Source organism: Salvia splendens, chromosome 10 (assembly GCF_004379255.2).
Source record: "Salvia splendens isolate huo1 chromosome 10, SspV2, whole genome shotgun sequence".
Lineage (NCBI taxonomy): Eukaryota > Viridiplantae > Streptophyta > Magnoliopsida > Lamiales > Lamiaceae > Salvia > Salvia splendens.
Window position 1 is genome coordinate 18,064,812 of NC_056041.1, and position 72,089 is coordinate 18,136,900.

At 38.4% G+C, this 72,089-nt stretch overlaps 4 protein-coding genes, 1 non-coding gene and 1 pseudogene across 6 annotated transcripts; 3 read left to right on the forward strand and 3 right to left on the reverse strand.

Moving 5' to 3' along the window:
• Positions 1-11,623: 11,623 nt before the first annotated feature.
• Positions 11,624-14,629, forward strand: LOC121752710 (annotated as a pseudogene).
• A 136-nt stretch (positions 14,630-14,765) lies between these two features.
• LOC121752208 (probable ADP-ribosylation factor GTPase-activating protein AGD14) lies at positions 14,766-24,968 on the reverse strand. Its single transcript, XM_042147151.1, has 13 exons — positions 24,765-24,968; positions 24,390-24,535; positions 19,181-19,242; positions 18,896-18,983; positions 18,739-18,800; positions 18,536-18,632; positions 17,965-18,378; positions 17,183-17,680; positions 16,841-17,095; positions 16,000-16,080; positions 15,620-15,764; positions 15,486-15,531; positions 14,766-15,374 (listed from the first exon to the last, which is right to left on the reverse strand). The coding sequence occupies exons 2-13, from the start codon at positions 24,483-24,485 to the stop codon at positions 15,233-15,235; spliced, it is 1,986 nt and encodes a 661-aa protein (XP_042003085.1). The 5' UTR covers positions 24,486-24,535; positions 24,765-24,968; the 3' UTR covers positions 14,766-15,232.
• Positions 24,969-30,962: 5,994 nt separating this feature from the next.
• LOC121752711 lies at positions 30,963-36,434 on the forward strand. The gene has a single exon (XM_042147811.1). It carries the CDS (start codon positions 30,963-30,965, stop codon positions 36,432-36,434), a length of 5,472 nt encoding a protein of 1,823 aa, XP_042003745.1.
• LOC121753472 lies at positions 31,350-31,456 on the reverse strand. Its single transcript, XR_006040446.1, has one exon. It is a non-coding gene; the product is annotated as a small nucleolar RNA R71 (small nucleolar RNA).
• A 25,342-nt stretch (positions 36,435-61,776) lies between the features above and the next one.
• Positions 61,777-65,020, forward strand: LOC121751918 (nudix hydrolase 20, chloroplastic-like). Its single transcript, XM_042146738.1, has 9 exons — positions 61,777-62,135; positions 62,216-62,280; positions 62,823-63,009; positions 63,129-63,209; positions 63,542-63,667; positions 63,989-64,068; positions 64,191-64,306; positions 64,386-64,506; positions 64,734-65,020. The coding sequence occupies exons 1-9, from the start codon at positions 61,902-61,904 to the stop codon at positions 64,801-64,803; spliced, it is 1,080 nt and encodes a 359-aa protein (XP_042002672.1). The 5' UTR covers positions 61,777-61,901; the 3' UTR covers positions 64,804-65,020.
• Positions 65,021-65,125: 105 nt separating this feature from the next.
• Positions 65,126-70,088, reverse strand: LOC121751917 (3-hydroxyisobutyryl-CoA hydrolase-like protein 3, mitochondrial). Of its 2 annotated transcripts, none has more exons than XM_042146737.1 (10): positions 69,865-70,088; positions 69,552-69,653; positions 69,003-69,055; positions 68,257-68,391; positions 68,065-68,161; positions 67,653-67,782; positions 67,150-67,328; positions 66,903-67,030; positions 66,655-66,756; positions 65,126-65,468 (listed from the first exon to the last, which is right to left on the reverse strand). In XM_042146737.1, the coding sequence occupies exons 1-10, from the start codon at positions 70,073-70,075 to the stop codon at positions 65,367-65,369; spliced, it is 1,239 nt and encodes a 412-aa protein (XP_042002671.1). In that variant the 5' UTR covers positions 70,076-70,088; the 3' UTR covers positions 65,126-65,366. The 2 variants fall into 2 exon arrangements, with proteins under 2 accessions (XP_042002671.1, XP_042002669.1); XM_042146735.1 differs by lacking the exon at positions 69,003-69,055 and adding an exon at positions 69,273-69,337 and having other exon boundaries at positions 69,865-70,087.
• Between the last annotated feature and the right edge of the window lie 2,001 nt (positions 70,089-72,089).

Here is a 72,089-nt window from a genome sequence, read left to right on the forward strand (position 1 = left end):
TCGGAATTTCTCCAAATATCCCGTAAAATGATAGGTTTATTGCATAGAATGATAGTTTTGCCGGATAGAATGATACTCTGAGTTGATAAAATGATACTTTTGACTGACTAATAAAATGATAAAATGATAGGTTTATTGCATAGAATGATAGTTTTGCCGGATAGAATGATACTCTGAGTTGATAAAATGATACTTTTGACTGACTAATAAAATGATAAAATGATAGGTTTATTGCATAGAATGATAGTTTTGCCGGATAGAATGATACTCTGAGTTGATAAAATGATACTTTTGACTGAGTGATAAAATGATAAAATGATAAAATGATAAAATGATAGGTTTATTGCATAGAATGATAGTTTTGCCGGATAGAATGATACTTTTAGCCGATAAAATGATACTTTTGACTGACTGATAAAATGATAAAATGATAGGTTTATTGCATAGAATGATAGTTTTGCCGGATAGAATGATACTTTTAGCCGATAAAATGATACTTTTGACTGACTGATAAAATGATAAAATGATAGGTTTATTGCATAGAATGATAGTTTTGCCGGATAGAATGATACTCTGAGTTGATAAAATGATACTTTTAGCTTATAAATGTTAGGTTTACTGATAAAATGATAGTTTTGCCGGATAGAATGATACTTTCAGCCGATAGAATGATAGTTTTGCCGGGTAGAATGATACTTTCAGCCGATAGAATGATAGGTATTTTTGGTGTATAAAATGACATTTTTGTTTAATAAAATGATACTTTTACCTAATAAAATGATAATCTAAGCGGATAAAATGACAGTTAGCTTATAAAAATGATAGTTTAGCTGAAGAAATTGCATATAAGCTGATAAAATGATACTTTAACGTGACAAAATGACATAAAACAGATAAAATGATAGTTTTGCCGGATAGAATGATACTTTCAGCCGATAGAATGATAGTTTTGCCGGGTAGAATGATACTTTCAGCCGATAGAATGATAGGTATTTTTGGTGTATAAAATGACATTTTTGTTTAATAAAATGATACTTTTACCTAATAAAATGATAATCTAAGCGGATAAAATGACAGTTAGCTTATAAAAATGATAGTTTAGCTGAAGAAATTGCATATAAGCTGATAAAATGATACTTTAACGTGACAAAATGACATAAAACAGATAAAATGATAGTTTTGCCGGATAGAATGATACTTTCAGCCGATAGAATGATAGTTTTGCCGGGTAGAATGATACTTTCAGCCGATAGAATGATAGGTATTTTTGGTGTATAAAATGACATTTTTTTTAATAAAATGATACTTTTACCTGATAAAATGATAATCTAAGCGGATAAAAGAAGCTAGCTTATAAAAATGATAGTTTAGCTGAAGAAATTGCATATAAGCTGATAAAATGATACTTTAAAATGACAAAATGACATAAAACTGATAAAATGATAGTTTTGCCGGATAGAATGATACTTTCAGCCGATAGAATGGTAGTTTTGTCGGGTAGAATGATACTTTCAGCCGATCGAATGATAGGTATTTTTGGTGTATAAAATGACATTTTTGTTTAATAAAATGATACTTTTACCTGATAAAATGATAATCTAACCGGATAAAATGACAGTTAGCTTATAAAAATGATAGTTTAGCTGAAGAAATTGCATATAATCTGATAAAATAATACTTTAACGTGATAAAATGACATAAAACTGATAAAATGATAGTTTTGCCGGATAGAATGATACTTTCAGCCGATAGAATGATAGTTTTACCGGGTAGAATGATACTTTCAGCCGATAGAATGATAGGTATTTTTGGTGTATAAAATGACATTTTTGTTTAATAAAATGATATTTTTACCTGATAAAATGATAATCTAAGCGGATAAAATGACAGTTAACTTATAAAAATGATAGTTTAGCTGAAGAAATTGCATATAAGCTGATAAAATGATACTTTAACGTGACAAAATGACATAAAACAGATAAAATGATAGTTTTGCCGGATAGAATGATACTTTCAGCCGATAGAATGATAGTTTTGCCGGGTAGAATGATACTTTCAGCCGATAGAATGATAGGTATTTTTGGTATATAAAATGATACTTTTACCTGATAAAATGATAATCTAACCGGATACTCTGAGTTGATACCTTATAAAACTGATAGAATGATAGTTTTTACCTTATAAAAATGATACTCTGAGTTGATAAAATGATACGTTACTGCTTTGTGATAAAATGATAGGTTTATTTCATAGAATGATAGTTTTGCCGGATAGAATGATACTGTGAGTTGATAAAATAATACTTTTGACTGACTGATAAAATGATATATGTTAGGTTTATTGCATAGAATGATAGTTTTGCCGGATAGAATGATACTATGAGTTGATAAAATGTTACTTTTGACTAACTGATAAAATGATAAAATGAGCGAAATTCAGAAATTAAATTAGCGAAATTTGGATACGTAAATTTTATCATGAGCGAAATGACATATTTACCCCCGCGCTTTTTTTTATGAAGTAAATCTAAGTTTGAATCTAGACCGCGTGATTTTAAAAATGTGTGGTCCAGATTTAATTATAGGGTTATTACGGAAATTGGGGTTATCATTATAATGCACCCCTATACAGTTACGTACATTTATCTTTTCTCTTTATGAATTGATGAAACAACACCTTCCCTTAATTTTATTATTACTCCTCAAATTTTAAATTTAACCACTTTTCAGTTTTATAAACGAAAATATATTTAATTTTTATTAAAAGTGTAACTTTACATAATTTTTCTACCCTTATTTCTCCTCCACACATCATTTCCAAAAATAATAAATAAGATTATTTCGGTATTGCACTTCTAATTAATAAATTAGACCAGATTTTTAGGACATAGAGTATTAAATAAATAAAATACAAATTTTGTGGATAGAGAAAATACTGAATTATAGTGATATGTTGACTAAATTTTGTACAACAATTACTGTAAAAGGTGTCAATTCAAATTGTACAAAAACGACCCACCATAAAACACTCTATTTACCTGTGATATGAATTTTTCTTTACTGACCTATCTTTTTATTGAAACTCCATGGAGAATTTTGCACAATTTAGGAGTAGTATTTAGTGAATAGGTTTGAAATTTGGAAGGACTGGGTCTTATTGTTGGAAGCCCAAATTATGATAATTTGGTCCATTTAGGTTGATGGGTATTACGCACTTATTAAATTCCTTCTCCAAGCGCCCATCAACTACTAGCATTCATCAACTACAACTTATATGAGTTTTATTTATGTCTCAACTTTCTAATACTATCTTATAATATTGACCCATTGAAATAAGTTTACATTCGTTTTTGTACAATTTATATGAGTTTTATTTATGTCTCAACTTTCAGATGAACCAATACTCAACTTACATACTCATCAGTCATCACCCCCCTTTTTTTAACATATAATCTCTCCATCTAACTCATAATTTTATGATTGCTTGTGTAATTAATTAGACAGCTATCTAAATTGTTGGATTGTGATTATAAGTGTTTTGTAGCTCCTCATGCTTTTGCAATATAATACTCTATTTTACTCTTTATTTATTCTACTCTTTATTTATTCTATACTCTACTTTGTGGTCTATACATCTTTTTGTGTGACGTAATACTTATGTCTCTTTTCCGATTTTGGTTTTGAGTAAATATTGTTTAATGATAATTCTTGAAAATAAGAAGACGACGAAAACAATTAAATTTTCTTAGTTGTTTACTTATGGCAGTTGACCTGATAAATTCACACTGTATCCTTATATTATACGCAGAGAAATTGTATATATGTCTCTCTCTATTATTCAACAAAATTTTTGCTTATCCTATCCGCCAGATTCTCGACCCTTTATCACCTTTTAATTAAAGATAAGTAGTAATTGAAAAATAATTCCACAGAAAATTTTAATGTGCAAAATATAAAGGAATAGAAAAAATGTTGATACAGTAAAAGAGATAAAAAAAAAAGAGAGAATATAATAAGAAACACTTGTGAAGTAGAGGAAATAAAGAAAAAATATACTAATACGAAAGTTTCCATAAATCAATGAGAAACTAACTTTGGACATAATATTTTAGATTGAAAAATATCGGATGTATCAAGCTAAACCAATACTGTTTTGGACTAAACAAATTAGAGAGATATATTGTCAAAATAAAGTAGTCTTTGACAATTTGGAGTTCACATTTGATACTATCTTTTTGCACCTTTATTTTTTGCCGTTGTGCAAATATTTGTGAGCTGGAGGTATTTTTTTCTACGAACTAATATGTGTCTTTTAGAAGATACTTGAACGATATTAATTAATTTATAACTTTTTTTTTTGTAATTTTGATTTATGTCAATGTCCATTATCTTCTTGTTTTATGGAGTATGTATCAGATGAGTTATTTAATATGATTTCAAATACTACTATTTAAATTACACATGTTAGTAAATATACTACTCCTCGGTAAATAGAGGTAAAAATTTGAAAAATGACTAAAATGTCGTAAAACAATGCAAAATGGCCTAAAATCCAATGTCTAAATACCCATAATACTTCATCCGTCCACGAGAAATAAAACACATTTGTCATTTTTGGTTGTCCACGAAAAATAGAGCATATTTAAAAAAGGAAAGTTTTTAACAACTTCTCTCTTACTTTTTTCATTTCTCTTTTATTAATAATATGAATCTCACATTCCACTAAGAGCATCTGCAGCGGCGGACGTCCCGGACTTCATTAGGCTTAAATCCGGCGGACGCGAACGTCGCTTGCGGACACCGGAGTTCCACAGCTTTCCTACGACGTCCGTCGTGACGTCTGCCATTGCGGTGCCACGACGGACGTCCCGATTTTTAATATTAAAAAAAACTCTATATATACGGCTTGTTGAACTTCATTTCATTCGCACCACTTGTTTTAACGAGTTTCTCTCTCTCTCTCTCTCTACTTTCAATTCTTTTGAAGATAAATGGAGCACCACGATAGTGATTCCCCCGCCACGAGCGAGTCACAAACGCCGACTTTTCCCGTTAGAGTTGGGGGAAATGCCGGCGGAAATGCACCGATGTCCGGGATGATGCCCCAACCCCAAATGGCGGGGATGATGCCCGGGTACTACGATATGTACCCCCTTGGTGTGCAAGGATGGGTGGGATGATGCCCCAAATGCCCGGGATGAGTGCCGCGATGACGGGGATGATGCCCGGGATGATGCAGGGCATGCCTGCCGCTGTGGGGAAGTAGGCAGGGGGTCCCTCAATCACCCGGGGACAATGTCTATCGCCCCTACATGGATTTATTGTCTAGTGATTCTCCCCAGAATACTCCTCTAGAGACTCAGTTCACTGGCATCGAGACTTTCTCTTTTGAGGAGTTGGTGCTATCTTAGGTCAGGGAGTCTCCAATGAGATACCACCGGCGGCAGGGAGGACGCAGAAGCAAGGGAGAGGGAAGGGCAAGGGCAGTACCTCGTCCTCGCTTGCGGGGAACGAGGGTGAGGCGGGGGCCGAGGAGGAGGGGGATGAAGCTGACGGGAGAAAGAGGACCATCTGGAGCATAGGGGAGTGCGTCGCGCTAGCGAAGGCCTCGATCAGTGTAGTAGATGATCCCTACGTCGGGGCTAACCAGCATATCAACAGAATGTGGTGGCGCATTAGCCAAAACTACCTCCAATTCAAACTGCCAGGTGGGAAGCCTCACGAAGGAGAGCAATGCCGAAAATAGTGGGAGCGACTGATAAACTCGTGGTTTAGCAAGTATTTTGGATGTCTAACGTGAACATTTCAGTGTTTTTGTAGCATACTACTTGAGTTTACATCCATTATCCACTACATAAGTGTTTTGACGAGTTTGTCGAGTGTTTGGAGCTAAAACAGGTGAAAATGACTTGAAAACGAGCTTGAAGGAAGAATCGCCTAACCGGGCGCGCTTCAATGCGCGACTTTCGTATAATAGCCATAACTCTCTCATCCGGACTCCGATGGGGGCGTGCAAGATACTCACGCGAAGCCCTTTCGAAGACGAAGACAATGCTTTTGGAGGATTCCAGAGAAAACGCCCGACCGGGCGTTTTGGTCGCGAACTCCAGAAAGTTCGCCCGACCGGGCGTTTTGGCGACTTAAAATCGCCCGGCCGGGCGATGTGTTCTGCGAGATTGAATATTTCCGCCCCGGGTATAAAAGGAGACCTAGGTTTTCGACCTCAAAACATCACAGACGCCCCAGAAGCAGCTTTGGAGAATTGAGAGCGGATTTGAGAAACAAGGAGTCCCAATCCTCAACAAGGTTGAAGACGAAGACGATTTGCCCATTCAATCCACCTTTGGGAGTATCTTTATTAGTTTTCTTATGTTTAGTTCACTTTCCATGGATTTTATCTTGTGAATTTGCATTGAATATGAGTAGCTAAATCTCTTGTAGAGTTTTGGTGATGATTACAATGAACGCTTTTGATTAATTCAAGGACTTTTGATTATCTATGCTCTTGTGATTCCTTTGTTTTATTCTTGAGCTTTTTCAATTCAATTGCTTAGCTACCAATTGGGTTTGTTGGCCTAGTTTTGAGTAATCGAGAGATACTTAATTAGGATTGATAAAAGAATGAACAACACCTAGATAATTTACATTCGAGAGAAGGAATTCTAGAGTGAGGGCTTGAGCCTTTTGTTTTAAGGAGTTAATTGTGATGTATTAGAAGGAGACTTCAATATTAATGGTTAATCAACGGGTTGGGTGCACTCGAGAGAGGGCTTAGCCTAGACTAGCGGCTTTCCTAGTAATCCTAGAGACTTTAATTGGGTAATCGAAGTTGTTGAATTGTTCACATTGTGTTCGTTGTAGTTGGATCCAAAACTCTATTTCTTTCTCTTATTTGAAACCTATCATTTGTTGCGTGCTTTTAACTTGTTTATGTTTAATTGTTTTTCAAAATCAAAAACCAAACCTTTGAATCGTCTAGATAGTAGTTAAAATCGGTCCGTGGTACTTGAGTTTATACATTTTGTCTCTGTGGGATACGATACTCTTGCTTGCTTTGTGCTACACTAGCCCCGTACACTTGCGGGATTTTCTTGTGTTAAAATAAGTTGAGTCAGCGACTGAGGAGGCAGCTCAGCCGATTTGCGGGCATCTACCAAAACAACCTCCGCACGACAACCAGCGGCATGTCCGCCGATGATGTGAAGCTTCTGTCTCACCAACAGTTCCCCGACAGTGAATTGGGTTTCAGGGAATTCAAATGTTGGGAGGTCTATCTTGTAGTGCAGACTTCCGCCAAGTTTAGTTCGGGTGTTGAAGCGGGCTGGCCGAAGCGGACAAAGATTAACTCCTCCGGGGAGTACAACAACAGTGTCGGTTCCCACGAACTCCCTGACGCCAAGGCAGAGTTCAATCATGAAATCATATCCCAATCGAAACGTGCCGGTAACAAACTCTCATATTTGCTATCCTAAATCGAGTAATTTACCATTCTTTCTAGTAATCATTAAAAATGTTTTCCTACTTTTAAAAAGCTAAATCTTTGCCTTCCTCTAGAAAAATACAAAAACGAACATCTATATCAAAACACTAAATAAACACCGGGCCGAATATTTGTATATATAAATATAGGTATTTATTAAAAGTTTGTAGTATTAATTATCTCTAACAACATTAACTGACTATACTATGGTAGATAGGTGAAAAGAACTTTAATCAGTATTGACTCTCATCAAATTAAATCCCCTAATCTTAGAGTGAAATGTTTTAAAGGTTATCCCCCATTTCCCATTAATTCATCAGCTCTTTTTTTTATAAATAAACTCCTAGTATTTATTAAAAGTTTGTAGTATTAATTATCTCTAACAAGACTATACTATGGTAGATAGGTGAAAAGAACTTTAATCAGTATTGACTATCATCAAATTAAATCCCCTAATCTTAGAGTGAAATGTTTTAAAGGTTATCCCCCATTTCCCATTAATTCATCCGCTCTTTTTTTTTTATAAACTCCTATGTAAAGGAGGAAATTACAACTGATGTCATGAGGGCTCGAACTCGGCATCTCATACAATAATTTCTAAACTCCTTGTCGCTAGGACAAAGACTCTGGATCCATTAATTCATCAGCTTGTCTTCTATATATTTGCTATAATTTCCTTTTTTTTAGATATATATGTCAACCCAAAAATATCTCTCTTTTTTAGACAAAAAAAGTATTATTATCTTCGAACTACTATAATTTCCTTTATTTTGAAATATAAACATCAGTATTAAATAAAAAGAATTAGAAATTACAATATTTAGCTAAGGTGGCCCGATATATTTGCTATATATTTATGATAATTGTTTTTCCTAAGGAATCTAATTTTTTATATTAACATTTCAATAAGAATTTTTCAGCCTTTTCTTACTTTATGAATTTCGTGCTACTATTATTTGCAGTAGACGATAGATAGCTCTAAATAGTATAATTTACCTCTTTAAATATTTGAAAATTAATATATGAAATAATAAACAAATTAGTATATAGTATAATAATTGCATATAAATTACACGTTGCAATGAATATTAAATGTTTTGCTCTTACTATTATGCGTGCAAGGTTAAAAAAGGAAGAAAAGAGTAATGGCAAGTTGAAGTTTGTATTTTTCATTAATTTAAATTGTCATTTAAATTATAATTTTTAATTTATTTTGTTAATTAATAAAAAATATTATTTAAATCATAATTTTTGGTTGACTTTCAGTCTAATTTTAACTATAAATTTTAAAAATGGCGGATTGAACTAAAATTTTTATACTTTATGCAATTTAGATAATAATTTTTCCTTTTAATTAAGAAAAAATATAATTTAAATAATATTTTTTTGTTAATTTCTGGTCAATCACATCATAACTTATAAAATCAGCGAGTCAAATTATAACTTGAATATATTTTTTAATTATCTCATACAATTTTGATGAAATTTGTCATTTAAATCATAATTTTTGGTTAACTTTTAGTTAATTTAGCATGGTTCTACATTATGGTAATATATTTCTAGATGATAATTATGTATGATTACGAAAATCAAAATCGAAAAAAATAGATAATGTTTCTCTTAATCTAGAAGGAACTTTTGTCATTATTTGTTGTTTGTTATAGATGTTTATTAAAAATTCAGATTCCTAGAATTTGAAATTTGGATTAAAAATAAAATAAATTTTCGCCACCTCCACCTCCACCCACCCGTAACAGGTCCGTCCAGCCTCTCCTCTGAAACACAGACCCCTCTCCCACCCCGCGGCGCACTCCTTGGCTACAAAAGAGTGCCACGAACCGGACCCGTCGAAGCGGTCCAACACCTCATGTCCCTATTGCACATGCCCTAATAATTTAACCGATAAATACTCTTGTATATTTATAATATAAATATTTTTAAGCTTTTAATGCAGACTCATAAATAGCAAAATTAGTTTATAGGAGTAGTTAATAGGAAAACTTTAGAATCAAACTAGAAATAAAAACGTTGATATACTAAGCTTTAATATAAAACAAAAAAGTTAACAGAAATACTTAAACGAATAGCATCGGGTATCAAAAATTTGGTCACACCTCATGTCCCACGCTGACATGCTATCCCTTTTTTCTCCGTATTACTTTGTCATATACTTACCTCAATTATTTCAAAATGATTAAATACACATTTAATTATATTATCATATATATCCCTATTTTTTATGTAAAACCTCGTCCATGATTCATCTTATGAAATAGTTAATTTTTACTAAGACGTTATTTTAATTAATATCTAATTTTATTTTTCGAAATAAAGGGAATAACGGAGTATGAAGTTAAACAGAGTTTTAGCTGAAAAAAGCCATTTAACCAATTAACCTTGTTTAAAAAATAAAATAAAACTAACAGAGTTATTTGGATGCCCTATGAATTATACTCCTAATATTTGATAGAACCAGAGAGAAACCGATAAAATAAATTTTTGAAATTCGGAAATATTAATATCTCAAATTCATTGATAAGTTCTAATTAAAGTGATATAGTTGAGAAATCTAGTATGTATAGACTGAATAAACTATAGAATGGTTCATGTTTGTACCTAGTCACAAAGTTTGTATTTATTAAGTACAATACTATCTTTAAATTTCATATTGCAATTACTCCAAACTAATCTTATTTTATGACAACCTTTGAGTTGAGTCTTACTTATAGGAGTGTGTGATTGTGGTTTTATTTTGTTTGAATTTGGTACTTTTGTATTAAAATCCTCATTATGCAAATTAAATAAAAGTTATGTAATTTATTTTTCTCATAAAAGATATCTCCAATTTTGATGGTTTATATTGTATAAAATTTCAAGATTTTGATGTAACACAATGTCAACCGTTGACACTGTGTTGACATTTTCTGTTGTCGCTATTTTGTCATCTGTTGACATTTTAAAACGATACAGATCATAGTTCGAAGTTTACAAAATATTTGGAGTTTGCATTTGATTACATCCCTACTTGTTACGTCTACACAAATTAAATCACCCAAATTTATTAAAAATTAACCAAATCTTGAGAGAGAGAGAGAGTACTCCTCATCTTTCATAATTCTTCTAATTTCATAATTAGTAAATTAATAAGGTTAAATTTCTATATTTCTTTTACATACATAAAATTGTTCAGAAACAAAGAAACACGAGATGATTTGGGATATATTTTTGGAGAAAAAAATTGCTACTACTATTTAGTTCGACGTTTGAATGGTGGTTTTGATCGTTTGGTTTGAAACTAATGTGTAAATATGCCGTTTTGTGTTCTAAAATTCTGAAGAAGCACATGTAGAGTGGTGAACTTGAATTTCTCATTAAATATTTTGTCACTTTTCTTGTGATATATTATTTTCAGATAAAATTGAGTAAAAAAGGGAAAGAAGAAGTTGAAACAAATGTATATAGGTTGGTCTTGACAAAAAGAGTTGACTTCCTGAGAAATTAAGTCTAGCTTGTCTCTACAATATCTTCCTTTTTTAAATTTAAAAAAAAGGTGAAAATATGGAACTTTTGTTTGGCTTAAAACATTTCGGCAAATCTTTCACAAAATATAATGAATAAATACAACTTATTACTAGGGGATTTGAATCACCAAATTTGTGTAAATTGAAGCTTTTATAATCGATAGGATAAAATAGCAAAATGTATGAACATAGCTATCGTTTTTAAACAAAAATGTTCTTTATATATTTTATTCATATTTGTCCAGTGGTGTAATTTCATTAGGATAATATCGTAATAATATGATAAATGTTATACTACTACTACTACATATTTTATGTGAGCAATTATGAGCATCATTTTCATTTAATTTACTTATATTTATTTTGTGTTTACGTTTAAAAAATTAAAACTAATTTTGTTTCTTTATTCATTTATTTGAATATAAAAAAATGAACAAATTAAGTTTTGATTATTAAGTAGTAATTTGTTTAATTAATTGTGACGATAATAATTTTTTAGGTATTAATAATGTATAAAACAAAACAAATACTCCTATTAAATAATACGTGTTAAACGAGAGCGATACCCACGAACGATGTTCGTATAACATACTCCATATTTTTCCAATAATATAGTAATATGAATTGATGGTAAAATTGTGAATGAAAAAACAGGGAAAAAATTTGAGACAATAGATCCAAGAAATGAAGAAGTAATAGCAGAAGGGGACAAGGATGATGTTGATTTGGGTGTCAAAGCAGCTCGTCGTGCTTTTGATAATGGTCCATGGCCTCGTTTCCCTGCTTCTGTAACTTCACTTCTCATTGCTTATTATTACTATTATTATTACTTCCATTTTAGTCTTCACATTTTACTATGATACATGTTCTTTTTTAATATTATTTATATTTTTAAAAATATTCAAAAACATCTTTAATCCATATTTACTGAGTTGACGCAGATGAAAACCAATTGTTAGAAGTTAATTTGAGAATTAGGAAGAGTTGAAATTAGAAAATGAAAGGAAAAGATTGATTTGAGAAATAAAGATGAAAATGTTACAATGAGGGTAAATTAAAAGAAAATTATCAAAAAGGGTGTTACACAAACATGTGTATTGCATTAGTTTAAAAATGTACTATTCCTTCGTGTCTCGTAAAAATATGTGCATTTTCCAGGAAAGAAGAAGAATAATGCTAAAGTTTGCCGATTTGATCAACCAAAACGTGGAAGAGCTCGCAGCATTGGACGCTCAAGACGCCGGAAAGATATACAACCTTGTGAAGCTCGCCGAGATCCCCTCCGTGGCCGAGAAGCTCCGCTACTACGCTGGGGCAGCCGACAAGATTCACGGATCCACATTGAAGATGTCCGGCCAGTTTCACTGCTATACGCTGCTCGAACCCGTAGGCGTAGTGGGCCTCATCATCCCCTGGAATTTCCCCTCCCACATGTTCATGTTGAAGGCCGCGCCCGCCTTAGCCGCCGGCTGCACCATGGTCATCAAGCCTGCCGAGCAGACCCCTCTCTCCGCCCTCTTCCTAGCCCATTTGTCCAAGCTGGTATCATTTCTTAACTTCAAAGTTTATATAATAGACACATTTGTCACACTCGTTGATTTTTTGCAGGCTGGCATCCCAGACGGCGTGCTCAATGTGGTGACCGGGTATGGCCACTCTGCTGGGCAATAACCTCCCACATGGATGTAGACAAGGTCATCCATTTATGCATGCATTAAGTGTGACATTATTTTTATAATATATATATAGTCCTTACCAAAATAAATTTCTGTATCCGTCCATGGTTAGTTTCACTGGGTCTACGGAAGTAGGGCGTCTGGTGATGCAGGCGGCAGCCACTAGCAACCTAAAACCCATGTCGTAGAACTTGGAGGAAAATCACCTTTCATCATTTTCGACGACGTTCATGTCGATAAAGTTGCGGATATATCTCTAAGTGCCATTCTGTACAACAAGGTTAATTTCATTTCATGCCATCTGAATTTCCCGCCTAATTAACAATCTCTTTTAATCAGGGGGAACTCTGCGTTGCTGGTTCTCGTGTTTTTGTTCAAGAAGGAATATACGATAAGTTTATATCTACGGTGTTGGAGAGGCTCAATTCTTGGGTGGTCGGAGATCCTTTCGATCCAAATGTTCGTCAAGGGCCACAAGTATGATGATGAATGTTATTCAAATTCCCACCTATTTCTCTTTCAAATTTTATGGTTTTTATTTTATTTGATTGTTTGAATATAGGTGAATAAGAAGCAATACAATCGAGTTCTTTCATACATTGAGATAGGGAAGAGAGAAGGCGCCACTTTGTTGACAGGAGGGAAGCCTCTGGGCAACAAAGGCTACTATATTGAGCCTACTATTTTCACTGATGTAACAGTAAGTATTCCAAATGCAAATAGTATTTCACTTCTCTAATATGTTACAATTATATTAAACATATTTGGATCTTTTAGGATGAGATGACAATAGCAAAGGAAGAGATATTTGGACCTGTGATGTCAATTATGAAATTCAAGTAAGTAGTAGTTGTGTATTGTGGATTACAATATATACTCCCAAGTGAGAGTGAGATTTGAGAAATGGGATGATATATGCAGGACCGTTGAGGAAGCGATCAAGAGAGGCAACGAGACTCAGTATGGACTGGCAGCGGGCATTATGACAAACGATTTGAACATTGCAAACACGGTATCTAGGTCGATTCGAGCGGGGATTGTGTGGATAAACTGCTACATGGTATTCAATGATGATCTTCCGTTTGGAGGTTTTAAGATGAGCGGCTTTGACAAGGATTCGGGGATGGAGTGTCTCCATGGCTACCTTCAAGTAAAGTCCATTGCCATGCCTATTCACAACTCTCCGTAGCTCTAATCATCTATATCCTGCCATGTGTTTCTAAACTCTTACCATTCTTCATGGAATGTTGCCAAATTATTCCTAGCTTCATGCTAATAAACAATTCACCTGAAAACATGGAAACCTTTATGCAACAACTATTTGGCAAATTATTCGGCATTGTTGAGTTTTTTTGTTTTCCTCTGTTTTTAGAAAAGTTAGACTCTGTTTCTTGGAAGAGTTTATGGTACAAAGTTGTTAAGAGTGAAAGTGTAAAAAGAATAAAAATGTTATCCCATTTAGAGTGGAGAGGTAAATTCTTGAATATTTATGTAGATGGTGGGTTGACTCTCTTAACTCTTGAGTACCTGTCTGCGAAAAAGAGTCCCGTTTTTCCATTTTGCATTAATAGTTTTGGTAGATTTGGATTTCAAGTCTATAGATTATAATTTTCGAATTACAGAATAAACACAATTTTTGGTATAAAAATTCCCCAAAACTTGATTTGGTGTTTGGTGTTGAGACATGCTAATATTATTCTAATTATTGATGATTGCTCTTTACTTGCAGGTAAGTGCCCTAATTTTCTAAAACTAACCATCTAGTTTCTGGAGTTAAAAATTTAAGGGAGAGTGATATGAAAAGTCACCCACATTACAAAGAGAAACTAAAAGATAATTGACAAAAGCCTAAAATGATCCGACTCAAATAATAGTTTAGACATAGTAGTAAAGTTTCAGGTTCTGTTGTTAAGCTCCAAATAAATAGACTTTGAATTGCTCATATACATCGTTGTGTTATAATTAGTTGTTGTAGTGCCTAAACACAAGTTGATTTGAGTCATTTGACTAAATTTCTTACAATCTACTTGGAGATTGCGCAAGTAATTAAACCAATATACTAAAATTTACCAAGATATACAACAAAAGATAACAAAACCACCATATGCAGTTTTATTTTACCAAAGAATATGAATATCAATGATTCAGGAAAATAATATTATAGAATCTAACCTACAAACTGGCGATGCGTTTTCTTTCACTACATAAAATTCCAACAAAATAACAAGACTAGAAAACTTAACTTATAATGCACATATTCGGAGAGAAGGTGGCATCACTCACTATGCCACAGTCGACGACAGCTTCACACATTTACCTATGTCGGAATGTACAAGACCCCATTCCCCCGACTCCCAATAGCTTAGATTCTTGTTGAGTTCCACCCCAACAAAAAAAAAGTCCAAGTCTAAATGCAGCACACTTCACTTTTCACTATTTCATCTACAATATGTTGAAATGATGCAACATGGTGCTCTTACAAAACCGTTTTTTTTCCTTCTATTTTCTTTTTCTCTCTTCTGTTTTCATAATATAAAAATCTATGTTACCTCAATCTCAGCCAAATGGGTTTCCACTGTGGGTACTGAAGTTACTGGAAGCAGGATGCGCTGCTGGGTGTAGTCCACCTGCCTGAGGATTTGGTTTAAGAGAAGCAAAAGCAGAGTCCTCGAGCACGAAATCAGGAAATCCTTGTGGCCTAGAATAGTTCGATCAGTTCCATGAGTATGACTGTCTAATTATGCGAGAGAGAAAAGATACATTCGTGATAATTTTTAATCGAAGCAATCGTAGGCTAAAACTGTATTACCTTGGTGCCATGCTGCCACCGGCTATTTCATGTCCCATGAATGCACCTGGTTCATAGACATCAGTAAGCACATACAAATATTATGCAACCGTGCTGTTGCAATAAACTTTACAGGAATATATATGATCGTTTACTTGTAGGATTTGCTGGTGCAAATGATGGCACTTGAGCACGCATTGAGGGTTGATATGGAGAGGCTCCATAGTTCGGAGTATGCAATATACCAGACGGGGCAGCAGTGTTTGGTAAAGCACCTTGTAAGGATGCCATTGATGGAAACTGCATCATAATCATAAATCAACTTTGCAATCAGCATGAGAATAAAACCAAACTTTCTCAACATACTGTTTTATTCTGTGCAGAAACTTAAAAAACATAAAAGGGAGGGCATATAATCTATTTGCCAAACTCATGTCAGGTGATTTTCCTCAAACAAATAAACAAGCGCTGACTAATATCGTTACTGAAACAGACAATAGAGAAAAATCATTCTAAGCCATGACAGTAAACTCACTGTTGATGCTTGTACTGGAGAAGGCTCGTTAACATCAAAAGGATTGGTTGATGTTGGCATTGACGGGTAATTTGCTACAGCCTTCAAACAAAAAAGTCAAAATGTCATGAGGTTAATGAACAATGATGTTGGCAAGAGTCAAATAGAACACACACTTCATACGCCTCCCTAAGTTCATCTAGTATTCCCAGTTCAAAATATAACAGTGGTCACTGAAACTCATTTAATAAGTTAAGTGTGCCCTCATCTTTTACAAGTAAATATTGCCAGCCAATGAGTATTTAACCATGAGTAAGTATATAAGCTTCAGTTCTATAAATGAACTGTTATTGTAGAAATTTAATTTATATTGTGCAAACACCAGTATGGAGTAACCTCCTACTAATTTGTGTACTTTAACCATGAGTAAGTATATAAGCTTCAGTTCTATAAATGAACTGTTATTGTAGAAATTTAATTTATATTGTGCAAACACCAGCATGGAGTAACCTCCTACTAATTTGTGTACTTTATTCTGTCTACAGCCATTAGCGCCATTGCATGAAATAAGGCTGGAAGCCTAGTTCAAAATAGTTAGGAGAATTCCATTTTTTTTTCTATCGAATAGGTATCAATCCATAACTGCAAAAGCATTCCTAACCTGCGAACATATGGAGTTTTGTGAATCCACATCATTTTTATGTCTAAACCAGTTATTAATTGTTAACTGGTCACCCTTTTCTGGGATTCGCCATTGCCTTTGTACTTGCATTATATTTTTTAAGTCATTAGAATTTATTTGTAGCTTATCGCAAGAACGAAAGAAAAAAAGAAAAAGGATAAAACTCGGAGTTTAGGTTACCATGGGCGTATTGTAATGCATTGGGACCCTGGCAACATAGGAGGCGCCAGGATACCACCCTGGAGCTGGAGATGGATTATAAGAGTAATTCATCGAAAATAGGTCCTCCGGGAGTGCATTTCTTCCACTATGTTTTGGATCAGATGTAGATTCTCCAGTAGCAGACGCAGGAGAAGAAGCCATTTCAGCTTGACCGATGGGTGCAATAGAAGCACCAGGAGGTCCATAGGAATTTTGCGTAGGTGGATTCCATGACTGTTGGAATTCCAGGAGTGATTAATTACTCCCTGAGAAACACAAAATATAGAAAGGAAGTACAATCTCAGGCACAGGGCGGCATACCTTGTTGAGTGAAGAACCACCAGAAAGAGGCTGTTGAATACCACCAGGGAACAGAGGTTGTTGTTGAGGATTCATCGTAGGCCACTGTCCTCCAGTGGGAGGAGCATTTATAGGTGCAGAGCCAAAGGGTGAAACAGAAGCACCACTAGTGGGAGTAACTGATGGTGGAGCATTATCTCCGAAGGATGGTCCAAACGATGAGCCTTGTATACCAGTGGAACTGAAAGAAGATGATGTTCCTGGAGGGGCAAAGGGACCAGATGAGGATGCTGGAACTGACAAACCAGAAAGTAGTGATTCCACAGAGTTCGAAGCTGGAGTAGTTGTTTTGACATCGGGCAGAGAATCAAAATTTGCCCAGTCATTACTGCTAGGTTGTTGGACAGTAACTATGGGAGGTGGTTCAGGAACGTCATCAAAATCAATAAATGAAGTCTCCACTTTTATCTCAGATGGATTCGCATCTGATGATGCCAAGCTACTGGAGGATGCAGTTCTCTGGAAGAAACATATTTGCAACTTATATTATTTATTTATTTAATGAGAATAGTTACTCAAGCATAGTGGTACCAAGGTCCCTAACTAACTAGCTTATTAAATAGATGCTGTTTTGCATGACAAAACATGTAAAACTATGAAACTTTTACAATGGAATTACAAGGTTTTGTTGCAGCAGCTGATAAGTGAGAAGATATGACCAATGAATATGCTCTGCTTCATTGTCACTTTGGGGGGGGGGAGGGGGGGGGGAACAAAACACATCTTAAAAGAAAACTTCACACCTGCGTAGGTGGCCGACCATCATTTGGCTTCCCACCAGTGGCTTTCGGAGGTTCAATAACTCGAAGTGGAGATACGCTATCTCCTAATATATCTCTAACAGGACGAACCACAGGAGGACTGGATATGTCCGAATCCTTTCGATGATCAAGGGACCTAATTTCAAGCTTAGAGCCTTCGTCAGACCTCCTGCCATTTCCAAATCTATCCTCTCGTCTCCAATCATTAACTACTTCTCCGGCAGGACTTTTTCTAAAATCACCACTTCGCTTACTGTCTAGATCATATGCTGGACTTCTTCCACCCGAACTAGATCTATCACTATAGCGACGCTCAAAAGAATCATCATAAGGAGGACTCCGACTACCCTGATAGTTGTCTACCCTCCTATTTCCACTGAAATCATCAGTTTCTCCCTGCACAAAGGCAAACAATAACAATGTTGTGAACCATTTTTTTGAATCTGTGATACTCTGAGATGCCCTTTAAGATGGTTTATACAAGCATGTGCTACTTAGTAAGCAACTATCATAATAATGGAGACTTTATACTGAAAAGGGAAATAATATATACCATCTTTGCCCTTGGAGGTTTTTCCACATTCTTCTCCCCGGTAAATCTTCTGTCTACATAGACATGCTTGATGAAATCACGTAGTCTGTCTATATTGCTGGGAGGAAAACACATATATCAGAATATTCAAACCAACAAAAATAAACTAAAAGATTATCCAGTGTAGAATTCTATAGCATCATGTTTCTTAGTGTCACTGTTACCTGCCATCAGGGAGAGAATTACGCTGGGTATCCCATTCCTTCAAATAAATTTCTCTACCACTCTACCAGGAAAAAAGAATGATTGAGCATGAGTACTGAAACATGCTTGAACAAATGAAAGAAATGTGAGATCCTACAGGGAAACAGTTTCTAGTACCGCATTTCCTCCTCCTTGAAGTGCACTAACTTCTTGTGGAGTAAATTTAGCCATAGATACTGACTTCACTCTGTGCGTGAACTCCCGACTGAAAGTAGTTTGAAAAGCGATAAGTGAACAGAAACATCAATTCTTCAAATCCTAGAAGGTTGTTATGTAATACAATATGTAAAACAATCAATTCCTCTATTTTGAAAATGACAAGCACGATCTGGGACTGAAATAGAGATTGCAAGAGTAAATATTCATCCACAAAAACCTTCCCCGCAACTCAAAATGACTTACTGTATCCCACTGCAGGTTGTACAGACAAATGTCCAGAAGCTGGTACATGCATATTGGGGTCCCTAATAGGAAGCAATGAAACAGTTAGCCACATCTCTTGAAAAAACTTGTCATTTGAGCATGAAATAGCAGGCAAAGCAAAGTTGATAAATAAATATCTAAATTGCAAAACTAATCTCAAGCTTGTGAACTGTGAATTGTGATCATAAAATAAAACATGCTACAGAAACCATTAACATAGGAACGCATGTGTTCACTAATCTCAAGCACATGAAAAATGTTTAAAAATTAGTTCTAACATGCTATGGAGACTATGAACTTAGGGGATCATGAGTACCTTAAAAAAGCCATGCATTAACACTATCTTTTGGTTATAACCCCTACATTGAGCCTATGTGATACACGGTTACTTGATGATTGTATTAGTGGGTAATTATTTGAAGTTAGTGGGGGAGTTATTTGAAGTTAGTGGGGAGTTAATGGGTGGTTACATAGTTATTATTGTAGTAATAGTAATTATTATCTTTATTTCCTTAGTAGTATATATAGGTCCCTTAAGGTTTTAGAGATTATGAAATATTAAGTTTAGATTAAGGACGGTATTTTACCGTAGGGCCTCGTTAGAGGATTATTGTTGTTCATTTAAGTTTGTATTTCTATTTCCTATCATATTTCAGTTCGTGTGTATAACTTATCATGGCCGTCTTTCACTCCGTATCAAATGGTGCGGTGAACGTGGAATGCATGCGGCTCAACGGATCGGAGAAGGCGGTGGAAACCTTGCACACCAAGTCTGAAAAACTCACTACCCCGGCCTCTTGTTGGCAGACTGAATTTGATGCCCTTGTGCAGGAGCTTCTGCTTCGTTACTCGTCACCTTCCAAACCCCACAACATTTCCCAGCACAAGTCACAACCTCCGGCCGACCATCCAACCAACACGAGAACTCAGCCATCCTGCACACTGCGCCACAGCCTCCCATGCATTTATCCTACATCTCATTGCCAAACACATCAGCCCAGAACAAACCACAACTGCCTGTGCATCCATCTTCTGTCTCATTCCTAGACAAATCAGACCCCCGTTTAGCCAACCCCATGGTTCAGCCTCCTTTTTCTACACCAACAACAAAGCCTGTGGTGATTACTCCACCACCCCGAAGTCACACTTGTGGAGAGACTCCGCCCACATCTACACCTCCAGATGGGAATGCATTGCTTCGGTCGGTGCAGGCTATCATCGAGCGCATTCTGCGACGTCTTGACGCACAGATTTCTGCACCTGCATTCACGCCCCTACCTTTGCCCATTGAGATTTCAATAGACGAGACAGCGAGCGTCCCTGAAACCCTGTTGTCTCCTGATATGGCACCAACATCTCTGTTCCAGTCCAGCCCTTCGCCACCACCAGTACCATAGTTTACGACAGCCCTTGTGTCTTCCGACGTGGGGCCACCGCTTCTGCCCCTGTGCAGCACTCTGGCATCGCCACAAGCACATCCAGTAATCTTTTTAAGTGGAGTTGCAAAAGCCGTGAACGCGACAGAAGTAAAGAAGGTCTCAGGTCCAAAAGGGTTTACTAAACGTTCTGATGTGACATTCTCTCCAATCCACCTTCCTTTGGCTACGACTAGAGTTGACAAAACTCATAGCTTGTGGGATGTAGAGATTGGTGAAGAATCTCTTTTCCATGAAGGTCAAGACAGGAATATGCACGGATTATCTTTCCGTCCAAAAGGGTTTACTAAACGTTCTGATGTGACATTCTCTCCAATCCACCTTCCTTTGGCTACGACTAGAGTTGACAAAACTCATAGCTTGTGGGATGTAGAGATTGGTGAAGAATCTCTTTTCCATGAAGGTCAAGCCAGGAGTATGCACGGATTATCTTTCCCTCGTGACGGCTCCTTAGAAGGCTTTGTTTGGTTCGATGCACGGCCTTTAAATGTTCAGGGATTTTTCACATTTGTTCATGTCCTCAAGCTTGAGTATGAGCCGCCTCCTAATAAGAAATCATGTTTAGGTTTCAATCCCAACCTTGAGGACAAGGCTGTTTCCGCCGGGGAGTTATTAGTGGGTAATTACTTGAAGTTAGTGGGGGAGTTATTTGAAGTTAGTGGGGAGTTAATGGGTGATTACATAGTTATTATTGTAGTTAATAGTAATTATTATCTTTATTTCCTTAGTAGTATATATAGGTCCCTTAAGGTTTTAGAGATTATGAAATATTAAGTTTAGATTAAGGACGGTATTTTACCGTAGGGCCTTGTTAGAGGATTATCGTTGTTCATTTCAGTTTGTATTTCTATTTCCTATCATATTTCAGTTCGTGTGTATAACTTATCATCGCCGTCTTTCACTCCGTATCACTATGTTAAAGAAGTTTTGCTGAAATCCTAATAAACACAGTTTTGCGACCACTCCTAGTAACAGAGTTTGATGATGAAATTAATAAAGTACTTCCATAACTGGCATTCAAGCATCCAATCATAAAAGAGGACTAATCTACCATGAATGAAAATTGATATCCATAAGTAGGACACCATTTCATTATCAATAATGCATTAACATCTAACTAAATATATTGAATCCATATAATCTATAAAACTGTCATGTGTCAGAATATTACTCAAACTCAAATCATGATATATCATGTAGAAAGAAAGCAGTGTTGTTAATTTGGCGTTCGGGTCGCCCGGGTCGCCGGGGTCGAGACCATCACCGCCCCAACATGGGTGGGTTGATCGAGATGCATGGGTCGCGCTGGGTCGGTTGGGTCGGCGGGGTCGAGCGTTTCGGAAGGGTCGAGCGTTTCGGCTACAGTGTTTTTGCGCTGTATTTTACAGAGATTGAAGGAAGATGATGGAGGAAGATGATGGAGAAGAGAGAGGAGAGAGGAGAGAGGAAAGAGGAGTATAATTATGAGTCATAACCTTGGGAATAGAGTTCATCATTTGTCACTATTCATTTGTTTAGTGGGATTAGGAAAATATTAAAAATTGACATAGTTTATCTCACTTTTTTAGGCAGCAATAAATATTATTTTACCAAATTTTTTATTAGTTAAACTAAATCCAATATATTTACATGGATATATTGTCAATCCAAACAAGGAGTATTATTTAATGGTGGAAAATGAGTAGTACTAATAAAGAAGACATTGAGAATTTTTCTGCTTGAGTGCGTTTAAGTCACTAATAGTCTATATTATTTTAGGAATAAATTAATATGTGTTCTTCTACTATATAAACGTTTCGAGATTCAAATTGTACTATTTAAAGTTTTATTATTTTATTTGTATAATAATCTATTGTATTAATCAAATTATTTATTAATTTTTTTGTAATTATTCGTCTCATATTTTATATAGGTTTGTCTACTAATACATATTCATTTATTTTTTACTAATTTTTAAAAGAGATTTCACATTCCACTCCTATTTTATTATAAGTTAATACTACATACAAAATGACGCACATTTCATAACTTTTTTCTTTTGACATTTTCAGACAATGGTTTCAATTATTTATTTTGTGTTATACTTATGACTTATGAATTGTTTTGATATTTCTATTTTCCACTTTATCTCTATTTACATGAATTACGTCTACATTTATATTATTTGATATATTATAAACATTAGAGTAATATATTTATTTGATTTAATATTAAAAGGCAAAAAAATTAGCCTAGATTAGTGGGTCTCTCGACCCAGACGACTCGTCGACCCGCGACCCGAATTTTCACCTTATCGACCCGGTGCGACCCTCGACCCTAACAACACTGAAAGAAAGTTACACTACTGCCTCAATTACAGATCTTGAACTGTAAAAATGAGAAAATTCCATGCTTAACATTGTTGAGGTTAAGGCCTACATAAATTGTGCAAGATACTTGATGTTCATGACCCAAGGCACCCTCCTGTGAGCATGCATTTTGGTTTCAGATAAAGAGTTGCTAGTATTTTATCATAAAGAAATTTTTTATATCAGCAGCCAAAATTAATCAGTTGACCTTTTATGCAAGACACTCAAACAACATACTGAACTTAAGTAGATATGTTTATGTGATTTATTCAGCTCTTGATAGCAATGCCTGAGTTTTAATTCAACTAAATAAGCTGGCAATCTCTTTTCTGTTATTTGTTAACTCCAGGAACAATTCACAAAAGCAACTTTAAATCACTGCAAATAGATTTCACGTTCAAATGTTCGGACATTTTTTCTCTTCCCTTTATGTGGTACAGTAATTTCTTTAATTTTAGATTGAAATACTGGTATAAGTTAATTTGCAAATTGCATATGTTTCAGGTGGATTCAAGAAAACAAGAGGATCAACCATAACTGCATCGCTGGTAATCAACATGATGATATGAATCTTAGTTCCTTAAGGTTCTGTTCCTGACATGAATATTAAATAGGAATATATTCTGAAGTTAGCTTGGGAAACGGGAGTGATAATCATATCCAATCCTCTTTAGTTAGACACACATTGAGATAAGAAGTTGAAACTTTCTAAAATATAGGGGACACTCAAGTAGATTAATCATTAATGTCATGGTTTAACTGTCTACTGTGTTCATATGATACATAGTTGTAGATGATTACAGGTTTTTAAACTACGACTAGAATGACAAGACCCTGCCTTATAAGCAAATAACCAAGTTTAATGAAATTAATTAACAGATACAACACTACTATCCAGGTACAGTTTTTGGAACTGGTGACATACTTTAACACCATTACAAAGGATAAATCATCAATATTTCTGGATACGGTGAAGTCCCTTTTTAACAAGGTATGTTGACAGCAATGCATATTTTGCATTAGTCTGCAAACCCCAAAGACAAGAGAATACCAGCCTATTTTATTGATCAATGCGGACATCACATTTCCAATAATTAAGCATTGTATGTTCAGATAAAAGTTCAATTCTTGAACTTCAAACATCATGCTAGAAGAGCTCACATGACAAACTTCCAAGTTCCCTTATTACCATTGCAGTTAGCCCTATACTATGAAACTTGAGATTAAGCTCTACGGTTCCCCAATTCCTAATGCACCATTATGAAAGTGATCCAAATAATTCTGACTAAGTGATGCACCATATTATCAGGTGTTATTCAATAGTTGGAGCATATAAGGCCATGACAACCAATAATGGCAATTTATTCAACAAAGCAGCAATCAGGAAGGAGTATAGCATAATACCAAGCTGTTGCAGTTAATACACCGGCGATTATCGGGAAGCTTAAGAAGATTCCTTATAATTTTCTCATTCTTCTCGTCCTCCTTCCGGTTTGCCATTTCAATACGAATAGAATAAACCTCAGCACTTTTTCCCCCAATACCGTTCACTGCATAAATGCAACTACGCGATCAGCCCAAACCGAAAACCACCAAAAAAATCGATAACTAGACACAGAAACTTCAAACTCTGACACGATCAGATCTGGGAAATTGAAGTATTCAAAGTTGAATTGCCGGCAAAAAAAACTGAACAGCGGCAAAATCGAGAGCCTGCAACTTATGTTTACTTAATAGCACTAATAATCTAATCGAAGCAGAAGAAATGGATGGGCGAACCTGATCGGTGAAGCGCAATTTAAAAAATCAGTGAAGGAGGAGAGGACGGATCTCGCGTCTGTCCAAATACAGCTCAACTTTACCAAAGAGTAGAGAGAGAGAGAGCGCCGTTTTGCTGTAGAAAACGTAGGAAAAAACGTCGAACGTGAGGAGAGAGAAAATATTAATTGCGAGGCAGCCCACTCCAGACATAGAGAGGCTGCTCCGCGTTTTGACTGCGAGAAAACTCAGGTCTAACTTGACTGCTCAGCTCGGCTAGTGCTGTCACTTTTGTTGCACTACCTAATCCTATTGTAAAATTATTTCAAAATTATACAGTAAACTAATTCTACTTCATTGATTTAATTGTTTTTAGGGTTATTCATTTTGTTTCCTTGGTAGAGCATTGTATACTTTTAATCATTTTTTATTTTATCTCTTAATTAAGAGATAATACCTACAAGGCTGACAATCTATTTCATATTGAATTTCACTATTTTATTTATTCTTTATTTTATTTTTTCCAATCCAATTTAATTTCAAGTATATAAAATTCTATATATAATATATAAGTATTTTTAACTGAGACATTGTCCTTTAATTTCACAGTATCAATCTATCGCGGTTCCAAATAAATAAGATTTTATATATTTTTTTTAATAGAGACAATGTTCTTTAATTTCAGAGTACATAATCTATCATGAACGTACACAAACTTAAATATTACTAAATTTATGAAAGAGAAATAAATTTTTATAAAAATAAAACGAATACAAAATAAGCCCGAACCCTTAAAGAAATATGAAAATTTAGCTCTACAAATTCAGTCGATATAATACAAAAGACCAGAAAAAACTAATAAATTTAAGTCGAATCTAATCCAACTACCAGTACAATATATAATCAGAAATTCAATATATAATTTTTATAATTATTTAATATAATAGATAAAAAAGATATATAAATTTTTAAAAAAAAATATTTATCAACCAATGAGATTGTGTCATTTGATACATTGATTTATTTATTGACCATTGGTTTGTGGAGTAGCATCTTATTAATCACATCATCAATAACACTCCTTCACGTTTTTTTTCACACTCAATTCCATTAACTTATCACACTCACATTTTATTTAACACTCAATTTCATTAACTTATCACACTCATATTTTATCATAAAACTAATACTCTCTCTGTCCTCGAGTATGAACTTTGGGTTCGACACGAGTTTTAATGCATTATTAGTAAAGTAAGAGAGAGAGATAGAGAAATTTTTTAAATATTGTTAGTGGGTAATGAGTCTCACCTCATTAGAGAGAAGAGAGTTTTCTAAAATGGGAATGTTCATACTCTTTGTGACGGGCGAAAAAGTAAATAATGCATATTCTTCAGGGACATAGGGAGTATATAAAAGCAGGACTTACATTTGACTAACCTTTTTAATCCACTTTTCACTATATTTCTTAAACTCGAGCTGAGTCAAATAGACACAATTAATCGTGGATGGAGTGAGTATTAAATAAAAATCTACTCCTCGCTTCCAGCATCAACTATGAAATTAGACCAAATCCACCCAAACCAATAGGAAAAATAATGTGCGAGAGAAAATAGATATAAAATTTGTAAAAATAGTGTAAAATGAGCGAAAATACATGATCTTATTCTTTGGTCATTTTCCTTAGAGCACCCGCAACGCGGGCCGTTCCGCTGAAACGACTTCGCAGCGGAACGCGTTGCGGTGCATGGTGTCGTCGAGGAGCCGTTCCCAAGCCGTGCGGGTGCCGACGGCACGACCCGCGGCACGGTCCGTGCCGCCACGCGCTTCGGCGACGTGGCTCTCCCCGCGTCGTGCGTGACGCCCACTCGCCGGCCCGTGAGTGGGCGACGTCACGTGCTGACGCAATAATTATTTTTAAAAAAAATCGATTTAATAAAAAAAATTAACGGTAATATTACCGTTTTTTATTTTTTTTTTATTTTTATTCTTATTTTCTTATTCTATAAATACTCCTAATTCATCCTCATTTCACACACAACTACACATCTATTCTTCCTAAATCAACTTCATTTCCTCTCCAATTTTCATATTCAATCTCTTCACAAAATGTCCGGCGACGGCAACTAAGGCGGTGGCGGCTCCGGTGGGTGGGATCTCAACGCGTTCGGCGATTGGGAGGCCATGTACAACACACTTGGTGGTTCCAGTTCGTCGACGCCGGGCACCCAAGGGTCGGCGACGCCTGGTGGGTACCAACCACCCACTTTCGATGTGGATGCATACGCTCGACCCGCCGCCTCGCGGCCTTCTCAGGGATTGTCCCAGATTCGGGAGGATATCCCCGTTGCACCCACCCAGGGAGGAGGCCGAGGCGGTGGAAGCTCCAGGGCTGCGTCTGAGGCGGCCAAGGAGGAGGAGGAACAAGAGGATGAACCGGAGGATCTGGGCCGGCATCCGTACAACAATGAAGAAACAAAGGCGGTGTACAACGCCTGGCTCACCGTCTCGTACGATCCCATCGTCGGGAATCAACAAGCCGCCAAGTGCTTCTGGGAAAAGGTCTGTGATGTCTACCACCAGACTAAGCCGAAAGGGGCCCGGAAGCGGAAATATACAATGCTCCGTGCTCACTTTCGCCGAGTCGACGTACAGGTCAAAAAATTCTGCGGCATCTACTCGGCCGAAGCGGCGCAATACCAAAGCGGAGCTTCGGGCGCCGACATTCTGAGGGCGGCTTTGCGCGCCTTCCACCAGGACACCGGTCTATAGTTCAAATTTGTTGATATTTGGCAGCTCGTCAAGGACGAGGAAAGGTGGGCCGGTGGTGTCCGCTCGAGCTCGGGCTCAACCTCAAAGCGCACGAAGCACACGGCGACCGACAACTACTCGTCTGGTGACACCGGTGAGGCCAGCGAGGGTGAACCGCAGGTGTTTGGGGGTACGGGGTATCCAACGCCCGACGAATACGGGGGATCCAGCCGTGGGCGCCGTCGGCCGCAAGGGACGAAGGTGGCGAAGGCGGCTAGAGCGAGGAAGGGCCGAGGCGAATCAAGCCAGCCGGCCTCAGGATCGGGCTCGCGGGGAGGCTCGGACACACTTATGGTGGCGTACATAACCGCCACAATGGCGGACACTTCCCGCTTCTCGTACGCCTAATTCACGGTCTGGTGGAACGGAATTGTGCATATGGCAGCACAACTTGGCCTTCCGACTCCCCCTAAACCTCGACCGCATCCGGAGGATGATTCGCCGGCGGAGTAGTTTTTTTATTTTCTCACGTTTAATTGTGTGTTTTTTATTGTGTTTTTTATATTTTTTTAGGATTTTAATTGTGTGTTTTTTATTTTTTTTAAGTTTAAGTTGTAATTTTTTTTAATGTTGTGTGTTTTTAATAAAGTGTGTTTGTTTTTTATTAAAGTGTGTTTTTTAATAAAATTGAGTTGGAAATAAAAAAAATGAAATTGAATGAATAGTAATTTAAGAAACGGTTAAGGAACGGAGGGTTGCAGGTTCCGTTCCTTAGTTAAGGAATGGAGTAAAAAAGTACAGTGGGGCCCGTAAATAGTAGTTTAAGGAACGGTTTAGGAACGGTATAGGAACAACGTTGTGGATGACCTTAAAGAAACGTAAAGACCGCATGTTGAATGATTTTATGAATGTGCCTGGTGAAATCTGACACGACTATTTTAATTTTTAAACTACATTCATATTTCATCCAACGTTGAGATGAGATATTAGAAAAAATATACTAGTACCTTAATTAGTCACAACATAATCAACCTATAAATATAGCTGTGGGATTAACAATTTTGTCATCGATCGATGCTCTCATTAATTCAAATGAAATCTGAAAAAAAAAGTAAAACAAAATTCTAGTAGAATAAAAGTAGAAGAAAAGAGCACTTCTTCAACTCCCTCCTAGTTAGGCATATGTCAAAATGGATATTGGGTATTGGATACCCGATATTTAAACCCGAAAAAGTCGGGTAATTGGATACCCAAAACCTGATTTTTCGGGTATTGGATCGGGATCGGGTAGTGAGAATTTTGGATGATCGGGTATCGGGTTACCCGATACTCAATCGGGTATACCCAAATTATCCGATTTATTTTTTTAAAATTAATAAATTATGTTTTTATTATAATTAAATATTATTTAATTTCTTAATTACATGTGGATGGATGAAAGATGTTAATATGTCAATTTCTTATTGTAGATGGATGAAAGATGTAATTTAATTTAATTTCTTATTGTGGATGGATGAAAGATGAAAAATGTAATTTAATTTCTTAATTACATGTGGATGGATGAAAGATGTTAATATGTAATTTAATTTCTTAACTAAAGATGTTAATATGTAATTTAATTTATTAATGTAATTTATTTTCTTATTGTGGATGGATGAAAGATGTTAATATGTTACTTGATGCGAAGCTTATTTCCTATTATTTACCCCGGATTTCATGTTAATTATAACTCACCAAGTCGTGCTTTGAGTGTAGTTTCGGGTGTTAGAAGCTGGAAGTTCGTCGGAAATGCATAGCTGAGATTCCAGAGAGTTCGCCCGGTCGGGCGTTTTGATGTTGCTAAACGCCCGATCGGGCGTTTCCATTTTGTGCATGCGGAGTCCAGAAAGTTCGCCCGGTCGGGCGTTCTGATTTCAACTAAACGCCCGGTCGGGCGTCTCCCGCGAAGCCATGCAGAAGCATATCGCCCGGTCGGGCGATTGGTCCTTCTAATTTTGCCCGGTCGGGCGTTCGGAGTCTCGAACAACTCCAGGCAGTTGCTCGGCAGTTTAGGATAAAAAGAAGAAAAGAAAATGAGAAGGAGAACGACAGATAGAGAGAAAAATAGAGAGAAAGGAGGAGAGGAAGAAGAGAAGGAAGGCATTCCGGCCATTATTCCGACCATCCATTCCCGAATCCCGACTCCACTCGACGAGAGCATCACACCTATGGTTTTATTTCTACATTTTACCATGTGTATAGGCTAGGCTCTCTTTGTTGCTCCCAGTTGTAATCTAGGCTTGTGTATTTGTTTTAACACCTTGAATCGTATGTTTGATACCAACATTGTGTTTGATAATTAAAATGCTACGTTTTTGGCTAATGATGTAGTGTTGTTAAATCTTAACTATTGTCTCTTTAACATAGCTTAGGATTGATCGTTTGTTGGTATGCTTTCGATTTAGAACTGTTCAGGGGATAAATTGATAGTGGATTAGGTAAGTGATTATAGTAGACGACATTTATTCCCGCGCATCCGCAGGAATTAAATGTCGTTGAAAGTTGGTTCATGGAATAAGTGTTCAGCTGACTGTGAACTATACGTCGTAGACATGTTCAGTGCACGCGATTAGGTTGATAATTATAATCCCGTCGTATGTTTCGTTGTAAATGGTGTAAAACAACGCAAGCTTAGTGAGCAACTTGGAGTGACTTGTCTTTCTCGTATTAAAAATCTCGTTTCAGTAGTTTAAGTTAGTTAACCATCTCAAAATCAAAATAAAATATTTTTATGCTTTGTGTAGTCTTATTAAGCGTAAGCAATCTCGCCTCCCTGTGGATCGACACTTGAAATACTACTACGATACTGTATTCTTGCAGTAGTGTAGTATTATTAGAGTTAAAATAATTAAACTTGATAATCTTTATGCTTTGATTAAGAACTCTAAAATATCACATCAAGTTTTGGCGCCGTTGCCGGGGAGGCAATAGCTTGTTTATGCTTAAGTGTTTTAGTTTTTATTTCGTTTTGTTTGATTTTTCTTTTTGAGTTTTTTTTTAGGTACATTGTTCGTGTTCTACGGTGTGATAGCCATCTACCACGTTCGGACTTGAAGACGAAGGAGTGTATTATTTTAGGTAATTTTTACCTAACTCTTAGTTTAGTTTTAGGTAGTTTTGTTTGCACACTAGCACACACGTTTTATAGGACTTACCCCGAAGTTGTCGAGAGGTCTCGCTTTCGGTAATTAGGAAATATTTTATGCTTGTGCTTGGTGTATTTTCTGTTGTGTAGGTAAAAATAAAAAATAAAAATAAAAAAAGTGAATGCACACGCGATCACAGGGTACACCACCGTTTGGGTTGCTCTGTTATCAAAGAAGAAGAGTTAGAGGATCGCCTACTGAAATCTTCCCGGACTATCCGAGTCCAATCAGAGGCAACTTGTTCAGCGAGCCGAGTACAGAAAGAGATTCAGAATCAGAAAGTGAGATGGCAGATAATAATGAGATACCACCACCTGTTGTGAGGTTTGGCGATACACTGAGATCGGGAATTGAGTACCCCGGAGAGTTTGCTTATGCGAACAACAACATCAACATTCCACCTCACTATATTAGTTTGGTGAATGGGGGGAATCTTTTCCATGGACGGGATGATGAGGACCCGGTGAGCCACCTCAATGCCTTCTACGAGTTGACGAACTCTCACAGACCCCCGAATGTGGAACACAATCTAATCAAGAGGGTCTTATTCCCATTCTCTCTGAGGGAGAAAGCAAGAGCTTGGTATGACTCTATCCCGGGCTACAACATAGCAACGTTCCAAGAGTTGAAGACGTTGTTCCTCTTGGAATACAATTCTCCTATGAAGATTGAGAAGTTGAGAGAGGAGATCACCTCTTTCCGACAAAAGTATGACGAGTCCTTCGCGGAAGCATGGAAGAGATTCACGGAATTGATAAGGAAATGCCCAAGTCACGGACTAGCTCCGGGGCATGACCTTTTGAAATTCTACAAGGGACTCAACAGTGAAGGCACGGGATTGGTGACTGCAGGTTCGAATGGGAACCTAGATGATCTAACTCACGATGAGGTGAGGGCTTTGTTTCAAAGGCTGGCCAACAATCAACGGAATTGGCACAATCCAAGGCGAGGGGCTGATAGAGCGGGAGATACATTTGGTGCTACCAAGGATGCGGAAAGAGTGACCGCAATTGAGGCTCAACTGGCGGACATTAGCACTCAAATGTCGTCGATGACAAAGGCAGTTAAATCTCTTCAACTGACTCCTCAACCCCAAGCTGTGACGGTGATGAGATGTGGGTTGTGCCAAGGCGGGCATCATACTGATCAGTGCCCAAGTCTTCAAGGACCACCTGTGGAAGATGTGAACTATATTGGCAACAATCGCCAAGAGTTCAATCAAGGCAACCAATACAACAATCAGCAAAATTGGAGACCTCAACAAACGGGATGGAATCAGGCTGGTCCTAGCAACAACTCGGGAAATCAATGGAGGAACAACACTCAACCGCCGGGTTATGAGAAGAAGCCAACCGTCGAGGATCAGTTGGGGCAGATTCTCTCTTTCATGACTAAGAGTCAAAAGGAGAACGAAAATTTCAAGGAAAGGACGGTGGAAAAGTTTGGGCAGATGGATGCGACAATGAGGAATCTTGAGACGCAGATAGGGCAGCTTGCCACGGCATCACACACGAGGATTCCTAACACCATCCCGAGCAATACCGTACCTAATCCGAGAGGCAATGAACAGTGTAAGGCAGTGGTCTTGAGAAGTGGTCGTGAGTTGGATTCGACACCATCAATGGACGGCCAAGGTACTTCCGGCATCTCACACGCAGGGGCGGATGAGATGTTAGGCTTGCATTCCTCGCACGCAGGGGCGGACGAGGCATGTAAGGGAAGTCCCGCGTTGGTGCAGGGTGCCCAACATGGTCAAGAACAGGCTGCATCCGGCAGCAAGGAAAATGGTGTAGAAGCCGAGTTAAGTGAGAAGTTTTTGGCAGAAAAGAAGGGAAAGCAGAAAGTAGAGATGGGATCAAATGGACAGCTGATGACAAGTCCGGCATTAGACCCGAAAAGCAAGTTCAACTTCCCTGATCACATTCCTCCTCCACCATATCCACCGAAGAGGAAGAAGAGAGCTCCAAAGGAGAAAAGCTTCGAGTGGATGATGAACGTGATTCGAAAAGTGAATGTGGATGTATCGTTGGTGGACCTCTTCACTAATTTCCCCAAGTTCTCCAAGTTCTTTAAGGACATGATGGCAAACAAGGAGAAACTTCAAGACGAGGGAATAGTGGCATTGAGCATGAATTGCTCACAATTGATTTCGGGAATGATGCCCATGAAGAAGAGGGATCCGGGAAGTTGTGTGATTCCTTGTGAGATAGGCAACACAATTTTCACCAAATGTCTATTGGATCAAGGATCGGGGATCTCACTGATGGCATTGAAAACAGCACGTGCCATTGGACTGGAGAACAGAATGGAGCCCATCGACATTGCTCTACAACTGGCTGATCATTCCATTGTGAAGCCCACTGGAATAGTAGAGGATGTCTTGGTCAAGGTAGACAAGTTCGTCATCCCCGTTGATTTCATAGTATTGGATATGCCCGAGGACAAAGAGGTGCCAATTCTGTTTGGCAGACCGTTTCTTGCCACAGGGGACGTGTTGCTAGGAGCAAAGGACAACTCGGTCACGTTTAGAATTAATGGTGAGCAAGTGACCATTAATGTGGAGAAAGCGATGAAGCATCCTAGTGATGCAAAAGCGTGCTTTAGAGTTGATGTCCTCGACAAGTGTATCTTTGACAAAATGCGTTGCTCGGCAAGTATAGAAGGAAGCGTTTATGATAAGGGGAGCTTGGAAAGAGACTTTGGTTCGACAATTAAAGTTGATTTTCATTTTGATGAAAGTGAGGATGCTCAAATTGATCAACCAAGTCTAGAGAATGAATGTGTGGTGGATACTTTCGTGGCGGATGTGCAGCCCTCAATTGAAGTACCACCAAAGCTAGAATTGAAGCCACTCCCGACAAATCTGAAATACGCATTCCTTGGTGAGGATGAATCTTTACCGGTTGTGATATCGGCGATGTTGAATGATGAAGAGGAATTGAAGTTGATAGAGCTACTGAAGTCACACAAGAAAGCTCTAGGCTGGTCCATTGCCGACATCAAAGGAATTAGCCCCGCAATATGCATGCATAAAATCTTGATGGAAGATGGAGCTAAGCCGGTAAGAGAGAGACAAAGGAGGTTGAACCCACTTATGCAGGAAGTGGTTGAAAAAGAAGTGAAGAAATTGCTGAAATATGGGATGATCTATCCCATTTCCGATAGTGAGTGGGTTAGCCCGGTACAATGTGTACCAAAGAAAGGGGGAATAACCGTGACCGTCAATGAGAAGAATGAGGTTTTGGCAACTCGATTGGTGAACTCATGGAGAGTTTGCATGGATTATAGAAAGTTGAATACGGCGACGAGAAAAGATCACTTCCCGTTGCCATTTCTGGATCAGTTGCTCGATAGGATTGCGGGTTATTCCCATTATTGCTTTCTAGATGGATATTCGGGGTACAATCAGATTGCAATTGCCCCGGAAGATCAAGAAAAGACGACATTCACATGTCCTATTGGAACTTATGCCTTCCGTCGGATGCCTTTTGGTTTGTGTAATGCACCGGCTACATTCCAACGTTGCATGATGGCAATTTTTTCTGATATGAATGAAGACATCATGGAGATCTTCATGGATGATTTCTCCGTCTTTGGATCCTCATTTGACTTTTGCTTAGAAAACTTGAGACGGGTCCTACAAAGATGTGAAGAATCAAATCTCGTGCTCAATTGGGAAAAGTGTCAGTTCATGGTCAAGGAAGGCATAGTGTTGGGACACAAGGTGTCAGAGTTGGGGTTGGAGATGGATAAGGCGAAGATTGATGTGATCTCAAAGTTACCTCCCCCAACGAATGTGAAGGGCATCCGTAGTTTCCTTGGACATGCGGGATTCTACCGACGTTTTATAAAGGATTTTTCAAAGATTGCAAAGCCACTTTGCAACTTGCTTGAAAAGGATGCCAAGTTCGTCTTTGATGGGAAATGCCTTGAGGCATTTGAATTGCTGAAGAAAAAGCTAGTCGAAGCTCCTATTATTATCACACCCGACTGGTCAAAGCCGTTTGAGCTGATGTGTGATGCTTCGGACTATGCTGTGGGGGCCGTTCTAGGCCAAAGGAGAGACAAGGTTCTACACGCTGTCTACTATGCTAGCAAAGTACTCAACGAAGCTCAACTGAATTACACCACGACAGAGAAGGAAATGCTAGCAGTAGTGTATGCTTTTGAGAAGTTTCGTGCTTACTTACTTGGCACGAAGGTGGTAGTGTTTACGGATCATTCGGCTATCAAGTACTTGATGAACAAGAAAGATGCAAAGCCTCGGTTGGTGAGGTGGATCCTTTTACTACAAGAGTTTGATGTGGAAATCAAAGACAAAAAGGGGACCGAGAATTTGGTAGCCGATCATCTGTCTAGATTAGAGGGATTGGAAGAGACGGAAGATGAAAGAAAGAAAAGGATAAATGAGAAATTTCCCGACGAGCAAGTGTTGCAAGTGGAGGCTCGGGAAACATATGTGCCGTGGTTTGCCAATTTGGCAAACTACCTTGTCACGGGCATTATACCAGAAGGGTTGTCATCTAACCAAAAGAAGAAGTTTTTGAGTGACACCCGCACATATGTTTGGGAAGATCCGTTTCTCTTCCGGATTTGTAGTGATGGAGTGATTCGAAGGTGCGTTGGAGAGCATGAGCACCTTCAGATTTTGTCTGCATGCCATGATTCGTTGTATGGCGGCCACTTTGGAGCACGACGAACTGCTTTTAAAGTGCTTCAGTCCGGATTCTTTTGGCCATCGATCTTCAAGGATGCAAAAGCCTATGTAGAACGATGTGACAGTTGCCAAAGAGCCGGCAATATCTCGTGGAGGAATGAAATGCCGATGAATAATATTCACGAGGTAGAACTTTTCGATGTTTGGGGAATAGACTTCATGGGACCGTTTCCCAAGTCTAATGGGCAGCAATACATTCTCGTTGCTGTCGACTACGTATCTAAGTGGGTAGAGGCAGTGGCCTCGGCAACCAATGATGCCAAAGTGGTGTTGAAATTTATCAAGAATCACATCTTTAACCGCTTTGGGACACCACGAGCCATTATCAGTGATGGAGGAACTCATTTTTGCAACAAATTGTTTGAAAACCTCCTAGGAAAGTATGGTGTCCAACACAAGGTTGCTACCCCTTATCATCCCCAAACAAGTGGTCAAGTTGAAGTCTCCAATCGTGAGATAAAGCGGGTGCTTGAGAAAGTTGTAAGGCCGTCTCGGAAGGATTGGGCTCAAAAGCTAGATGATGCTTTGTGGGCCTATCGAACGGCGTATAAGACCCCGATTGGAACTTCACCATACAAATTGGTATTTGGGAAGGCTTGCCATTTGCCGGTAGAGCTTGAGCATAAAGCTTTTTGGGCTTTGCAAAAGCTTAATTTGGATTATGATGCTGCAGCCGAGAAGAGGATGTGCGATATGAATGAGATGGATGAGTTTAGGCTTCATGCATATGAGAGCGTTGATCTCTACAAAGAGCGTGCTAAGAGGGTACATGATGCAGCCATTAAGCCTCGTCAATTCCATGAGGGACAACTGGTCCTTTTGTACAACTCTCGGCTTAGACTGTTTCCGGGCAAGCTCAAGTCAAGATGGTGGGGTCCCTATGTGGTGCACAAGGTATACCCCTATGGTGCTGTGGATGTTCGGGATCAGAAGAATGGTAGCATTTGGAAGGTGAATGGCCAACGCTTGAAGGCCTATGTTGGAGTTGAAAGTGGCACGGAGACAGAAGAGGTGGTCATACTAGAGAATCCGAAAGTGTAGACCAAAGATGAAGAAGGTCGAGCCAACGACTATAAACAAAGGCGCTGATTGGGAGGCAACCCAAGTGTTTATCTTTCTTTTATCTTTTGGTTTCATATGTTGGAGGTTTTGTTTGCTCAATTCTTTCCTCCAACATTTATTTTGAATTGAGTGTTCTTTTTGTAGTTTTTGTTTTTTTTTGTAGGAGCAACTGGGAGTTAGGATTGGAGCTTAGGAGGAAGCACACCTGCAAAGGATTTTTACACCCACCCTCCCACCCGAATGCACTATGGACGTCATGCCAAGTTTGGGGGAGTTTCCTTTCCCTTTACTTTATTTGTCTTCTTTGCATGCATTGAGGACAATGATGCATTCAAGTTTGGGGGGTTATGATTGATTTGTGATGTATGTTTTTTGGGTGTTTTGCGTGATAAAGATGTTTTGAATCTATGTAGTTGACGGGTGCATGCTTTATCTTCGGCTTTCTGGTTGGGAAATCTTGCTTAATTTTACTTGAACTTTGAAGCCTAGGATGAATAGAATGGGTGCATGGATCTTTGTGAAAAAGCATGTCGTGATAACATCCGATTTCTTGAGTTGAGGAGAGTATGAAAATCGCATGACTTGTGGAAATTATGTTGGATTGATTTGCTTTATCGAGTGAAGTGCTTGCGTTCGTTTGTGTTAACGATTTGGGAGGATAAGGCACTAGGATGAACTCTATGGCCAAATGATCACATGCCTAGTCCATCACATGATCCCATAGAAGCCACCTTGAGCTTAATTCTCTTTTCTTTGTGTAAACACTTAGCCAAACACTTAGCTACTTAAATAAGCCTAATTTTAGCCTCATCAATTGACCTTGCTACTATTTGAGTGCTAAATACAAGTTGAGCTTGGTGTTTTGAGTTGTGAGTGTGGGGGTGGTGAACTGTAAAGAGTAGACTTTTCTAGACTTGATATAATGTGAAAAGAATGAAGTTCTTAGAAAAAAAAAGAAAAGAAAAGAAAAAGACGACCTCAAAATTCGCAAAAGTCGAGGTCTTTACAAAAAAAAAAGAAAAAAAAAAAGAAAGAAAAAAATAAGTTTGATGAAATAAAGATAGAGCTTCTATAATTGTGCGATGTAATCTTGTCTAGAATAGATCTCAAGTTTGGGGGAGTTTGAGTTGGGTTGTAAAATTTTGGTTGTTCGATCTTTGGAAGGATGTTGTAGGAGGGAAGATTTTGGCACTCAAATGTGTAGCCTTTGAGCTCACTACCCATACTTATCCTACCTCGTCCCTAGCCACATTACAACCTTGAAATAAGACCTTGGACCTAATCGTTGATGCTTGTGGATGTGTGTAAATAGCTTGGTAGAGTTAAAGAAGTTCGGTTTGAAACCTGCGAGTCTATGAGATTAGTAGTGCTTGATGAGTCGATGATGACGGTTTGAGTTGTTTGATCGTATGCTCGGACTTACTTTGAAGTGCATCTTGACTTGAAAATCTAGGGGGATGAGTGATTGTTCTTGAGAGTGGGAAATCTCGATTGGAAATGTTGGGGGTTTAGATTTTGTCACTCACGTCCCTACATGATTCTTTGTGATGAAAATTTCTCTGCGGGGTAGACTTGCGTTGAGTTTTTGTGCTAAAAATGTACCTTGCTCGGGGCGAGCAAGAGCTTAAGTTTGGGGGTATTTGATGCGAAGCTTATTTCCTATTCTTTACCCCGGATTTCATGTTAATTATAACTCACCAAGTCGTGCTTTGAGTGTAGTTTCGGGTGTTAGAAGCTGGAAGTTCGTCGGAAATGCATAGCTGAGATTCCAGAGAGTTCGCCCGGTCGGGCGTTTTGATGTTGCTAAACGCCCGATCGGGCGTTTCCATTTTGTGCATGCGGAGTCCAGAAAGTTCGCCCGGTCGGGCGTTCTGATTTCAACTAAACGCCCGGTCGGGCGTCTCCCGCGAAGCCATGCAGAAGCATATCGCCCGGTCGGGCGATTGGTCCTTCTAATTTTGCCCGGTCGGGCGTTCGGAGTCTCGAACAACTCCAGGCAGTTGCTCGGCAGTTTAGGATAAAAAGAAGAAAAGAAAATGAGAAGGAGAACGACAGATAGAGAGAAAAATAGAGAGAAAGGAGGAGAGGAAGAAGAGAAGGAAGGCATTCCGGCCATTATTCCGACCATCCATTCCCGAATCCCGACTCCACTCGACGAGAGCATCACACCTATGGTTTTATTTCTACATTTTACCATGTGTATAGGCTAGGCTCTCTTTGTTGCTCCCAGTTGTAATCTAGGCTTGTGTATTTGTTTTAACACCTTGAATCGTATGTTTGATACCAACATTGTGTTTGATAATTAAAATGCTACGTTTTTGGCTAATGATGTAGTGTTGTTAAATCTTAACTATTGTCTCTTTAACATAGCTTAGGATTGATCGTTTGTTGGTATGCTTTCGATTTAGAACTGTTCAGGGGATAAATTGATAGTGGATTAGGTAAGTGATTATAGTAGACGACATTTATTCCCGCGCATCCGCAGGAATTAAATGTCGTTGAAAGTTGGTTCATGGAATAAGTGTTCAGCTGACTGTGAACTATACGTCGTAGACATGTTCAGTGCACGCGATTAGGTTGATAATTATAATCCCGTCGTATGTTTCGTTGTAAATGGTGTAAAACAACGCAAGCTTAGTGAGCAACTTGGAGTGACTTGTCTTTCTCGTATTAAAAATCTCGTTTCAGTAGTTTAAGTTAGTTAACCATCTCAAAATCAAAATAAAATATTTTTATGCTTTGTGTAGTCTTATTAAGCGTAAGCAATCTCGCCTCCCTGTGGATCGACACTTGAAATACTACTACGATACTGTATTCTTGCAGTAGTGTAGTATTATTAGAGTTAAAATAATTAAACTTGATAATCTTTATGCTTTGATTAAGAACTCTAAAATATCACATCATTACTATAACTTATTTTGTATTTCTCAAAGTTTGTAGTTATTTTTCTCTTAAATTCGAACTACTACAAGAATTTTGGATGTTTAGAAATTTATAATTATTTTTTTCTTGAATACTACTTCAACTTTGTATTACATTTGAACTAAATAATAGTATTAAATAAATTGTAAAACTTTGTAGTTAATTTTAAAAAAAATCAAAATTACAATCGGGACTGGATACCCAATTTTTCGGGACTGGATACCCGAGTCGGGTATCTGGGTACCCGAAATCAAATTCGGGTCGGGTATCATGTATTGGATTTTGAGAATTTCTGGATCAGGTACCCGAAAATTTCGGATCGGGTATCCGCGGGTACCCAATTTGAGAGGCCTACTCCTAGTATTGGTTATCTTCCAATTCCCAACGCTTGCTCTTCCTGCATTAGTATTAAATCACAAGAAAACAAATAAATTATTAATAATTAAATACTACCAAAATCATTCACATTTGTATGTTTAGAGAGGGAAATGACCTCACTCTTTGGGTGTTCTGCATTTATAGCATTCCGTCCAGAGACGGAACTACATAGTGCCAAGCCCCCGCCCCAGCGGGGGCTTAGCCGGCACCAAATGCTGATTACCCCTTACACGTCTTTCCTCCGACCAGTCTCCGCCCCAGAGAGGGCCAGCCGTTTAGTTTTCAGACTTGAGCGCCGCCTATACTCTGAATCTGAAAATTGAAAAATGAAAGAGAAGAGAAGACTTGGGCTTAATAGTTTTGGGCTATTTATTTAATTGTTGGGCTACTGTTTAATTTTGGGCTATAATACCCTTTATATACTTCCTTCTTTTTAGTTATATAAACTTATCTTCTAGTCAAATCTAATTAAAGTAATGACTAATTTTTCAATTAATTTGAAGAAAAGTTTTTTTAAGTTGATGCTCTTAACTTTATTTAGCGATCCGATTCAGAAATACTCCAATTTTAGTAATTATGAAATTAATATATGAATTATAATTTGTTTTTATGGATTTTGAAAATAATTAGTTATATATTTGTGTTGTAATTTATGTTCTATGATGTCCATGAATTTGATAATATATTTATTCAACTTTTATTTATTTATTTATTTATTTATTATCATTATTATTTATTATCATTATTATTTATTACTCTTTTCGTCCCATTAAATATAAAACGCTTGTTTTCGGTATAAGATTTTATATTGTGTTATTTTGTGAGTTAATAAAGAGAGACTAAAGTAAGAAAGATGTGCACTTCGGCACATGATTTTATGTAGTGTTGTTTTGTGAGTTCACCACCCGCTGGGAGACTTTCGGTCTTAATCTGCAAGCCCGGTCAAGCAGGATTAATCCGATTCCACCGCAAGTGTGTTCGAAATGGTCAAACAAAAAAAGAGAGAGAATAAAGTAAGAGATGAAAAAATAGAGATAATGTTATTTTCTTTTTATGAAACGTTTCATTTTTAGTGGGACAATCCGAAAATGAAAACGTTTTATTTTTAATGAAACAAAAGGAGTAGTATTATTTAAAGTTTAGCACCGGCTTATTCAAATTCCTGGTTCCGTCACTGATTCCGTCCTGCTAGTGTAGTTGTGCATGGCGCATCCTAGTCTGCAAAAAATAAAAATTACTAAAAAATTAGCAATATAAATCAATAAAATCCGAAATTGGATAGACATGAAAGATGAGTGTAATTAGACATTAGTATTACCGATTGCAAATCCAGTAGCCGGTTTTCCAGCCGGGAACGGTCGTAGGCGTAGGTGCAGTAAGTCTTGAGGGCGCCGCAGCGGTAGCAGGTGCTTCGACTGGCGTAGTTGTGAGCGCCGCAGTTCATGGCGCCGCAATACCAGTGTCCGGCCATGACCTCGGGCCTTTGTGTTGGAATCGTGCTTGGTCAAACGACTTTGACTAATAATAAATGTTACAAGACATTTAATTTTGTGAAATTAAATGCAATAGCGACGATCTACGTTCCGAGTAGATGACCGTAGTATATTCATTTTCTCAAATCCGATTCCCGTTGAGTGAGAAATAATATATTAAAGTTGGTCACAATAAAGCTAAAAATGAGATATGGAAAAATACTAAGGGATTAATTAACTAAGTGGGGGATGATAAACTTCTTTGATGAAGTATTTAATAAGATGAATTATTATGTGTAATAATTATCGTGGAACAAGACAGGTGACAGAACCCACACGCGCGCCGCCGCCCGCCCGCGACCCGCGCACCGTGACCCGTGCGCCGGGTGTCTGGTGTCGGGTGCCATGTGCCTTGGATCTTGGCAATTGGTCTTTGGAGCTGGTCGTTGAGTGTGGTTCAAGCCCCGCTTGTTCTTTTTAGACCACCCCAAACTCCACGCTATCCCCGACGGGTCCTGGTCCACGTCATGTTCCCGCTGGACCCCGACGCATAACGGGAGACAAAAGGTCCGCGCTGGACCCCGACGCATAATGGGAGACAAAAGGTCCCGCTGGACCCCGACGCATAACGGGAGACAAAAGGTCCCCGATGGACCCCGACGGTCCATGGTGTATCCCGTCGTGTAGCATGTCCAAGTGCGTCGTGCCTCTTCAGCTCCCAATGGCTAGTGCACCTGTAAATAACCCCCGGCGGTTACAGTCAAACCATCATGACACACATAATAGTTGTTGACTCCATCAATGCCCCTGCGGGTGGACTTGACCTATAAATAGACATGCATCCATTGCATTCTAGACAGAACATACACGAGCATTCTTGCATACACGCTCTTTCCCTCTCTGCATAATCTTTCCGTCGAAGCTCTCCCCCCGCCTTACCCCCGTTCGCCGGAGCTCTGCTGCTAGCGGTACTGCTACTTCAGAGACGAAGTCGTTTATCTTTGAGGACGACACGCCAAACCTTGAGCACTGCAGGGACGTATCTCGTCTTGCGGAAAGAGGACTCCTCGACTCGGCTTACATTTTACGGTTTATTGTTTCGAATTCTTCTTTGTAATTTCAATTCAGTTTATTTCCGTTTAATTTCTCCATTCTTCATTGGATTGTATTACGTCTGGTGTATCTTTGTATCACAGTTTTTTTCAACCAACACTCTGCACCGCGGAGTACTTGGGGCAACTGCACCGCTGGCACATCCAATCTCCTCCTTCTCTGCTCATTCTATATGTATATTGTTGTTGTTGGAATTGGAAGTAACTAATTAATGTGGTGTGTGGTATTGTTTGAAGGTGGTCATAAATTAGGAGAATGGATATCATGGGGTTTATATACTAGTAGTACTAGTACTAGTACTAGTGAGTGTGAGGCCCTTCAATTCAATTGTGGGACCCTGAAACTTGTGTTTTGTGTCGATTTGTCTCTTAGATGGGATTCCTATCTCACGACACATTTTTTTCCTATCCACAAACGTGCATATATATGAAGGTGGCTTATAGTAAAATCGTTCTAGCTCAACACATGTCTCTTGTAATTTTGATGGACTAATCAAATTTTTAAATGCGGCCATCAAGCTTAATTTTGAAACAAGTAGTAGTAATTATGTTATTCTAGTATAAGTATGAAACACAATTTGTAACAAAGAGAAGAGGGGGGGATGTATGGTTAAAACTTATATATAAGTATGGAAATTGGTAAGTTGGAAAAAACAAGTGAGAGATCAATAATGGCGCCTTTTGGGTGATTCGATATGCATTATTACTTAAAAAGAGTTGGAAATATTATTCTGTATTCTATGCCCATTTGCGGGGGTAGCTAGGTATTATGAGGGGTAGATGTTATTTCATTTTCACCATATTTATATAGTAAGTACATAAATTAATTGTCCCAATCAAATCAAAGATAGATGTCTGTGTGTATAAGAGCATCCGCAGCGGTGGCGGTCGTCGCCACCGCCGTCCGTGCCAGCGGCAAGGAAAAGGGTCGCCGCCGCTGGCACGGCGCCGCTCGATGTATCGAGCACGTCCGTGCCAGCGGACGCACACGTGGCGGCACGGGATTGGGCAACGGCGTAGCCGTTGCATTCAAACTTTTTTTAAAAAAAAAAAATCGGTATTTAATTATAAATAATGCTAAAAAATAAAAAATAAAAAATTTTCCAAATCCCAAAAATATGGCCGTTTTTTTCCCGTTTTTTCTGAATTTTTTTGATTTTTTTGATTTTTTTTTCCCAAAATCATCTATAAATACACACATTCATCACTCATTTATCACATCAATTCATCTCTCATTCATCTCTCATTCATAATTCTTATACAAACTATCAACACATTCAACCTTCACTCAAAACATCAAATGGATTTCACTCATCTCATGGCGGAAGCGGAGCGCGAAGAACAAGAATACTACGAACAACATCGTGCCGCTTACGAAGCATATGTCGCGGCGAATACCCCCGCTCATCCTCCTCAACGCACTAGATCAAATCGCCGCTACATCCATCGTGACCGGGAGGGAGCTCACGAAAGGCTCGTTGCCGACTACTTTGCCGACCATCCGCGGTTTCCGGCAGATTACTTCAGGCGCCGCTTTCGCATGTCAAAGCGCTTGTTCATGCGAATTGTCAACACATTGTCCGCACGTGTTGAATACTTTCAAACAGGTGTAGATGCAGCCGGCCGGCAAAGTATCACGGCGTTGCAGAAGTGTACGTGTGCCATCCGACAACTCGCTACTGGGCAAACGGCCGACATCTTCGACGAGTATTTGCATATCGGTGAGTCCACTAGAATCCTTTGTTTAAAGAATTTTTGCGAGGGCGTTCGTTCTGCTTTTGGGGATGAATTCCTTCGGGCACCCACCACCGATGATTGCCAACGGTTGCTTCGTCTTCACGAATCAGTCCATGGCTTTCCCGGAATGCTTGGCAGCATTGACTGCATGCATTGGAGGTGGAAGAATTGCCCGACTGCTTGGAGGGGGCAACACTTAAGCGGTCACAAAGGCGGCGACCCAACACTTATCCTTGAGGCGGTCGCCGACTATCGCCTATGGATTTGGCATGCATATTTCGGCGTTGCCGGATCCAACAACGACTTGAACGTGCTCTATTCTTCACCACTCTTCAATGATGTGATGAATGGTGTAGCACCGGCGATCGACTTCACCATCAACGGAAATACATACCGCATGGGTTACTATCTCGCCGATGGTATCTACCCAAGGTGGTCGACGTTCGTGAAGACGCTCCACAACTCGCACGACCCGAGACGGGTTCTTTTTGCACAGCGTCAAGAGTCAGCGCGGAAGGACGTCGAAAGAGCCTTCGGGGTCCTTCAAGCTCGATTCAACATTGTGAAGGCCCCGGCTCGGCTGTGGTACGTGAATAATATCGCCGACATCATGTTCACGTGTATTATATTACACAACATGATTATAGCCGACGAATGGCCGAGGGCGGCTAGCTTCTACGACGAGGACGAAGCCGGAAGCTCAACAGCGAGGTCTCCCCCACGCCGAGGCGAGCATACGAGGTTGGCCAGAGGATCGAGACAAGACACACAATGCGCGATACTCGAATCCACAATCAACTACAAGAAGACCTAATCAACCACATGTGGGCGAAATTCGGCAACGAGTAGTGGTTTTTTAAATTTTTATGATTTTAATTATGTAATTTTTAATTTTTAGGATTTTAATTATGTAATTTTTCATTTTTAGGATTTTAATTATGTAATGTTTAATTTTATTTGTCATTTGTAATATTTATTGTGGTTTTTAAATGAATTTTAATATTTTGGAAATGTTATTGTTTAATTGAATTTTAAATTAACTGTGCTCGTCCTTGCGGAAGAGCACAGTTGTGGGTGTTGTGCTCTTGCCAGAGAGTAGGCATGAATAGTACCGCCCGGGCCCACAACCGTGCCGCTGGCAAGAGCACGGTTGTGGATGCTCTAATGTAGTAATCAATAATATTTATGATGACAACTATGATACACCATATATGGGTATATTAGCAATTAATACGATAAAATGTAATGAAACTATTTTTCAATGGTATTTTTAAGATGATGGAAGTACATATAGAGGTTTTTAAAAAAAAATTAGTCACATATCGTAATAATTCAATTTTTTACCGAATCAAACGATGGGTTCTAAAAATAAATTTTATTTTAGAGTTGGTAAATAATAGTACTAAATTAGTTTGGCAAAAAAAACATGGTGTAATTGTTTGGTAACATATTCTTACAACTAAACCAGGCACATTTCATGTTTTTATAAACTCGATTCGGCTTGAATAATGATGTAGAACCACCTTCTTTGAGCATTTTTGTTTGCATGCAATTTTCAACAATATTATTGTTAGAATGGAAAATATGTAAATAAGGAAAATAGGTAAGCAAGGAAAAAAAATTAATTAGGGAATGAGTATTATGGCAAATCTTGCCAATTTTATGTAACTCTTGGCCTATTTAAAGGAGGCGTACCTATTGTAATTCTCTGAACAAGTTGAATGAATAATACTCATATCTTTCAACATGGTACCAGAGCAAAGGCTCATAACAAAATCATCATAGCCTAATACCTTTCCCGACCAAGAAGGCGGTTATTTTCAACCTGCAACATGTCAGACGATGAAGAGAAACCAAATATGGAGGAGACACGATTAAAGATGAGTAAGAATGTTACTCTAGCCGTTAAACTCAACGGGATGAATTATCCCCTATGGAAACGGCTGATGAGAGTAGCCATCGTGGGAAGACGAGCAAACAGGTATATCACCGGTACACCGCAGCCGCCGGAACCTGGAATGAAGGGGTACACAGAATGGGAGGAAGCCGATATGACAGTATTCTCATGGATAATTGACAACGTCGAAACAGAAATTGTTGTCGACTTTGCACATCACCAAACCACGCAAGCTCTGTGGGAGAGCCTACAAACTACATTCGAAAGTACTGCAGATCCATATCTGTTGTACGATCTAGAGGAAAAGGCAGGCCGAATCGTGCAAGGGAAACATGGGCTAGAAACATATTGGCGACATCTCCACGGAATCTGGGTCGAAATTGACCGATGCCAACATCAACCTGTGGATTGCTGCGACAAGGGGATTAGCCAACTTCGAACGTATGTAGCAACAAGACGGCTGTTCAAATTCCTAACAGGCTTGAATGCAAGATATGACGGGATCCGAAGGGATATTCTCAAGGAAACCCTGTTTCCCTCAGCCGAGACCGCATACGGTCTGGTAAAACGAGAAGCTACGCGGTTGAAAATCATGCCGGCAGCAGACATTGATCTCCAGATCGGCGCAATCAACGATGGATCATCATCAGGCCAAGTCGGACACGGGTTCGCCGTCAGAAACCAGCCACCACCGTGACCAAAACAGCCACCACCACGAACCGCCGCGCAACAGCCCAATCGCCAAGGCGGTTTCAAACCCTACAAATCAAAATTTTGGTGCTCTCATTGCGGAAAACAAAGACATACTCGAGATACATGTTTCTTCCTCGTTGGATTTCTGGAATGGTGGGATGAAAATCAAAAGGCTAAAGCTCGATTAGCCATCGGAGTCGAAGATGGAGGCAGATTATTTCTCCAAGGAGCAGGGAATAGAGAGATGATTAACACCCGTGAGAGAGCAGGAGATACCAGTCCTCAACCGGGTGGAGGCGGCAGGCCCGGCGAGGCAGCCTTCGCGGAGAAGAAAGGAGGCGGGTCATATGGAGGTAACGGATTGGGGTTGAGAAACCCCGATCCCCAATTTGATTTTCAGAATAAACCCCAAAGCATGAGTAATTTAATTTCTGGTCCTTATAGTTCAGAATATATGCAATATGACCTGGGAAAATTACAGTTAGAACCCCAGAAAAACTATATTCCACGTTTGACCCCAAAACTGTCTGAAAGTTCCGTCTTAAGCCCAAATCGTTTTGCACCCTTAGAAAATATACCTATTGCATGCATTGCCCAAAGTAAAATTGACCCTAAGGAGAGTGAGTGGATTTTTTATTGTGGGCAACTGATACTATGACCTACGATCTGAAAGATTTTTGTGAATTTAATGGGGCAACTAAAAGCCAAATTCAAACTGCCGATGGAGAGTTGACCGCTGTGGGTGGGAGTGGAACCATTGAAATATCCCCAACCCTGAAGCTTACAAATTGCCTCTATGTGCCCAAATTATCTCATAAACTTATGTCTATCAGCCACGTGACGAAAGAATTAAACTGTACGTTACTAATGCATCCAAATTTCTGTGTATTACAGGATATCAGGACGAGGAGGATAATTGGGCGTGGCACTGAGCGTCAAGGTCTTTATTATGTGGATGAGATTACTCAACAAGGTGGCACCGCGATGCTTGCTCACGGATCTGCAAATCGGGAAGCTTGGTTGTGGCACCGCAGATTGGGGCATCCATCCTCGGGGTATTTAAAATTGTTTTTTCCTAAGTTTTCCCATTTTAAGGATATTACTTGCGAATCTTGTGTTTTGGCAAAAAACCACAGACAATCCTTTAGATCAAGTGATACTCGTGTTAAGACTATTTTTTCTCTAGTGCATGCCGATGTTTGGGGTCCAGCTCCTATTGTTGGTGATCATGGTTTTAAATATTTTCTCATTTTTGTGGATGACTGCACTAGATTGACTTGGGTATATTTTTTGAAGCATAAATCTGACGTTTTTGAAAAATTTACCCGTTTCTTTACAATGATCCAGACACAATTCCAAACCACGATCAAAATTCTTAGATCCGATAATGGTAGGGAATTTGTTAACAAAGACATGACTGATTTTTTAAAGAAAAGGGGTTAGTTCATCAAACTACTTGTCCTTACACTCTTGAACAAAATGGTGTAGCTGAACGAAAGAATAGGATAATCCTAGAGGTCACGAGAGCCCTGTTTTTTGACTCAAATGTTCCTAAATTTTTATGGCCCGAAGCTGTTGCCACTGCTGTCTACCTGATTAATCGTTTGCCTACAAAAATTTTGGGTATGAAAACTCCTTTGCAGACTCTCGCATCCCTTACTGATATTCCCCTACCTCTCATACTTCCGCTCAAAATCTTTGGTTGTTCCGTTTATGTGCATGTACCGAAACACGAAAGAGGAAAATTTTCTGCATGTGGAATAAAATGTGTTTTTTTGGGGTATGGGGTAAATCAGAAGGGCTATCGATGCTATCACCCGGGGTCTAGGAAGGTTATAACAACCATGAATTGTAATTTTCTAGAAAGTGAATACTTCTATCACACCCAACCTCGGGGTCAGGGGGGGAGTGCTGTTCAGGGGGAATGTGATAAAATTGGACCCCTCAGTTTTCCGATGCCACATCCAAGTATCTCGAACGTGGAACCAACAGAACAAGCTAGTGTCACTGCCGAGTCAGTCACATCTGCTGTAGAGCCTCCTCAACCGCCTACGCCTGAATCGAGTCCTCCTCCAGTGATATCCGAGGTAATTCCTGAAACTAGCTCAGATAATACAGTTATTACTCCTGACACTTTTGGTGTAGACGAGAATGAGAATGCAGCAATTGATGGTGATACCGGCCGCTATATACTCCCCAACAGAACTACTCGTGGGGTCCCGGCTAAGAGATACAGTCCTGAGAGGATTAGTAGAAGCCGATATTCTATGGCGAATCTGGCTAAAGGAAATCTAACAGAGATGACTATGGCGTTTGAAGCAGCACTTTACGAAGAAGAAGAAATCCCATATACGGCCGAGGAGGCTATGAAAATTGCTCACTGGCGAGAAGCAATGCTAGTAGAAATGCGGGCTCTGATGAAGAACAATACATGGGAAGTATGTCTTAAACCTGACGGAGTTCGAACTGTGGGATGCAGATGGGTCTTCACTATCAAACGGAGGCCAGATGGGTCGATTGAAAGGTATAAGGCGAGACTTGTGGCCAAAGGATACACTCAGACTTATGGAGTTGATTATGCTGAAACATTCTCACCGGTAGCAAAAATGAGTACTATTCGAGTGCTCTTCTCAATAGCGGCAGTCAGGGAATGGCCACTACATCAGTTCGACGTGACAAACGCATTCTTACATGGGGAACTGAAGAAGCCGATTTACATGGAGCTACCACCTGGATTTGTTGGAGATTTCGAAGGAGGAAAGATTTGCAAACTAAAACGAACACTATATGGGCTAAAGCAGTCACCTAGAGCTTGGTTTGGGAGATTCTCTGAGGCAATGAAGAAGTATGGGTATGAACAAAGCAACTCTGATCATACATTATTCTTGAAGAAAAGAGAAGGAAAGATTGCATGCCTCATCATCTATGTAGATGACATGATTCTCACGGGAGATGATGAAGAGGAAATAAGCAAGCTAAGGAAGAATTTGTTTGCAGAGTTTGAAATGAAGGACTTGGGATTACTAAAGTACTTTCTGGGTATAGAAGTGCTAAGGTCAAAGAAGGGGATCTTCATCAGTAAGAGGAAATATGTACTTGACTTGTTAACCGAGACAGGACTACTGGACTGTAAGCCAGCAGATACTCCTATGGTTCAGAATCATGGTTTGCGGATAGTTGAAGGAGCTGAAGCCACTCACCGCACGAGATATCAACGTTTAGTTGGGAAATTGATATACCTATCCCACACTAGACCCGACATAGCTTATGCAGTTGGAGTAGTTAGTCAGTTTATACATGCACCTCAAAGTAGCTCACTGGGAAGCAACACTGAGGATTGTTCGATATCTGAAAGGGACAGCGAACCATGGGATTCTATTCGAGAATCATGGACATTTAGAGATTCATGGATTCACGGATGTTGATTGGGCAGGGAACCCAAATGACAGAAAATCAACTGCTGGATATTTTACCTTTGTGGGAGGAAATCTTGTCACGTGGAGAAGCAAAAAATAGAAAGTGGTAGCCTTGTCAAGTGCAGAAGCTGAATTTCGAGGGATTAAGAGTGGGTTGACTGAGATTCTGTGGCTGAGGAAATTGATGGCTGAGTTGAACTTAAACTCACAGAAGTCATGTAAGTTGTTCTGTGATAATAAGACGGCAATCAGTATATCTGAAAATCCAGTTCAGCATGATCGGACAAAACATGTCGAGGTGGATCGACATTTCATCAAGGACAATATAGAGGCCAAGACGGTAGAACTTCCTTTTGTGAGATCTGAAGATCAGTTGGCGGATATACTCACGAAAGCTGTCGATGCAAGAAGCTTCCATGAGGTATTGGGCAAGTTAAGTATCGGTAATCCCATTACTTAACTTGCGGGGGAGTGTTAGAAAGGAAAATATGTAAGTAAGGAAAATAGGTAAGCAAGGAAAAAAAATTAATTAGGGAATGAGTATTATGGCAAATCTTGCCAATTTTATGTAACCCTTGGCCTATTTAAAGGAGGCGTACCTATTGTAATTCTTTGAACAAGTTGAATGAATAATACTCATATCATTCAACAATTATAATGCAATTTAATGATTTATGTACAAACCTTCTTTGACCTTTTTTGTTTGCATGCAATTTAATAATGCATGTGGTTACTACTACTATATGCATTTAACATGCTTGAGTGTCTCATTTTAAGCCTTTTTAAGGGGGGAGTGACTCATTTCTAATAGATGAAGCGTTGAATTTTAAAGTAAAGAAGGAACTAGGAATATCATAATATATAGTTTGATATTTCGCCCGTCTATTAAAATATTACCGCATATCTTTTTTTACCAAAAATGAATGTGCATGGACGATAAAATATCTCATTTTATTTTTTATAAATAATTTTTTTATATTTCTTAATCCCCTTGCGAGTAAAGAGAGCAAGCAGAAGGAGGTTGTAGTGTTGTGTTTTGGAGGGGTCTGGTTTTTCCATTTCTTGTTAAAAAAATTGAAATTCTTTAGAGCACCCGCAACGCGGGCCGTTCCGCGTTTCGTGCCGGCGGAACGGAACCGGCGCGCGACGCGTTGCGGAGGTGCGTTCCGTCTCCGTGTCGTTCCCAAGCCGTGCCGGGTGCCGACGGCACGACCCGCGGCACGGTCCGTGCCGCCACGCGCTTCGGCGACGTGGCTCGCCCTGCGTCGTGCGTGACGCCCACTCACCGGCCCGCGAGTGGGCGTCGTCACGCTGAAGCAATAAATTCATTTTTTTTAAAATGAATTTTTAAAAAAATATTTTTTATTTATAAAAATTATTTTTTATATTTAAAAACAATTTTAACAAAATAAATGAATACTAGAAATTCGTATTAGCCCATATATATTTGATGGGCTTGCGAATTTATGAAACTCATTCTTGGTTGTCTCTCTTTTATAGAGACATCCTTAAATGTTTCATGTTTCACTTTCGATGTGGGACAAACTCATTCTTGGTTGTCTCTATTTTATAGAGACATCCTTGAATGTTTTATGTTCCACTTTCGATGTGGGACAAACTCATTCTTGGTTATCTCTATTTTATAGAGACATCCTTGAATGTTTTATGTTCCACTTTCGATGTGGGACAAACTCATTCTTGGTTATCTCTATTTTATAGAGACATCCTTGAATGTTTTATGTTCCACTTTCGATGTGGGACAAACTCATTCTTGGTTGTCTCTATAAAATTGTATTTTAAATTATGTCATTTTTTATTTTTTTAGGATTTTAATTATGTCTTTTTCTATTTTTTTGAATTTTAAGTTGTAATGTTATTTTAATTTTAATGAAGTGTGTTTGTTTTAATTGAATTGGGTTGGAAATAAAAATAAAAAATGAAATTGAATGAATAGTAATTTAAGGAACGGATAAGAAACGGAGGGTTGCAGGTTTAGTTCCTTAGTTAAGGAATTGAGTAAAAAAGTACAGTGGAGCCTGCAAATAGTAGTTTAAGGAACGGTGGGGGAACAGCGTTGTGGATGACCTTAAATGCATATCAAATTCGTTCATCATTTACTCTCCACTTTTATCAATATTAAATTCATTTAAAGGGCTTTTTAATTAATATGACGAGATGAATGAATATATCCGGAACAAAGGGTGCGAACAGGAAGGCGACACACATGCTGCTTCACCTCACCTAATCTGCTCACAGGGTTGAATGATGGACTACGAAACAAGTTGTGGGTGAAAATGGGGCGGTTTTCAAGATCTTTTTGTGGATGGTTCATGGTTGGATGCCCTACCCTACATACTTTGAATTCAAGAGTTGAAGCTATTTAATTTTCTTTTGAAGTGGAGCCACGGGATGCTGTTGACCCCGGATTCGATAAGAGAGAATCACAGTTTCAATTTTTTAAATAAAACTTATTCAATAGTTACTCTCCTATTTATTCCCCTAGAAAAAGAAGAGGATATTGTTAATTCTCCAAAATAATTACATGAAGGAATCCACAAAGACTGGGCGACGTGAAAAATAGCCACTGCTTTTTTATTCGTATAATATATGATAGTGATGTTTTATATCATTTCAAATCATCGAGAGACGCAACTTATTGTTTTATAGAGATATTATATTTATCATTTGAAATTAGTACTAGTATAATTCAATTTCGCGAATAAAGATTCTTGTTTTCCTTTTTTATGCACTTTACTCGTAAAGCTAGATGAATTTGCTTCCAATTAATTATGAATTCTTCGATAAGTCTTGACAGCACCCACAACGGTGAGCACAAGCTCACCGTTCGTCCTTGCCGCTGGCAAGGACACGCTTGTCTTCCGCTGCGCCTTGCTGTTGGCACGGACGTGCTCTATGCATAGAGCACGTTCGTGCCAGCGAGAAGGGCGACGTGACGTGTTTCTATTGGCCGTTGGCATTTTTTTTTTTAAAAAAAATCAAAAGATAATACCAAAAAATAAAAAAAATTATTTTCGGATTCCCAAAAATATAGCCGTTTTATTACCGTTTTTTTGAAAAAATTTTAAAAAAATTTAATCCCAAAACCATCTATAAATACACACATTCATCATCCATTTGGACGAAATTCGGTCACTTATGAATTTAATTATGTAATTTTTAATTTTTAGGATTTTAATTATATAATTTTTAATTTTTAGTATTTTAATTATGTAATGTTTATTTTGTAGGATTTTAATTATGTAATTTTTATTTTATTTATAATTTGTAATATTATTTTGGTTTTTTTTAATGAATTTTAATATTATGGATAGGGGTGTGCATTCGGGTTTCGGTTCGGTTTTTTGCCAAAACCGAATTTAGTTCAAAATCCAAACCGAACCGAACCCGAAAAACCAAAAAACCGAAAACCAAACTTAAAAAACTGAAAAACCCGAACAAAACCGAAAAACCCGAAAAAAAACCGAAAACCTGAAAAAAATAAATATAATATAAATATATATTTATATATGTGTATTTTATTTTATTTTATATATACTAATAGAATATTTATATATAATATAAAATTAATAATACATATAATATATATTATATAGTAGAATATATTAAAAGAATATATATATTATATTAAATTAATAGAATATATATATAATTCGGTTTTTTGGTTTTTCAGTTTTTTTCTTCGCCCAAACCGAACTGAACCGAAAAATTGAATTTTTTTTATTTTTAAAACCGAACCGAACCGAAAAGCCGAAAAAACCGAACCGAATTTCAAAATTTCGGTTTGGTTCGGTTCGGATATTCGGTTTCCTGTTTTTTTGCTCACCCCTAATTATGGAAATGTTTTTATTTAAATTGAATAATAGAATGATGGGACCCTTGTGCTCGTCCTTGCGGAAGAACACGGCTGTGGGTGTTGTGCTCTTGCCTAAGAGCAGGCAGAAAAAGTGGGGCCGGACCCACAACCGTGCTCGTTGGCAAAAGCACGGTTGTGGGTGCTCTGAGATTTGGTCTTCCTCTACAAATCCAATCCATGCATTAGAGCATCCACAATGAATGCCCCAGTGGAAGCCATAGTGGTTACCACATCAGCATGCCCCTTCTTTCTGCAATGGTTTGGCCCTAGTGGGTGTCCTATTAATTAAACTCAATTTGCTGTTAATTTTTAATATTATTATTTTTATTATTTTTAATTAATAAAATACCAAAATATATTATATTAAACAATACATATTTAAAAAAACACCTACATTACTTAATTAAAAAAATACATCATATTTAGTAAAAAAAACATTACTAAACTAAATTACTAATTTACTTTAAAAAAACTTTAAAAAAAACTACATTGCTAAATTAATAAAAACATAACGAGTCATCTAGTTCAACTTCTAGCTCAGGTTCTTGATCATCCTCTTAGTCCTCCGTCGGGCATCCGGATCGGATTCGGTATTAAGGTTGTTTTGTACGTCAAGTACAAACCTATACTCAACCACCTCGCGAAAACCACCGAACTCCTTGATCGCTGAGGCCACGGGCTGAGTAGACGGAAGAGGCGCAGTCTGCGGGGGAACCGATCCAGACACGGCCGCCTTTGCCTTCCCTTTGGCTTGGGCTTTGGCTGCCTTAGTGCCAATGGGACGTCTAAAAGTAGACGTAGGCGTGCCGGAACTCCCTTCCTGCTTAGCGTTCAGATCCACAGCAGATGGGCCGCTGCTTGTGTAACCGCCAGCGGCAGTGTTCTTCGTCCGCTTCGCAGCTGAGGAGGATCCAACCGGTATCCCTCGGTTGAACTTCACCTTGTCCTTCAAGATCAGCCAAACGTTGTACAACTTGAACTGTCCGAACTGCGAATAGTACTCGGACATCGACTTCTTGAGGACATCCTCCATGCTCTCACCGCTGCCCCTTGCGTCCCTGTTCATGTTGTAAATATAAGAGAAGTTGTTGACATGGAGCTTGATCCCAATACTTGCGAAGCTGAACCTTGGTCTGCTTATGCGCCCAACTCGGTTTCACCTCGTTGTATCTGGTCTCAATGCGATCCCACATCCTAGCCGAAGTCTGGTTGTTGGAGTATATCGAATCCTCCGATATATCGACACCCAACATTGAGCCACCTTCACGTACTCCTCCAACTCGTAGTCAGTACGCCCTGTTGCGTACTCTTCGTTGGGCTCATTGGATGGGAGTGGGACTGGGACAGATGACGCCTTTTCCTTCCGTGCCATCTTCTTCTTCCTCCTTGGCGGCTCAGGGGCAGGAGGTTGCCCACAACTAGGCTCCATGTCCTCAACCTGATATGCGTCGGTGTTGAAGAACGGATCGAACTTAGAGTCCGAAACAAAAGTGGACCCTACAGATCCAGGCGTCTCAACCCGGTAGTCTTCGTGGCCGGGCCACTGGGCGCCGCTGCCACAGCCGCCTCCGCCAAACATCGACATATCGTCGTTGACACCATGGGGGTTTGGGAATTGACTCGGATCCATTCTTAAAAGTATGAAAATGAGAAAAGAGAAGAGAAAGTGAGAGGGGTAGAGAGTGTGAAGTGAAGAGAAAGTTGAGTATTTTTATAGTGGTTTAATTAGGATTTAAAGAATTAAAAAAATATAAAAAAAATGAAAAATCGCCCGATCGGGGCTGCAATGGATGCCCGATCTTTCGGTCGCGCCCGAAGATGCCCGATGTCTGCAATGGATGCCCGACGATTCCTGAGCCCGATCTCGGGCGTGAGATCGGGCATCCATTGCGGATGCTCTTATGCATAAATTACGAATTTAAGGTTTGAGTCATCTAAAATGTGTGTGTATTTGAGAGAGAGAATGAAGTAGATCATAAATTAGATTGGAAAGGGAGAAGATAGAATGGAGAGGTGAATAAATCAATAAACAGATTCGTTTCTTATTTCTGTTATTCAGTTATGCATGGGATTACGAGGAGACCCACTGTGAAAAGTGTGTGAATTGTGATGGGGTAGGTTGGAATTGAATTTAATTAAATTGAATAATGATGATAATAGATGTAAAGTTGAGCATGACGATGCCATGCAAAGATTTAATCTCTGATGCGTTAAGCCAATTGGCTTCTACTAGAAGGTAGGCCACAATTGAGTCCTCTCGCTCTCCCTGTATTACCATAGTTGATCAGCTCAAGTTGTCTTTGTAAAGAAAAATGGATCGAAAAGTTAGTAGAATGTATCCTGCTTTTACATTACATTTGTTTGTCTCCTTTCTAATGGTAGCTCATTTTTTTTTATTCTAATCTATAATAGATATAAACATATAGGGAAAACAAAAAAAATGAAATAAGCTAGGTAAAGCATCCTCAAAATCAAAATGGTATGCATTACTGATTTTATGAAGATTAACAATACCAATATTATCCCGCTAGTAAAACACAAAATATATGTTTTCTAAGAGGTTGGTGTGATAGCTTTGTTGCTGAAAAGAAGTGACTTTTGATTAAAAAGGATTATAAGAAGCATTATTTAATTAATTAGGCAATGCATATAAAATAGTGAAATAATGCTTTTAATGGATTTGAAGTTAGCCCTTCAAAAATGCATACTTTCCACCCCAAATCTACGCGTTCTCATCCCACTGCAAATCTTCCTTTCTTTCTTTTCATTTTGCTTTTCGTATTAATGTTTCAGCTTTTTCTCATAACTTTTTTCTCGTCGTCACAAAAGATATGGTGCTATTTGATACGAGGGTACTCGTATCGGTTCCGGCAGCGCGAAGTCGCCCGAGAAGGGTTAGGTTCGTTCGCGGGATCCTCCCGTCGAGCAGCCTAGGGTTCTCGGTCAATTAGGGTTTGACGAGATGAACTTGCGGAAAATAAAGTACAATAAAAGATAAAGTAACGATAAAGGACAAACTGGATTGATATTTCTTGAATGATTAAACTAAAGAACAATGTCCACTATTTATAATAGTGGGTACTAACTTAATGAGCAAGACAAAAGATATGAAAAAGATATGCAAATCTATAATTAACTAGCTAAATAATAATAATAATAATAATCGTATCAACTCCCCTACGGTTGAAATCCACCTTGTCCTCAAGGTGGGCACCATGAAGCAACGATGAGTGTCGAGGAATCCTCCTGGGTCAAACATACACCGAATAGTTGAGCGTCTCCCTGTATCAATGCGTCCATGAATGCTCAAGCATAGAGTGTCATTTTGCGGAGGAATCAACTTCTTCATATCCTCAATGGAACCATCTTCATCCTCTTTCAACAAAAAAGAATCAATCTTGTTGCTCAACATTGTAAAATCCAACCTGTTATGCTCCACCACATGTATAGGTTCTCGGCAAGTAAAAACAACATTACATGGATCATCTATGCCATCTTTACTACCATAAATTGGTCCACTAACATCAACACTAGAATGAATAACATTTTTTTCCTCTTTATCATTGTCAACGACAATTAATTCCATCGAGTCATACCCGAAATTGGAGTCGCACGACAGAGATATTGTGGCTGGTGGAGGCGGGATAGCAACGACAACAGGCAGCGAGCTTCTAGATGGATCGTGATGAAGATCAGCTGGGGCGGCGGCGGTCATCTGTGGTAGGGGACACGATACCAGCTCCGTGTATATGACACTGGCTGTAGGGTCTGGTGGAGGTCGTGTCGCGGCGTGTGGATCGCCCAGGCAGCGTTTGTTTGCATCCATCCGAGACGTCAATTGCTTGATAGTAACAGTCAAACGCTCGAGCTGTGAAGCCAAGGCAGCCACCGTTAGGTTCGGTTCAGACTCCGGCGTCACTGGATCACGTGGCATGTTGAGAGGCTCCATATGGCCGACATCGTTGGTCGTTGGGAGACATTGCCAATCCGGTTGATCGGTAGGTTGCGGATATAACAATGGCGAGTCTGGATAGGAGTATCCAAATTGCACGTTCTGGCTCTGGAGGTACCAACACGATGTGGGGCTCGGCATGGGCAGTGGCGTGAGGAACGGTCTATTGAACTGGCGATGGACGTAGTCATTGTAGGTGTATGACATGATGGCGGAAATACCAAGGATGAGCTCTCAATGAAAGCACCAGATGATAAGAGGGTACTCTTATCGGTTCCGACAGCGCGAAGTCGCCGGAGAAGGGTTAGGTTCGTTCGCGGGATCCTCCTATCGAGCAGCCTAGGGTTCTCAGTCAATTAGGGTTTGACGAGATGAACTTGCGGAAAATAAAGTACAATAAAAGATAAAGTAACGATAAAGGACAAACTAGATTGATATTTCTTGAATGATTGAACTAAAGAACAATGTCCACTATTTATAATAGTGGATACTAACTTAATGAGCAAAACAAAAGATATGAAAAAGATATGCAAATCTATAATTAACTAGCTAAATAATAATAATAATAATCATCGTATCACTATTCCAGTTAAGATTAACGTATTCTTTTCACTTATCTCTTTAAAACCATGTTTGATTGAGTGTTGACTCTATGGTTTACTTGGGGTTCATCCATTCACACTCAACGATGAATTTTGTCAATTAAATCTTTTACTCACACACATGAATTGTTGGGGATAATGCTGGAATTACAAGAGATAAACAATACCGGGCGTAATACAACCCAAAATGGAAGGAAGAACTAAAACTGAAAATTACAATGAAATCGAAACTGTAAAACTGAAATAAACTTAGCAGAGTCGAGGAGTCCTCTTTCCGCAAGACGAGATACGCCCCGGTAGTGCTCTCGGTTTGGCGTGTCGTCCCCAAAGATAAAACGGCTACGTCTCGGGTGAAGCAGCACCGCAATCAACAGAGCTCTGACGAACTGGACGGAGGAGAGGGCAGAGCTTCGGAAAGAAAGACTATGCAGAGAGTATGATGCTTGTTCTGATTGTGCGCTATATCTAATGCAAGGAATGACTAGCCTATTTATAGGCTTGGTCAACTGCAGGGGTCAACTCAGCCTTGATGGCTGTCATCATGGCTCATTATGGTGGGGCTGTAACCGCCAGCCGTTACGAGTTTGAAAGCTGGAGTGGTCGACTTTGAATCTAGACGTTGTACACGCCCTAGTTCAACCGTCACATGTGGACTTCGACTTGATCAAGACGCTGATCAAGCCATCGCTCAAGGCGCAGCAGGTCGAGTTGATCAGGCTACTGAAGCCATCGCTAAAGGCGCAGCAGGCCGAGTTGATCAAACTGCTGATCAAGGCGCAGCATGTCAAGTTGATCAGGCTGCTGCCCAAAACTTAGGTGGTCAAAAACATTAAGTCTGGATCCAGGGACAAGCCCAAGAACCAAGCCCAAAGACCACCCAAAGACCAAGATCCAAGATCTTGGACTAAGGGCACGGGCTCGGCTCGGCTCGGCTCGGCTCGGCGCGCGTGTGGGCTCTTTCACCCATCTTAGTCCACGATAATTACTAAGTGTAATAAGTCACTTAATAAATACACATTTAAAGATGTGTCTCATCTCCTACGTGGGATAATTGACACTAGTTAATTACTCCCTACACTTTCAACTCCTAGCTTTATCAAAAGCTACAATGTGACCAACTTTAATCCACTATTTCTTACTCACCGGGAATCGGATTTAAGAAAGTGAATATACTACGGCCATCTACGCGGAACGTAGATCGACGCTATATCATTTAATTCTCCAAAATTAAATGTCTCGTCACATTTATTATTGGTCAAACTTCATTGACCGGACATCTTAAAACAAGATTCCAACACGAATATCTACAAAGTTTAATTTGCTCATTTAGGTTGATAAATGGAGAATTTTTTTTGGATAGCTATAGAGTGTAAGATATCTTAATTTGGCTAATCCTAGCAAGCTACAACTAATTATGTTCTTGGTCTTATCTGTTTAAGTTTAAAGTTCGGTTAATTTATTGGGCTTTGGGCTGACCAACCACAATCAATCTATGAATAAAGAATGATGAAATTACAAGTCCTAAAACAAACAAACAAATAAATATAATAACAAAATAAAGTTAATGAACAAAAGCTTAGTCATTTCGTATCATAGATATATAAAGCAAGAAAAATCATCAAAAGTTTAAAGTAGTCCTTTAGTGATTAAGTTTCAAAAGTGAAGGATCAATATAAACCAACGACCACAAAATATAAATATGATTTAATGAAACACTATAAAAATGTACCAGTATTACCTTATATTCCACTCAGTAGAATAGTTTTGATAGGTTGGTGGACTGGCTTTTAGTACAATTTTTGCTCTTATCCCTTCAGTTTTAACGTATGAAAAAAAAAACATAATTTAACCCCAGAGTTAATATACTTTCAAAAAATGATACTGTTGTAACCGTTGATCAATGGAGATTGGCAAGGAGACTCAACATCAGAAAAATCACACTGAATAGTGATGGTGGTGATTTGTGACTATTGTGGTGGTCATTTTGACAAATCTTGTATTTTATTTTCTTCATTCTATTTTATCCAATAGCTTGGATGGAGACACATCCAAGTTGTTACATAAGGACAACAAGATAGAATTTGGTTATTCAAAGTGGACTAATTGCAAAAGCTAGAGCTAAAATGATAAAGGAATTTATGATGCTTTTAAAATAAAAGTTTAAATCCAAGAACAATCTAATAAATTTTATAAGCGTTGTTGGACTGCGCAATGTATGAAGCTTGCTTGGATCCATTTACATATCACATTGGAGGCCTACATTGAAGATATATGAAGCATTTTCATACATAATGGATCAGCCAAAATGAAGAGAGTCTTTTTAATTTACATTTTTTGTTTAATAAGTGACCTTTGTGTTGCTAGTAGGGGTGAGCAAAAAAACCGGAAACCGAATATTCGAATCGAACCAAACCGAAATTTTGAAATTCGGTTCGGTTATTTCAGTTTTTCGGTTCGGTTCGGTTTTGAAAATACAAAAATTTTGGTTTTTCGGTTCGGTTCGGGCGAAGAAAAAAACCGAATAACCGAATTATATATATATTCTATTAATTTAATATATTATATATAATATATAGTATATTATTTTAATAAATTCTACTATATTATATATATTATATGTATTATTAATTTTATATTATATATAAATATTCTATTAGTATATATAAAATAAAATAAATTACACACATATATATATTAATATTATATTTATTTTTTCGGGTTTTTCGAGTTTTTCGGTTTTTTAAGTTTGGTTTTCGGTTTCGATTTTTCGGGTTCGGTTCGGTTTGGATTTTGAACTAAATTCAGTTTTTCGGTTTTGGTTCGATTTTGACAAAAAACCGAACCGAAACCCGAATGCACACCCCTAGTTGCTAGAGTCGCACCAATAGTTTAGGAGTTACTTTTGACTTATTACAAAGTCATTTTAATAGTCATACGTGGTATTAATGACAAGAGACTCTCAAGAGTCCATTCTAGTCTATAAATAGCGTGTAAGCATGTCATTTTGACACACCGTTAATCATAAATAAAAACAGACTTTATCTTTATGAGTTAGAATTATTTTTGAGGAGTATTTCAATTATTTACAACTTATCAAGACACTTTGAGTAAAGTCTTAAGGCATTCAACATACCAAGGTTCTTGGCTACTATTATATAGTCAAATCAACTGGCGGAGGTGCTGCGACAGCTATGGAAGAGCCCTCACTACTGCTGGAGTTGGCCAACATTAGAAAGAAACTCATAAGAAAGGCTTATTTATGTATCCTTTTCTTGGAAACCATACATGCCCTTAGTCTATAACAAAGCCAAATTACAACTACTAGCATTTATTAAAAGAAATATAGTTATGAGTTAGGACTTTAGAGTGAAAAATTTATACTCCATGACATATGAAAAATACAATTGGAAAAATGGCAGTCACACTGTGTCCATCATTTGGTATTAGAAGGTGGGGTGTGAATTTACCGTATCACCCTCCACTTCAATCGGCCGTTTCCGCGCAGTACACTGTCGCCGGGAGCAGCAGCTTCACGTGGAACGACGTCGTCGGCTTAACCCCCAAACATGACTCTTCCGACCTCCGCGGCTTCTTCCCCCAAGTCGCTCTCTGCAATCGCAATTCCGTACTCATCTAACTCTCTCAATATCAAACACACACACACACAAATTGTCGCCTCCTTCTGATTATGGAATTTCTTTGCAGGAAAATATGTGTGAATTTATGCCGTTTGTGATTGAAGAACAGGTCGTTGGATACGTGCATCACGGGTAAATCGCGCTCTCTTCTTCTTCACACCTTTTTCTAGGTCGAATTTGTCGTGTTTAGTTTAGTTTATGCTATGTTTGAGCACGAACCTCAATCCTTGATTACGTTGAAATTCAAGTGGAATTGCATAAAAAAATATTCGATTTCTAGGTTTCAAGTATAGAGAATGAGAAAAGGAGTTAATCTCTTAAATCGTTGGTTTTATGATGTACTTCTATATAATATGAACTTGTTTCTTCAGTGTATGCCAAGGAGAATTAATCATATCACAAAGCTCTCGAATAGTATTGCAGTAATAATGTTTATATGCTTTTCTCATTGTATGCTACCAATCTATGGTTTAGAGATGAATAGCATAATACTACTGGGCCTTTTTGAATTGGAGTTTTGGATTATTCCTACAAGGCATTAACCTACTGAGAAGGTGGCATATGATGCAAGACTCGTTCGTCCAATTCAACATGAGAGAATCCTGATGAATGATACTTCTTTGTTCGCTACTGAAATAAGTTGTCAATTCGTTTTTCTTTTGTTCACTGAGCAGGTTTGCCGATCATTTGAGGACTTTTAAAGATGTATTCATTTTTCCCGAAGGCTCATCTTATGACAGCAATTTCAGATTCCATTTAACATTACATCCATTGCTGAGTACACCAGAGGACAGGACAAAAGCTGTTGCAGATGTGGTCAAGTGCTTCGCTAATAAACTTATACCAGGAATTCGAAATGAGGTACTTGTGATCACAAATATGTTTAGTTTATTATCAGATGAAATTCGTCGTAGATTTGGAAAACATCCATCTTCTTACTTTTTTAAGTGTAATAACTTACACGTATCTTACTATTACAGCTTTATCCTGTTACGTCCTCTTTCGGGACACCGGAGTTTTTCTCTCTGGAACGTGCAGCAGCACCATATTTTGGGATAAAGGTGCACAGCTTTTTCCACATAATCTAGATTTATGTGAAATCTTTTTTCTTTTTCTTGTTATTTTGCATTTTTTTCTAGCTGGTCACTAGTGTGTAAAATAAGGGATTTAAATGATGGCTAACATTACTATTGTTGGAGTTGTAAGCTTTCTAGCTAAGATAGGGTCTGTGATTATTTAAAACAATCTATACTTTTTACTCTTCTTTCTTAGCTTAGGACTTAGCACTCCATTTTGTTAAGTGCAGCATGTGTTATCTCCAATATTGAAAGAATATGTATTTGTTGAAGGAATAATATACTCATCTTCTCTGTATAATACGCTTTCATGCTAGGCCTATGGAATTCATTTAAATGGCTATGTTGAAGGAGAGAAGCAGGACTATTTGTGGGTAGGGAAGAGAAGTAATACAAAGTCCAAATATCCTGGCCAGCTTGATCATTTGGTTGCAGGGGGCCTGGTACGACTCCTCTTTATGTCATGTGTCGAAACTAATTCTAATGCCTGCATACTTAGTTTCTTAATTAATAACTTGATAATGAACTTGATAATGATTTTGGAGTGGCATCAATCGGCCTCTGAATGAAAATTCCAACTCATTTGCTCGTTTGTATCTCTTGTTCTTCTCAACTTTTTCCTTTCAACAAATCAGGAGTTCACTCGCTTGTGCAGGAATATCCTTTCTCCAAGGAGCATACTAGATTTATTTGTTCAAAATAGTCTGGTAATATCAAAGTCTTTTCTCCCTCTTCTCATAGAAATAACATATGCATGTGCACAGCCTCATGGAATATCCTGCACGGAGAATGTTGTGAAGGAATGCAAAGAAGAAGCTGGGATACCAAGGTCTATTTCCAGCAAGTAAGTTTCACAAAACAAAATCTCCTTTTCCAAACCCGAACAACTTACATGTATGCTTTATTCTAGAATGTTCTCTAAACATCCTTGATATATGATACTCCGAAATACTTCTGTTTACTCAGGGCCAAAGCTGTCGGAGCTGTAACTTACTCGGACATTGATGGATATAGATTCAACAGAGATGTTCTTTTCTGTTATGATCTGAAGCTTCCCGAGGATTTTCTTCCTACAAATGAGGGTAAGGTTCTTAACATGTCTCCTCCATAGTAAGCAAAAAAAAAGAAGCCTTCATTGCACACATTTTGTTTTACCTGCAGATGGAGAGGTGGAAAGCTTTAGACTGCTCCCTGTTGAACTTGTAGCAAATATCATAAAAAGCACACAATATTACAAGGCAAACTGCAATCTCGTCATTATAGATTTCCTGTTTCGCCATGGGTATGATCTCTTTCCACTCCCTGTTATGCTAAAGTTTGAACGTGTGCTTTAATTGTAGACAACACATTAATCCTTGAGGATCTAGGTATTTGGGCAGTAAGAGTTGCTGTTAATTATCTTTGAAAAATTCTGCAGTTATTATTAAAAAGTTCAATTACTTACTCTGGGATAAGTGAGACCTAATTCATTTTACTATTTGTATTTGCTTTGTTTGTATATTTATGCAGGTATATCAAACCTGAAGCGCCTGGATATTTGAAGCTATTGCAGAGTCTGAGAAGTGGAGAATGTACATAAATTTCAGCTTTTCAAGTCATAAAAGAATGAGTTGTGATAGTTTTCAAAAGCTCTTTTCACTACTGGATTTGTCGAAAAGGAATTTATAGTCATTCATTGATTATATTGAAGCACGTTAGAGCTCATAAAATAAAATCCATTTGTTACAGACGAGTACTACATTTTAATGTATCTTTCTCGAGTCTTGCTTCAATAATAATACTAATTGTATTGATTATATTGAAGCACGTTAACGCTAATACTTGAGGATTTACTGAAAAGGAATTTTCATCAATTCGGCTGTGTATTGGAGCTTGTTCAAGTAATTAGTAACTGTGCACAGTTTTCAAATTACGTACTTTTTAATTTTTATTTAGAAAAATTATAGTCAGACAGAAGTTTTCGGGCAGACAATGCACATGGTGCTACTTGAAAAGTACCAAGTCTGGATCTTCAGCTTTACTTTAATAACATGGAAAGCATTTGCCTAAGCACTGTTTATCCACTGATAAATCAAACTCTCATCTTATTCCAAATAGCTGAGAATCTTTAGTAGCATGGCTGGGAAGAGTTGCAGTCACCACTCACACATTCAATTCCCCTATTTCTGGCCCCAAGGGTTCAAAAAGAGCCTCCACTTCAGCAGGATTCACTTCGTCTAGGCTTGGCGGATTCCATTTGGGATTCTGATAACAGACAAAGATATCAGAGATGGACTACATTGGCACAAGACTCAGCAATAATTAAACGCTTCAGTTTGGTTTACTGAGTGTTACTGTTAATTGTTTGATGGTATAAGGAAGTGAAGCTTTCAAGTAACCGAGCAATGAAGCACTGCACATTAAGTAGATAATCTCAATCACAATGTTCTGTGATTCTTTGCTAATCTGTGTAGATAATCAATCGTGGTAATCCTATCTTAAGATGGGAGAGGTCAGTGCTAGTTTTTCTGATCAAGGACAATTATTCTGATACGGAAATATCCAATGTATAGGAAAGAGAGTTTATTTGTAGCTCATGAAAGATGCAAAACTAGCTTCTCTCATGTGCTGCTTCTGCTTTCACTAAAGAGCAAACTTGCAGAATAACCGTATATAAATTACTGCCAAAACTATCAGCACAGCTATGAAAAGCTTAAAAAAAGGGGGGAAAAATATAGATATGCCAAGATTAAATAAAACTAGACAAGCTTAAAAAAGAAGAATCTATTGATTTGCAAACCTGATTGCAAAGCTTAAACAAAACCAGGCAATTTTCAACTAATGAGACCAGTGAAGAAGTTGACCAGATGGTGTGTAAGATGAATATAACTGAAACCCAATTATAGGGATTTACGCCAATCAGAAGATTTCTAATAAGAGTTAATAGTGTTTTATGTCCCCAACTTTCAGTTTATTCCCAAAAATATTCCACAACTTTCATTTTTTCATCAAATGATTTCAGCATTTTATATAAAATGTCCTGCTATACAAATTTTGGTCGCGGAAAACTGATTCACTCGCCGCAGTCTGTTGAAATTTTTTTCCACCTCAACACGTGAAAGTTGGGGACATTTTTTGAAATACGCTAAAAGTTGGGGGGACACAAAACACTATTAACCATTCTTGTTTTTTCCTAAAACAGCGTTGTTTCATGTATTGAAGAGGAAAAATTTCAACCTCATACTCCGGCCAGATGAATCAGTTTCCTGTCACCGATTTTTTTATTGTTGGACATTTTATGAAAAACACTGAAAGTTGGAGACATTCAATGAAAAAACAAAAAGTTGGGAGATTTCTTGGAATATGCTGAAAGTTGGGGACATAAAACTTTATTAAGGGTCTAACATTAGTCAGAAGCAAAACATATTAAAGAGAACATGGCATCGCTCACCTGATCCTTGTCCACTAAGACAGCTCGGACGCCTTCTGAGAAATCATTTCGAAGAGACGACCTTATTGCAATTCGATATTCAGTTTTCATAACACCAGTCAGCTGGAGAGAGAATGTTACAAGACAAAAGCAGTGAGGAAATATGTTAAACAAACTTCAAGATCAATGATTGAGTAAGCAAACAAACTTTTCCCTTTCTCCTTGTAGAAGAGAGGGTGGATGGGGGTTAAGAAAAGTGAGGCCACTACCTTGGATAACTCGTCATTATTGTTGCCTTGAGCAGAAGAAACTCTTGAAAAATGTTTATCTGTGAGGCAGAGAGAAAAGGGGCCTCCTTTCTTGAGCCCTTGCAGGGCATCCTTTGCCCATTCTGCCACTGGCAAAAAGAAGAATGAATATATTTATTAAACTATATTCCAGTAAGAGTAGGAAGGAAAAAAGAAATGCATGCTAAACATTCAAAAATGAGAAAAGAACAACAGGATTAGAGCTCACCCAGTGAATCACCACTTAGCTGATGATTTTCTAGCTCCTTTATAACCTCCTTGACAGATTTGTTACTTCCAAAGGTTGAAATTATCCGAGGTAAAAGCAACTTCAGTCGAGGTTCGGACTCCGGGTTTCTGCTATATTTGTCCAACAGTGTTCTGATGTCATGATCAGGGTCCTCAGAACTACATTGTGAACATACAATTAGAAAATTTATTTGATGAATGACACTAAAAAGATGTCCTATAGATGCAAAACCACATAGATAAGTAACATGGAAACATTTATCAAAACTTTGCATTTTGATAGTGTTAAATGTTCTAGAAGGTTCGTAAATTGAACTAGAAAACAAGATTAGTCACTTCTTTGAGGCGCTAGACCCTGATGGCATAATGACAGAAGTAAAGATTCCAATCACAAGCAAAACATAAACCTAGTTAACATTGTTAGGTAGTAAATTAAAATAAAGTTTTAGCATAACAATGTTTATCATATCGAGACAAACATACAAGGTGGTTGCCAGGAGATCGTCCTTTAGTGCAGCCAAGCTCCCAGAAGGAACATAATGACTTCCCAGACCAACATATAGAGCATCAGCTGGCGTTGATATTCTATTTCCAGTCAATCCAAGATAGGCCCCTGAAAATCGAATAGGGATGAGAAACACAATGGTTAAAAGGATAGATCATGAACAGAAGAATTCCCAACTTGTATCATGATAAATCGGATTGTTTCTTAGTAAACTTATACATGAATTATGAATCTATGTGTCCTAAAAATTCTGTGAACAGCCAGGTCCACAGTTTCATCATGAAATATACAGTTTGAGTTTTGACCTTAAAAATCAATCAAAAGCTTTTAACAGAAAGGAGGCAGACTGGAGATTCCCAAGTGTAACCAACTAAAAAGTAAGGGACTGACCTACTGCTCCTTCTCCAGGACTTTTTGCTGCTATATATGCAAAACCAACATCTGGAAACAACCCAATACCATTTTCTGGCATAGCAAGGACTGTTTTCTGAAACAAATGATACACAAGATCAGATCCTTTAGATCTTTATCTAATATTCTAATATGTAGTGGCATCAGATATGATGCTAGAAAATCGATTACCTCACTTATGAGCCTGTATCGACCATGACCAGACAGTCCAATGCCAAATCCCATTGTAATACCATCCATGAAACAGATATAAGGCTTTTTGTACTCATGTATTTTGCATATAAGAGAATATTCCGCAGTGAACACCTAATAATGAGCTCAAAATGATGAGTGGCTTTGTTTTTTAGAAGCACATACACAACAAATGCTTCTATCATAAAACATCAGTAGGTGCAAGAGTGTATCCATATTGGAATGCATACAATCTGCATTATGTGAATTAGTAAGTGCACACTAATCAAAGAAATTCAAGACAGAGCAAGATACTTATTCCATTGCTCCTATTCCAAAGCCAGTGGCACGATCTTACAAGTACATTGACTCTATAAGAAAACTTAGTCTCCTTTTTATAAATCATTAACTATTTAAACTGCTTTATTGCACGAGATAAACCAGATCTTTAGAACATACAATACACATATATAAGTTTCTGCATGTGTGGCATAGAGGTCAAACCTGCATACAAATAACTAAGTAGAAAACAGTAGTACAACATAATTCCCTCACTGAAACACAACATCTAATTTATTAATGCTTGATAAAGTAGCATGCAATTTGTTTCAAGGCATTTAGATGCTGAAGTTATCAAGATTAAAAAATGAAGAATAATGCCTTCATAGCATGCAAAATGATTCAATAGACCTAGAATATCTCTATGGTTATTATTAATCATTTTTCCACTTTTGGATCTACAAGACCTCAATCATGTCTGAAAGTTGATTTTTTGTTGCAATCTGCTTCACATCACCACCTGCACGCAAAGTAGTTAACTAAGGGTCTCAGCTGCCAAATCAAGTTCCAGCCATATGGTTTTCCAGGAAAGGGTACTACTTATTCAACCACAAATCAAGAGGGAAAAATGAGAGGACTAATGACAGCCGAATTTACATGTCACTTGCACACAATAAAAGTATAGGTCAGTGTCACAAAATTATACTACTATCATTATTCTGTGACAATAGAGGAACCTTCTGGACAAGAGGAGTGGATTTGTCCTTTTGAATCTCAGCAGCAACACCCTTAATATCCATTCCTGCATTGATCATGAATGTTTACCCTCAAAACCTTTCCAGACTCATGAAGCCACAGTAAAACCCCTAATTAAATATCACTAACCCACCATGCTCCGAGTGTAAAACAACAAGTATATAAGAGAATACAACTGGCATAGAAAGTTAGTCTTGAAACTAGACTACAGTAACAAATATAAATACTATCAAATTATCAATCAGCAACAGCTCTGTGACCTGCTGAGAATGCGCGAGATGAGCTGCTTTCAACCAAAACGCACTTCACTCTCGGGTCCAATTCCCATTCATCAAGGTAACTCTTATATTTGACGTCCATATCTACATAGAATCAAATAAATCCCAGAGTCAGCAGCAATTACATCCGGCACAGATGAAGAGGCTGGCACTCGAATTTAACACACTAAATCAGTAGACAAATTCCTAGAGATTTTCAAATTAAGCTCCAATAATTACTACTAAATGCAAATCAAAATGTAAGAAAAGGAAACCAGCAGCGAAATATACACAGTAAGTTTTAAGGAAGTGAAACCTAGATTCATGGCATTAAGAGCTTTGGGGCGATCGAGAGTGATGAGAGCGACGCCGTTTTGGAGTACGTTTCCTCTGACGAGGTCATCGGCCATAACTGCAAAGCTTCGAAGGGTTGAGTTGTATGAATTTGAAGAAGATCGGAAGGAGGAGCGGAGGAAGCAGAGAGTAGGAAAGGGGGAGTGATTTAGAAGATGTAGCAAAGTTCGCATGATTTCTTTAACACGGAATAAATAGTTTGATTGTCCATTTTAACTTATCATTCACAAACCATTTCATTAGTCCACCTCACCCTACCCTACCCAAATAATTACTCATTTATTTTCAGAATAATCAGAATTAGCGCAGGGTATTCGGTCGGTTCGGTTCTAACCGAACCGAATACCCGGTTAACCGAAATCAAAAGAAACCGAAATTGAAGCACCGGAACCGAAACCGAATTGGCCTCGGTTCGGTTCGGTTCCTAACCGAATAGGGTCGGTTCGGTTCCAATTAACCGAACCGGAACCGAATTTAAAAAAAAAAGTTTTTGCAGTTCATGGGGATCGATCCCTGGACATTTCATACGAAAAATTCCCAGCCTAGCCACCACTTGCGCTATATTGCGTTTTTGGTATTTAATCGGTTTTTCGGTCCTAAATTCGGTCACACCGATCGGTTATCGGTTCTAACCGATAACCGATCAACACTTGAAGATGGGAACCGAAATTAACCGATAACCAAGATGGGGCGGTTTCGGTTAACCGAGAACCGAGGTGTTCGGTTCGGTCATCGGTTAACCGACTAACCGATGACCGAATTATCAGCCCTAATCAGAATCGAATGATTTGTGGACTATACTCTATTCTATACGACTCCTACAATGTAAACTAGAGGGGTGAAAAAGGATCGTTTGGTTTGACTTTAGATTGACAACTTAAAATTTTTGGGCCAAACTCACTTTCTTTTTAATTACTTGAGGATCACATTCTTTTAAATTACTTTGAGGAGACTAGCTATTCAACTTAAGGTCATTCACAACGTTGTCATTAAATCGTCCCTTAATTAAGGACGGAACCTACAATCATCCGTTCCTTAAATTACTATTCATTCAATTTCATTTTTTTATTTTTTTTCCAACAAATTCAATTAACAAAAAACATATTTCATTAAAAATAAAATAACATTACAACATAAAATTCGAAAAAAATTAAAAAAAAACATGATTAAAAATCCTTAAAAAATTAAAAATACATAATTTAATTTCCTCCGCCAAAGTTTGCCCAAATGTGCTCCATTAGATCATCTTGAAGTTGGGCGTGGGCGGTAGAGTCACGTGTCCTTGCCCGAATAGACAATCGTTCTTGTATAGACGGATGCACTCCACTTCGAGGCGGACTACTTGCGGTTGAGCTTCCGGGGGCTTTAGGGTCGAACCAATTTCCCGTCTCGGGTCCTTCATCTAGGACAATCATATTGTGCAAGATTATGCACGTATACATGATGTCGACCATGCTCTCCATGAACCACGTACGAGCCGGTCCTTCATCTTGGAGAGCTCCGAACGCCCGCTCCACATCCTTCTGAGCAGCCTCCTGCTTCTGCGCAAAAAGCGCCTGCTTTGCGTTCACAGGCCTGGTGCACGTCTTCACGAAGGTTGGCCACTTCGGGTAGATGCCGTCGGCAAGATAGTACCCCATTTTATAGCGCCGGTTGTTAGCGGTGAAGTTGATGGGCGGCGCTTTACCATCCAAAACTTCAGCGAAGATGTAGGATTGGTGGAGCACGTTTATGTCGTTGTTCGAGCCGGGGACCCCGAAGTACACATGCCAGATCCATAGCTAGTAGTCGGCGACGGCCTCGAGTATAACGGTGGGGTGAGTGCCTTTGTGGCCGCTCGTGTATGACCCCCTCTACGCCACCGGGCAATTCTTCCATTGCCGTGCATGCAATCGATGCTGCCAAGCATCCCGGGGAATCGTTGCACTTCTTCATGAATGCGGAGCAGGAACTGACAATCTGTCGTGATTGGCTTCCGGAGAAATTCGTCGGTGAAGGCTGCCCAGACGCCTTTGCAGAATTGGAGCAAGCACATTCTCCCAATGCTGTCTCCAATGTGGAGGTATTCGTCGAACACATCCGCCGTTTGTCCAGTAGCAAGCAGACGGATTGCTGCAGTACATTTCTGTGTGGCTGGGACGGCCGGCGGTGTCGAACCTTTCTTGGAAGAACTCTTCCCGGGCCGCC

Excerpts from the sequence above, each read along its gene's own strand:
- LOC121751917 (XM_042146735.1), bottom strand. The coding sequence starts at position 70,075 with ATGCGAACTTTGCTACATCTTCTAAATCACTCCCCCTTTCCTACTCTC. Across the intron at positions 69,654-69,864 it reads TCTTAATGCCATGAATCTAG|ATATGGACGTCAAATATAAG; the intron begins GTTTCACTTCCT and ends GATTCTATGTAG. Across the intron at positions 67,783-68,064 it reads TCCTGGAGAAGGAGCAGTAG|GGGCCTATCTTGGATTGACT; the intron begins GTCAGTCCCTTA and ends TTCGATTTTCAG.
- LOC121752208 (XM_042147151.1), bottom strand. The coding sequence starts at position 24,485 with ATGGCAAACCGGAAGGAGGACGAGAAGAATGAGAAAATTATAAGGAAT. Across the intron at positions 18,984-19,180 it reads ACAACCTGCAGTGGGATACA|TCGGGAGTTCACGCACAGAG; the intron begins GTAAGTCATTTT and ends AACTACTTTCAG. Across the intron at positions 18,633-18,738 it reads AATTCTCTCCCTGATGGCAG|CAATATAGACAGACTACGTG; the intron begins GTAACAGTGACA and ends TTTTCCTCCCAG.
- LOC121752711 (XM_042147811.1), top strand. The coding sequence starts at position 30,963 with ATGGCAGATAATAATGAGATACCACCACCTGTTGTGAGGTTTGGCGAT.
- LOC121751918 (XM_042146738.1), top strand. The coding sequence starts at position 61,902 with ATGAAAAATACAATTGGAAAAATGGCAGTCACACTGTGTCCATCATTT. Across the intron at positions 62,136-62,215 it reads CTCTCTGCAATCGCAATTCC|GAAAATATGTGTGAATTTAT; the intron begins GTACTCATCTAA and ends ATTTCTTTGCAG. Across the intron at positions 64,507-64,733 it reads GATTTCCTGTTTCGCCATGG|GTATATCAAACCTGAAGCGC; the intron begins GTATGATCTCTT and ends ATATTTATGCAG.